The following is a 63,767-nucleotide window of genomic DNA, read 5'->3' on the forward strand; positions in this document are numbered from 1 at the left end:
AGGACCTTCACTATATACCCAATCCAAGCCCCTCATGATTTTATAAACCTCAAAAGGTCACCTCTTAATTAACCTCTTCAGAGGTTATGACACACCTCTGGAACAGGTAGAACTTGAAGTCCACAGGACACTCGAAGGGTATACTTGTGAAATCTGGAAGTACATACTTAACTGATGTAAATATTCTTGCTGGATGGGATGGAATCCATTTTTAACCAATTAATGCAGGGAGTTCTTCCTGTATCATTGCAATGGAGCTTTATTCTCTTCCGTCTTGCTATTTTAGCACTATTGTCAGTAGCAGCGTTTGGGCCTGTTATCATAAGGAAGTGCTGGTTCCTGCAATATGTATGTACTGCTAATTCCAAATAGTTTTCTATTGTTTTCTCCCTACAACTGTGTGTGAAACAACTATAAGTCTGTGAAATAAATTGTACTATAATGCTAGCCCACTCGATGCCAGCGTGGTTTTTTGTCCCATAACTCTGAAGCATATAGCTGTAGTTAACTGGTCTGTCATGCAAAATGCGCAGAAAACATTATGAACATAAGCAAAATAGATGTACCAAATTCACTACAACATAACTGAAACTACCATCTTTCATATTACTTTATTTATTCTTAACCAATAAAGTAAAAAGATATATTCGCATTTTTTCCAGAAAGCAAGCATGCTATTAAAAATAATTAAATAGAAAACATCAGTAGTGGTGCTTGGCAAATATAGGTTTCAACTACTTCAATGCAGTCATTTTTGGCTACAAAATGGTCAGCACTGTACTTATGCAGTTTCAGTCTTATGAAACTAGGTTCTCTTAAAACAAGTACTTTCGTGTTCTGTTTTTGACATAATTTTTGATTGACTAAAAACCCAGTTACTTAAGAGTGGTACATGAAGTATTCTCCCTTTGTGTCCAGTTTCCACACTGCCTTTTGGCTTTTTCTCAATAGAAGAGGCCAGCAACCAGCATCAGAAAGGTTTCAAAACTCATCTGCAAACTAGAAAACTGCTACAAACCTGTCTGTGTGTTGTGGCACTGGTTTAGAGTTTGTCATCACAGCAAAGTCGAAAACCCAAGGTTAGATAGGAAGTGGGCGTTGTAGCAATCTCACTGAACTAAAAATCCAGAACCCTGGGTTCATGACCTGGAGACACAAGTTTCAAATCCTACAATGGCAGATGGTATAATTTGAATTCAACAGAAATTGAGAATAAAAAGCCAGCCCGATGTCATCTGTGTAACCACTGTTGATAGTTGTTAAAAACCCATTTGGCTTATTTCAGGGAAGGGAACCTACATCACTACCTGGTCTGTCCTACATGCAACTCCAGGTCTGCAGTAATATGGTTGACTCTTAATTGTCGTCTCGGCAGTTCGGGATGCACAATAAATGCAGACCTAGCCAGTGACACCAATATTTCCATGAATTAATTAAACTTGCTTCAAATGAAGGCAGTATAATAGGATTTAAAACAAACTGCAAGTTAATATTATATTTCAAAAAGTAATTCTGCAATGGTCCTCTGCGCATAATTTCAGCAAAAGTCACTTTATTCTCATGTTATCTGCAAGTTGTAACACTATCAATGACAAGTACTGGGGCAATATTTAAAAACCCGTTCACAAAATAACTTACATGTCAATTTTAAAAAATGCAATTTTGGCTAGGTTTAATAAACATCTTAACATTTTTTAAATTTAGTCATTGGACATGGGCATTGTTGGCAAGCTAGTTTGTATTGGCCATCCATAGTTACGCTTGAGAAGGTGGTAGTGAGCTGCCTTCATTGTGAACCCACAATGCCCTCAGTTTGACCAAGCGACAATGAAGGAACAGTAATATATTTCCAGGTCAGAAAGTAAAAATATATAGATTTAAAATTACACTCTCCAATTCTTCCCATCATGGAATATTTTGTAGTTTAAAATTCAATTCCAAAAATTTAAAAATAAAATTGCCTAGTGTATCAAATCACTTGCCTTAAAAAAAAGAACAGTATGGGCCCTTCGCCACTCGATGCTGTTGGCGGGGTTGGGGAGCGAGCAACGTTTCACACAGAGGATGGTGCATGTATGGAGTGAGCTGCCAGAGGAAGGGTGGAGGCTAGTACAATTACAACATTTAAAAGCCATTTGTATGGGTATATGAAAAGGGTTTAGAGGGATATGGGCCGAGTGCTGGCAAATGGGACTAGATTAGGTTCGGGTATCTGGTCGGCATGGACGAGTTCGACAGAATGGTCTGTTCCCATGCTGTACATCTCTACGAATGAGGTTAAATTTAGAAAGGATCCCTCCTCTAGTGCACAGCATTTCCCAAATGTATCTATGTTTTCAAAGAAGCTAAATTAACAATGTGTTCTTGAGTTAAAGAGTTAGTTGATTAACTAATAAGATACAGGAAATGATATTGAAATATGATACATGCACAGGTTAGAACTTAGAGGTGAGTCCACGAGTCAAAGAGTATCAGTCTTTGCCTGTCCATACAAAGAGTGTGAAATACTGCAACAATTAAGGTAGAGGATTCCAATGGCGCTGACTTTAGCAGTAGAACAGTTGATTGAAGATACTTGGTTCTGAAGTTAATTGAAGTAATTTGTCCACTTTCCTTCAAGACAAGTTTTGCTGACAACTTCTTTAGAACATCCTCTCTTTTGTACTCATGGAAGAATAAATTGCAATGTGTCTTTCAACCAGAACTGCCTTTCTTCAACTCATGAAATGGACTAAATGCCAGTAAGTGGGACTATTTTAATTTGGGAAACCAGGTTGAAATGGACTAGTTGGACTGAAAGGTCTGTTTCTGTGCTGCATATGACGATGTTTGCAGTCTGGATCATAACCGACACTTTGTGAATGCACCTCCCTTTTAAGTGTTGCTGTTTGAAGTTCTCTTGACACTCTTCAGATGCAACATTCCATAGCCACAAGATTCCAGCCTGCTCCTGATGTTATATAGCCTTCCATCTTTGGCTTTGTATGTCTTACTTTAATAAAAACATATATTTAACATTTAGGAAGAAAATATCTGTTGGTTATAATACATAATCATGACACTGATTGCCATAGTTTAATTGTTGCTCTAAAAAATTCAAAATAATTTTCTTCTTTTGTAGAATGATAAATAAAGACTGTTGAAGTTTGTCTTCACAAATGTCAAACTGAAGATGACCTGAATGTCCATGTTTGACACTCAGCTTGTGAATTCTCTTCCATCACCACCTGAAAGTGCTACCTTGTGTTAGTGTTGCTTTGAGTGTCAAAATCTCTCCATCGTATCTTCTGATCCACAGATCTAATCGTTTATTCCTTTCTCAGACCGGTTAAAATAACTTTAGCATGATCACTGCTGCAACAAATTAATTCACCATAAACCAGAAACTGAAGAAGTTGAGACTTTCCGGTATGTATGATGTACATTTTGGGGAATTCATTTGTTTGATGCAATTCCATTTCATTTTTTTTTTAAAATGAGGGAAGACGATGGCGTGGTGGCAAATGACATAGAATAGTAACCTAGAGACCATGTTCATGCTCAGATGGGTTCAAATTCTATACTTAAAAAATCTAGAATCGAAAACTAATCTCAGTTATGGAGGTCACAAAACTATAACTGATTATTACAAAAAACCCATCTAGTTCACCTATCTGCTAAACATATTCAATCTGGCCAACTTAACTTCAGATCCACAGCAACATAGTTGACTCCTTGCTGCCTTCTATAATAACCAAGCAAACTCGATGGCAATTAGAGTTAACCAAATAAAATGCCGACCTTGCCAGAGACACATCCGACAAAGAAAAGTGTTCCAGTTCTTTTGGCCTAATAAAAAAGTCCACAAATAGTAAATGCCATAAAACGGCTGGACCATCATCTTGGCAACAGCAACACAATTAGCCCATTTCTTTTTCACCAGATAAGGATGGTAGATGCAAATTAGTTGTTAATCTCATCATAGTGGCTTATACCAGCACTTGGCAACAAAATATTCCAGCATCACCGACAGTTACTGTTCTTCCGTGGACGTAGTCTTTCATTCTCCATCTTATTCAGTATCAGCTGAAGCGGTTACATACATTGTACCATTAGGATCCAACAGCTTTCTCAGCGCTTTCATCAATATTCTTAGGTTCACCTGTAAACAAATAAAGGACAGTATTCTACACAAAATGCAGCAACTCTCGAAGGTTTTGTAGATTTAACTTTTCTCAAAATGGTGACCACAATCAATAGACTGATTGAGGACCACAAATGCAATGGAACACGAACGTCACAGGAAGATTAATTAATGATTCCCTATGGGCCATGTAAGGGTTATCACACATGTCTTTCAGCAAATAGGCAGAGATCCAACATGCTCGAGTTGAACAGTACAGTTAAGTAAATGATGCACGCGGATGCATCAAACACTGATGAATCCTAGAAATGAATATCTAAATCATTTCATTTTTCTGACTACAATACATAATATCCATAAGTCTAAATTATAACTGAAAGCAGAAACCTTACCATACTCAACTATATTGGATATCTTGTGAAACATCTCCTATCGAATACGAAATTGTATTTTATTTCATGATCTACTTAGCAGCCTTCTAACATCTGGAAGAACTGTGGAAGAGGGCTGGATTTTTTGCCTCCTACAGCGTCAATTTGCCCTTGTATTTTCCTAAAATCCATGACTACCAGTAATGGTATTCGGTGATTAACCGACATAAGATTCGAATGTTATAGTGGTGGCACGGTGGCTCAGTGGTTAGCACTGCTGCCTCACAGCACCAGGGTCCCAGGTTTGATTCCAGCCTCAGGCGACTATCTGTGTGGAGTTTGCACATTCTCCCAGTGTCTGCATGGGTTTTCTCCGTGTGCTCCGGTTTCCTCCCACAGTCCAAAGATGTGCAGGTCTGGTGAATTGGCCATGCTAAATTGCCCGTAGTGTGAGGTGCATTAGTCAGAGGGAATTGGGTCTGGGTGGGTTAATCTTTGGAGGGTCAGTGTGGACTGATTGGGCTGAAGGGCCTGTCTCCACACTGTAGGGAATCTAATCTAATCTCATCCTTCACGGTCGCTAGGCCTTACCCTATAATTTGCTGACAAATGGTAATGTGAATGCAGCTACATCAAACAGATTGCAGAGGTTCACGAGGCAGAACACAGTCATCTATTTAAGGGAAATTAGGGATTAGCCTTGGCACAGACATCTGTATTTCATGAACAGATTAAAACAAGGATAGAAGCAGAATTCTGGACAACAGATAGATCAGAAGGATGGATGTATGGGGAGGTGACTGAATACGATCAAGTGTGATATGATGGAGAACAATGGAGAGGTATTAACACCTAATGGTAATAGTTTTAAGGAGTTCAAAGGTAGACTGTTTTGAGTAGGGTTAGGGAAGGTGGAAATAGTCACAAAACTTTAAGACACAGGGCAATTGATAACAGGGTAAATAAGGGCATTGAATACCAAAACAAGAAACTTATGCTTTTATAGGAAAACAACTTACCCAGGTAAGCTTGCGCTACACCAGTTTCCGGGTCAGGTAAGCAGAGCAGGTAAGGGCTGTTTGGTAGTGGCTGCTTGAAGGCTCGGTGACGTTTGTTTAACGGTTTACATTTGAATTTTTTTTTAAAAAAGCGTGGAGTGGACCCAGAAGCCGGTGTAGCGCAAGCTTACCTGGGTAAGTTGTTTTCCTATAAAGACGTGCAGGAGAGGAACCCGATCCCACCCGTCCTCCTCCTCTCACCTAATAATAAGACCCGTTGTGGTAAGAAGGTAAGTGCTGCAGTTTGCTTATTCTAGTGTTTAGACCTAGTTTTTTTTTAAAAAGGTTACTTTTAGAGGGATGGCAGTGAAGGCAGTGCAATGTTCCTCTTGCAACATGTTTGAGGTGAGGGATGCCATGGTCGTCCCTGCTGATTACACTTGCAGGAAGTGCACCCATCTCCAGCTCCTCAAAGACTGTGTTAGGGAACTGGAGCTGGAGTTGGATGAACTTAGGATCATTCGGGAGGCAGAGGGGGTCATAGATCGCAGCTTTAGGGAAGTAGTAACTTCAAAGATTGCAGACAAGATGGGTCACAGTGAGGGGGACTGGGAGGAAGCAGCCAGTGCAGAGACCCCCTGCGGCCGTTCCCCTCAAGAACAAGTATACCGTTTTGGATACTTGTGGGGGGGGATGACTTACCAGGGGTAAGCAATGGGGTTCAGGCCTCTGGCACGGAGCCTATCCCCGTTGCTCAGAAGGGAAGGGTGGAGAAGAGCAGAGCAATAGTTATTGGAGACTTGATAGTTCGGGGCACAGATAGGCGGTTTTATGGGGGCGAGAGAGACTCACGTTTGGTATGTTGCCTCCCAGGTGCAAGGGTACGTGATGTCTCTGATCGTGTTTTCTGGGTCCTTAAGGGGGAGGGGGAGCAGCCCGAAGTTGTGGTCCACATTGGCACCAACGACAATAGGTAGGAAGAGGAATGAGGATGTTAGGCAGGCTTTCAGGGAGCTAGGTTGGAAGCTCAGAGTTAGAACAAACAGTTGTTGCCTCTGGTTTGTTACCCGTGCCACGTGATAGAGAGTCGAGGAATAGGGAGAGAGCGCAGTTAAATGCATGGCCACAGGGATGGTGCAGGAGGGAGGGATTCCAGTTTCTGGATAACTGAGGTTCTTTCTGGGGAAGGTGGGACCGCTATAAACAGGATGGTCTACACCTGAACCTGAAGGGCACCAGTATCCTTGGGGGGAGGTTTGCTAGTGCTCTTTCGGTGGGGGGGGGGGGGGGTTTAAGCTAACTCTGCAGGGCCATGGGAACCTAGACTGTAGCTTTAGGGTGCAGGACCTGGAGTGTAGGGAGGTTAAGAACATGGCATCAAACTCGAAGGAGGGTGCCTATAAACAGGAAGGTGGCTTGAAGTGTGTATACTTCAATGAGAGAAGTATACGAAATAAGGTAGGTGAACTTGCAGCGTGGGTTGGTACTTGGGAGTTCGATGTTGTGGCTATTACGGAGACATGGGTAGAACAGGGACAAGATTGGTTGTTGCAGGTTCCAGGGTTTAAATGTTTTAGTAGGGTCAGAGGTGGGGGTAAAAGAGGGGGAGATGTGGCATTGCTCGTCAAATTTAGTATCACAGCAGTGGAAAGGATGATGGATGAAGACTCGCCATCTGAGGTAGTTTGGGCTGAGCTTAGAAATAGGAAAGGTGAGGTCACCTTGTTAGGAGTTTTCTACAGGCCTCCTAATAGTCCTAGAGACGTAGAAGAAAGGATTGCGAGGATGATTCAGGAGAAGAGTGAAAGTAATACGGTGGTTGTTACGGGGGACTTTAACTTTCCAGATATTGACTGGGAAAGCTATAGCTCGAGTACGTTAGATGGGTCGGTGTTTGTCCAATGTGTGCAGGAGGGTTTCCTGACACAATACGTAGACAGGCCAACAAGAGGTGAGGCCATACTGGATTTGGTTCTGGGTAACGAACCAGGCCAGGTGTTAGAATTGGAGGTAGGTGAGCACTTTGGGGACAGTGACCACTATTCGGTGACTTTTACTCTAGTGATGGAGAGGGATAAGTGTGCACTGCAGGGCAAGAGTTATAGCTGGGGGCAGGGAAATTATGATGCGGTGAGGCATGACTTAGGATGCGTGGCTTGGAAAAGTAGGCTTCAAGGGAAGGGTGCAATCCATATGTGGAGCTTGTTTAAGGAGCAACTACTGAGTGTCCTTGATAAGTATGTATCTGTCAGGCAGGGAGGAAAGAGTCGTGTGAGGGAGCCGTGGTTTAATAAGCCCTTCCTGATGAAGGGCTTATGCCCGAAACGTCGAATTTCCTGTTCCTTGGATGCTGCCTGACCTGCTGCGCTTTAACCAGCAACACATTTTCAGCTCTGATCTCCAGCATCTGCAGACCTCACTTTTTACTTTAAGGAATTGGAATCCCTTGTTAAAGGGAAGAGGGCGTCCTACGTAAAGATGAGGCGTGAAGGTTCAATTGGGGCGATTGAGAGTTAAGGTAGCCAGGAAGGATCTAAAGAGAAAGCTAAGAGCAGCAAGGAGGGGACATGAAAAGTCCTTGGTTGATAGGATTAGGGAAAACCCAAAGGCTTTCTATAGGTATGTCAGGAATAAAAGGATGACTAGGGTAGGAATAGATCCAGTCAAGGATAGTAGTGGGAAGTTGCGTGTGGAGGCTGAAGAAATTGGGGAGACACTGAATGAATACTTTTCGTCAGTATTCACTCAGGAACAGGACATTGTTGCCGATGTGAATATTGAGTCACAATTAATTAGAATGGATGGCTTGGAGATATGTAGGGAAGAGGTGTTGGAAATTCTGGAAAGGGTGAATGTAGATAAGTCCCCTGGGCCTGATGGCATTTATCCTAGGATTCTCTGGGAAGCAAGGGAGGAGATTGCAGAGCCATTGGCCTTGATTTTTATGTCCTTGTTGTCTACAGGAATAGTGCCAGAAGACTGGAGGATAGCAAATGTGGTTCCCTTGTTTAAGAAGGGGAGTAGGGATAACCCTAGTAACTCAAGGCTGGTGAGTCTTACCTCTGTTGTGGGCAAAGTCTTAGAGAGAATTGTAAGGGATAGGATTTATGTACATCTGGATAGGAATAATGTGATCAAGGATAGTCAGCATGGTTGTGTGAAGGGCAGGTCGTGCCTCACAAACCTTACTGAATTCTTTGAGAAGGAGACTAAGGAGGTGGACGAGGGTAAAGCGGTAGATGTGGTGTATATGAATTTTAGTAAGGCATTTGATAAGGTTCCCCATGGTAGGCTACTGCAAAAAATACGGAGGTATGGCATTGAGGGTGGGTTGGAAGTTTGGATTAGGAATTGGCTGGCTGGAAGACGAAGGGGGTAGTAGTTGATGGTAAAGGTTCATCTTGGAGTGCAGTTACCAGCAGTGTTCCGCAAGGATCTGTTTTGGGTTTGTCATTTTTATAAATGACCTGGAGGAGGGGCTAGAAGGTTGGGTGAGCAAGTTTGCGGATGATACGAGAGTCGGTGGAGTTGTTGACAGTGAGGAAGGATGTGGCAGGTTACAGCGGGATATAGATAAGCTGCAGAGCTGGGCAGAAAGGTGGCAAATGGAGTTCAATGTAGCTAAGTGTGAAGTGATTCACTTTGGTAAGAGTAACAAGAAGATAGAGTACTGGGCTAATGGTCGGAAACTTGGTAGTGTGGATGAGCAGAGGGATCTTGGTGTCCATGTACACAGATCTCTGAAAGTTGCCACCCAGGTAAATAGTGCTGTGACGAAGGCATATGGTGTACTGGCTTCAGGATTTTCGCTTCCCCGGTCCCCAACGCCTTATTTTCACTATGGACATCCAGTCCCTGTACACCTCCATCCCCCATCACGAAGGACTCAAAGCCCTCCGCTTCTTCCTTTCCCGCCGCACCAACCAGTACCCTTCCACTGACACCCTCCTTCGACTGACTGAACTGGTCCTCACCCTGAATAACTTCTCTTTTCAATCCTCCCACTTCCTCCAAACTAAAGGAGTTGCCATGGGCACCCGCATGGGCCCCAGCTATGCCTGCCTCTTCGTAGGATGTGGAACAGTCCATCTTCCGCAACTACACTGGCACCACCCCCCACCTTTTCCTCCGCTACATCGATGACTGTATCGGCGCTGCCTCGTGCTCCCACGAGGAGGTCGAACAGTTCATCAACTTTACTAACACCTTCCACCCTGACCTGAAATTCACCTGGACTGTCTCAGACTCCTCCCTCCCCTTCCGAGACCTTTCCATTTCTATCTCGGGCGACTGACTCAACACAGACATTATAAACCGACTGACTCCCACAGCTACCTGGACTACACCTCCTCCCACCCTGCCCCCTGTAAAAACGCCATCCCATATTCCCAATTCCTTCGTCTCCGCCGCATCTGCTCCCAGGAGGACCAATTCCAACACCGCACAGCCCAGATGGCCTCCTTCTTCAAGGACTGCAGATTCCCCCCAGACGTGATCGACGATGCCCTCCACCACATCTCCTCCACTTCCCGCTCCTCCGCCCTTGAGCCCCACTCCTCCAACCGCCACCAAGACAGAACCCCACTGGTTCTCACCTACCACCCCACCAACCTCCGCATACAACGTATCATCCACCGCCATTTCCGCCACCTCCAAACGGACCCCACCAAGGATATATTTCCCTCCCCTCCCCTATCAGCGTTCCGCAAGGACCACTCCCTTCGTGACTCCCTCGTCAGATCCACACCCCCCACCAACCCAACCTCCACCCCCGGCACCTTCCCCTGCAACCGCAGGAAATGTAAAACTTGCGCCCACACCTCCACACTCACTTCCCTCCAAGGCCCCAAGGGATCCTTCCATATCCGCCACAAGTTCACCTGTACCTCCACACACATCATCTATTGCATCCACTGCACCCGATGTGGCCTCCTCTATATTGGTGAGACAGGCCGCTTACTTGCGGAACGCTTCAGAGAACACCTCCGGGCCGTCCAAACCAACCAACCCAATCACCCCGTGGCTCAACACTAACTCTCCCTCCCACTCCACCGAGGACATGCAGGTCCTTGGACTCCTCCACCGGCAGAACACAACTACACGACGGCTGGAGGAGGAGCGCCTCATCTTCCGCCTGGGAACCCTCCAACCACAAGGTATGAATTCAGATTTCTCCAGTTTCCTCATTTCCCCTCCCCCCACTTTGTCTCAGTCGGTTCCCTCAACTCAGCACCGCCCTCCTAACCTGCAATCCTCTTCCTGACCTCTCCGCCCCCAGCCCACTCCGGCCTATCACCCTCACCTTGACGTCCTTCCACCTATCCCACCTCCATCGCCCCTCCCCCTAGTCCCTCCTCCCTACCTTTTATCTTAGCCTGCTTGGCTCTCTCTCTTATTCCTGATGAAGGACTTATGCTCGAAACGTCGAATTCTCTATTCCTGAGATGCTGCCTGGCCTGCTGTGCTTTGACCAGCAACACATTTGCAGCTGGCTTTTATTGGTAGAGGAATTGAGTTCCGGAGTCCTGAGGTCATGTTGCAGTTGTATAAGACTCTGGTGCGGCCGCATCTGGAGTATTGTGTGCAGTTTTGGTCGGCATACTATAGGAAGGATGTGGAGGCACTGGAACGGGTGCAAAGGAGGTTTACCAGGACATTACCTGGTATGGTAGGAAGATCGTATGAGGAAAGGCTGAGGAGAAAAGGAGGTTTAGGGGTGACTTGATAGAGGTGTACAAGATGATTAGGGGTTTAGATAGGGTTGACCATGAGAACCTTTTTCCACGTATGGAGTCGGATATTACGAGGGGGCATAGCTTTAAATTAAAGGGAGGTAGGTATAGGACAGATGTTAGGGGTAGATTCTTTACTCAGCGAGTCGCGAGTTCATGGAATGCCCTGCCAGTAACAGTGGTGGACTCTCCCTCTTTATGGGCATTTAAACGGGCATTGGATAGGCATATGGAGGAAAGTGGGCTAGTGTAGGTTAGGTGGGCTTGGATCAGCGCAACATCTGGGGCCGAAGGGCCTGTACTGCGCTGTATTTTTCTATGTTCTATGTTCTATTGTATGTTCTAAATCTTCAAAACTGGTTTGGTTTCAGGTGAAGTGCTGGGTAGAATTCAGAGAACCACAATTCCAGAAAGTTGGCCAGGAGTGAGAAAGGGTACAGAGATGATTTGGGGAAAGGGAGGACTGTAGGTGCCGGCAAGTCAGAATTGGTAAAATGTGGAGCTGGAAAAGGAACAGCAGGTCAAGCAGTATCAGAACAGCATGAGAGTCAACATTTCAGGAAGGACCTTTCATCAGAGAGGATTTGCCAAGACACCAATGATGCGGTCAAGATTGAACGAGCTGATGTCGTTCCCGACAAAAACAGATAAGATCGAGGGAAAAAGAGACCAAATAGAAGCATTAAAAGGTCTCCATACAGTGGGTACGGAAGAAGTTACCATTTTTTTTGGAGAGGGGGGAAATGAGGAGAATTTCCTCTCACAATGAGAGTTATATTGCTGGAATGTACTACATGAAGAGGTGATGGAATCAGATCTTGTGGGATCTTTCTAAAGGCAGCTGAATATATATTTCAAGTTAACTAATTTTCAGTGGGAATAGAGCTGTGGTTTGTATCTAAATTTGACAGCTCTTTCAAGGAGGCAGCACAGGTTGAATGGGCCAAATGGGATTGTGTCCTGGCTTTCTTTTTCCTCCCAGAGCCTCAGTCTGTCCTTGCATTTTCCTAATTTCCATATCTACCAGCAATTGTATTCGGTGACTAACCAGTATAACATTGAATGTTATCGGGAGGAGTGGTTGATTTTGTCATCAGCTTTTCTCCATTTCAGAAGTGTATTCTCAGTGGACACCACACAAACACATCTTTGAGAAGAAATACAGAAGTTCTTTCAGAAATGCCTGAAGACCTACCCTACCCATCCTTACAGATACAGCTGGGCATAGTCCAGGATTTTCAGAAGATAATTGAGAAAGTAACCAACAACAAACAATCACTCAGTAAGGTCTGTAATATACTCACTTTGTGTGGAGGGATTTTCAACTGTCAACTCTTCTTGATTTTCTAAGCAAATAGAATCAAATATATGTCACAAACAGAAGATAGGAAGATGATTTAACATTACTGAGGATAGCTGTAGGTTGTTACCTTGCGAGGACTCGTCACAATAATTTCGCAGATCTGATGCTCTCTCTTCTGACTCATTGTTACCTAAGGAAAAAAAAGATTTGCATCAAAACGGTGTCATGTCAATTACAAATAAATACTAGAAAATTGAAACAAATCAGAAAGCTAAACTCGCATGTAATCTGAAAATGTCATTATAAAATCCCAAAATTGTGCCTATACAAGTAATCTTGTGTTTCCCATCATCAGGTAATCTTGGTTATGTAGTGTGATAATTTATCATCATGAATGACTGATGACAGTGAAACACTCAACTTCTGAAGTGGAGAAATGTTGATACAGAATCAACCCCTTCTCCCTATAACGTTCAATCTTATTCGGTTAATCACCAAATACCATTGCTGGTAGTCATGAATTTTAAGTCCAGAACTAGAGGGCATAGGTTTAGGGTGAGGGGGGAAAAGATATAAAAGACACCTAATGGGCAACTTTTTCATGCAGAGGGTGGTACGTGTATGGAATGAGCTGCCAGAGGATGTGGTAGTGGAGGCTGGTACAATTGCAACATTTAAGAGGCATATGGATAGGTATATGAATAGGAAGGGTTTGGAGGGTTATGGGCTGGGTGCTGGCAGGTGGGACTAGATTGGGTTGGGATATCTGGTTGGCATGGAAGGGTTGGACCGAAGGATCTGTTTCCATGCTGTACATCTCTATGACAGACTGATGCTCCAGGAGAAAAAAAAAGCCCTCTTCAACAGTTCTTCCAGCTCTTAGATGATCATGGAATAAAATACAATTTCATATTCGACTGAATATCTTGTGAAAGATCTGTTTGTTACATCAATATAGTTTAATATGGTCAGGTTTTTGTTTTGTTATAATTTAGATTTATGAATATTATGTATTGTAGCCAGAAAAATGAAATGATTTAGCTGTTCACTTCTAGGATTCATCAGTGTTTGATGCATCCGCATGCATCATTTACAGAGAAACTTTGATTATCCAAAGGACACAGGAGGGGAGTATTTTATTCAGTTAATCAAATGCCGGATAACATAGTTAGCCATGCATTGGGGCCTTGTGACCTTGCTCGGATCATCCGAAATTTGATTCATCAAATGTCGGAGTATCAAGGTTCCTCTGTTCTTAACTGTACTGTTCAACTCCAGCACGCCTGTTTGCTAAAGGATATGTGAGATAACCCCTACAAGGCCAATGGGGAATCACTAATTAATCTCCTTGTGGAGTTCATCGAATAGGAGTTCTCCAGGTAACAGACAATAGCTGGGGTTCCCGATCCAAGACTGGAAAGGCCACGTTCAAGTCTGCCTGCTCTAGAGGTGTGTAAAGTCTGAAACAAGTTGATGAGAAAAATAAGTTATAATAAAAAAAAGTCTTTACAAATTATGGATTAAAAACAAACCCAAAGGGCCCTTGTGGCACAATGGTAGTAACACTACCTCTGAACAGGTTGATTGGATACTAAAAGCTTAGTCATAATGCTAGCTTTTAAAATGAATTTAAAGCGGGAAAGGGAGACATAGACAATTAGAAAAGGAATATGGCAGCTATTAGAGGAAAGGGTTTAGGTAAGGTATAGTTTTTGATTGCCAAAAGCATGACAATAAATAGAACAAAAAAAGATATTCCCGAGCACAGACCTCAAAGGAAACAGGAATCTCAGGTTCTAGCCTGCAGAGGTAGAGATTACTAGAGTTAGGGATGGATGAGGCCAAGGGGTGACAAAGGTGAAAACAAGAATCAGAATTTAAAATTGACAGATTAATTAACAGCAAAGAGAGATGGGTGACTGGGACTTGCTGTAAATTAGGCAGCAAACTTTTGGGCAGCCTCACCTTTGCAGAAGCTAAAATCTGGAATTCTGGTTAGAAACACTTGAATATTCACATCTGGAAATAATGAAGGGATAGATAAGGGTTGCAGTAGAAGCAGAGTTGCACAGTGTTACAGAGGCAGATACAAGTACTGCTGGAGATGACACAGATATGGTGAGAAGCTCAACTCAGAATCAATATGACACCAAGGTTACAAACTGTCAGCCTCAGACAGAAGGATGGAGTTGGTGGCCAGGGAATGACAACAACTGCAGGGGCTGGACTGAAGACTTCAGTTTTCTGAGTACATACATGGAGGAAATTTCTAATCTTACAGAACTAGATGTCAAACCAGCAGTTTGACAGTGTAGCAACAACACAGGGACTGACAGATGTTGGTGATATCAAACTGAGTGTCACCAGCGTACTTGTGAACCTGATCGCTATGTTTTCAGATAACACAGCTAAGGACCAGAATGTAGATAAGAAAATGCAACGCAAACAGAATGACAAGGAACGTAACTATAGGAAAACCTTATTACACCTCTACCTGGCCTTGGCAACCTCAGGCTAATAAGCGCTACTTAAATGGAGAAAGACTGCAGAACTCTAAAGAAATGAGGGATTTGCACGTTTTTGGCCATGAATCACAAAAAGCTAGCAATCAAGATCAGTGGGTAATAGGGAAACCAAATGGAATATTGGCCTTTATTTCAAAGGGAACGGAGTAGAGAATAGGGAGGTTTTCTTAAACTATATAAAACAATAGTTAGACTGCAGCTGGAATACTGTCAACAGCTTGGGTCTCTTATCTAAGTAAATATATATCTGCATTGGAGGCAGTCCAAAGGGTTCACCACATGAATACCAAGTATTGAAGGACACCCTAATGAGGACAGGTTGAGTAGATTATGCCTGTACTTGTTGAAATGTAGAAGAATGAGTTGACCTTACTGAAACATACAAGACCTTTTGGGGACTTGACAGGTAGACGTGTAAAGATCGTTTCCCATTTTAGGAGAGTCCAGAACAAAAGGTTATAATCTCAGAATAAGAGGTTGCATATTTTTGGCTGGGCCTTCAAATGGATTCAAGGCTGAGATGATAGATTTTTAATCAGAAAGGGAATCAAGTGTTATGGGAAAAAGGCAGGAAAGTGGAGTTTAGGTTTATTAGATCAGTCACAATTTAAACTGAATGGCAGAGCAGACTCAATTTGCTAAATGCCAAACTTTTGCTCCTACATCTTATTGTCTTTATAAAGCCAGAGAAAAATAAAGGCTAAGAATCCCTATTCAGACGGATCTTGGAGGACTGTGTTCTGGCTCAAGTTGGCACCCTCAAAGTTCCAAGGTGCCAAAACCAGTAGTACAATTTGGTTTTGACTCAGTGGTAGCAATCATTTGCCTTGGTGGAAAATTACACGTTCAAGCTCCAGCCTGAAACTCATGCAAACTATTCAGGTACAGTATTGCACCGAAGGGCAAGCCCTACTCTGTTAGAGCTGACGTCTTTTCACTGTGACACTACATGATTTAAAGGATTGTATGGCACTGTTTCAAGAGCCTGGAGCTTTTCTGAAATCCTGACCAACCTTTTTCTTAAACCAGACAATCTAACAAACAAAAAACTTTGTTGCTCTTTGTGGGACTTTGCGATGTACAAATTAAAAAAAGATGTAGGGAACATAATTTCAAAGTCAGGAATGGTATAAAATATGATGATATAGTAATTAGTTAGCAGGTGTACCATGGCAACAATTTGTACCATGAACATGACGTATTGCAGGAACCTGCAAAAGCTCAACAGCACCTTCCAAATGTTTTCTCACCTTAAGTAAATGATGCGCATGCATGCATCAAACCATGATGAATCCGAGAAACAAATAGCTAAATTATTTCATTTTTCTGACTACAATACTTATCCACAAGTCAAAATTATAACTGAAACCAAAAATCTTAACTTATGAAACTATATTTATGTTACAGATATTGGATATCTTATCAGACTCCTATTGTACAAGATTGAATGAGCTGATGCTACTCATGACAAAAACAGATAAGATTGAGGGAAGAGAGACCTATAGAGGCATTAAAAGATCTCCATTCAGTGAATACGGAGAAACTTTCCATTTTTTGAAAAGAATAAGAGAGGAAATGAGGAGAATTTCCTCTCACAATGAGAGTTGTTATTGGAATGTACGACATGAAGAGGTGATGGAACCAGATCTTGTGGGATCTTTCTAAAGGCAGCTGAATATATATTTCAAGGGAACTCATTTTCAGTGGGAAAAGAGCTGTGGTTTGTATCTAAATTTGACAGCTGTTTCAAGGAGCCAGCACAGGTTGAATGGGCCAAATGGCTTCTGTCCTGCAACTTTCCCTGTATTAGATAGATTTTAGATTACCTACAGTATTGAAACAGGCCCTTTGGCCCAACAAGTCCATACTGACCCTCTGAAGAGTAACCCACCCAGACCCATTCTCCTACCCAACATTTACCCCTGACTAATGCACCTGACACTATGGGCAATTTAACATGGCCAATTCACCTAACCTGCACATTTTTGGATTGAGAGGGGAAACCTGAGCACCCGGAGGAAACCCCGAGCACCCGCAGGAAACCCATGCAGACAAGTGGAGAATGTGCAAACTACACACAGATACAGTCGCCCGAGGTGGGAATCGAACCCAGGTCTCTGGCGCAGTGAGGCAGCAGTGCCAACCACTGAGCCACACTCCACGCAAACACATCTTTGAGCAGTAGTATAGAAATTCTTTCAGAAATGCCTGGAGTCTTACCTTACCCATCCTTACAGAGATAGCTGGGCGTAGTCCAGTATTTGAGAAGGTAATCGAGAAAGTAACCTGCAACAATTACTTCATAAGATCTGTAATATACTCACTTTTTGTGGGTGCAGTTGCAGCTGACATCTCTCCTCGATTTTCTAAGCACATAGAATCAAAAATATATGTCATAAACTGAAGACAGGATGATGATTTAATATTACTGAGGATAGCTGTAGGTTGTTACCTTGCAGCACTTTGTTATATTCCTGATGTGGTGCTCGGTCTTCTGTCTTGCTCTTACCTAAGAACAAAAATCAGATTTGGATCAAAACTGTTTCCTGTCCATTACAAAGAAATAGTAGAAACTTGGAAGAATTCGAAAGCTAATTTTATGTGAACTCTGAAAACTTCAATATAAAATCCCAATGTTTTCCATTATCAGGTAATTTTGGTCATAGTGTGTGATAATATATCATCTTAAACGACTGATGACAGTGAAACATTTCACTTCTGAAATGGAGAAAATCTGACAGAATCCATCCCTCCTCACTTTAACAGGCAATCTTATGTCAGCTAATCATTAAATAATTGCCGGCAGCCATGGAATTTAGGAATATAAAAGAGGACAGACTGATCCTTTAGGGAGGAAAAAAAACCCAGTTCTCTTTCACAGGGTTTTTTCCCCCAATGTTTCAGTTTTTATGAAGTTGTTAAATAGATTGTAGAATAATGTATAATTTCATATGTGGCAGGAGTCTTATCCAATGTCTGGAACATAAATATAATTTCAGAGGTTTACATTTTCCCCTTATAGTTATAATTTTGGATTTATGGATATGATTTGCACGGAGAAATAATGGAATGATTTAGCTGTCCATTTCTGTGATGATGCATCACATTTACTTGACTGTACTGTTCAACTCCAGCACGTCAGATCTCTGCCTGTTTGCTAAAAGATACACGTGATAGCCCCTAAAATGACCCATGGGAAATCCATTATTCTCCCTGTGGAGCTCATAGGGTATGAGTTCCCTTGGTAACTGCCTAGCTGGAACTACTTACCCCTGGACTGGGAGGCCTACCTACTCCAGAGGGGTTAACAATATCTCCGACAGGTCGATTAGAAAAATAGGTTAAATAAGTAAACTTTTCCTTCAAAAGTAGGGGGAAAAAAAAGCACACTCAAAGGGCCCTTGTTGCAAAATGATAGTATCCCTACCTCTGAACCAGAAAGTCTGGATTCAAGTCCTACTTGCTCCAGAGGTGTGTGATAACATCTCTGGACAGGTTGATTAAACAGTGAAAAAAATAAAGCAGACTCACCATCTTTCCCTCACCTTTAATGGTTTGCATTGCCCTTAACAGGCTTTACACATAAATTATTTGATTGAAAAGATGGATGATTTACAGCTGGTGGTTAATAGAGAGGGAAATATACCAATGTGATTTAGTGAGGAGGAAAAATAATTCAGTTATGTGCAATAACACTTTTGGATAAACAAAAAGAGATAAAAGCAGATCGAGGGATGAGTCTACAGAACTGTCAGTCCTGAGCTGGGATTAGCCTTTGTATACCATGAGCGCTGAATCAATTTTGGTGTTCAGCAATAAATGGTGTTCCTTTCCAGTCAGGCTTCCTGAGTTATTATAGTTTGTTCATTCATTTTGAAGCAGTGGGTTGATAATTATAAGTCTATGAATGTTTGTACCAATAAATAAGTTTTCAGGGTCTTTATCATAATAACCTGTGATGAAATCCTTTTTTTTTGTGCAGTTGACTGTTCCAAAGAAAGTATCAGTCACCTCCAATATTGCCTAGAAACAAGGATAGGCTTTGTTGCAAGGTTTTCAATCATTTACTCAAAATTCAAAAAGGTCAGGCGGTCAGAAAGTGCGACAGTGAGATGGAGAGATAGAATCAGGATCCATGTTAAGCAGTGCTACTGAAAAGGCCATTAGGTCAGTGTTCTTGTTCAGGAGGAAGTCCAGCTGCTTTTGGAACAAAACTGTGCAGCTAGCTTGTGAAAGTAGTTCTAAAAACCAGTGGGTTCAGCTAAATTCTGGAGTTATTGGATTCTCTTACAGAGCACCTTTATGACTAGATGATTCAAATAAACATTCTTTAGCAATTTGTAAATGAGAACCATTGATAGTCAAGACCGATATAAACACTTATGTCCAAAGGATCTCTTTAAATATTTATGCCATGCTTAAGTCAAATCATTTAACAGTAAATGTTTTTCAGATGCATTTCTATTGCAGTTTCGTGATTGTTATTGGATGAACAATCTAGAAACCTGAACTAGGGAATCAGAGACATAGGTTTAAGTCCTACCATGCCAGTTGGACAGTTTAAGTTTAATTAAATAACTAAATCTGTAACATGAATGGTGATTAAAAAAAACAACCAAATAGTCCTGAAAAAAAAAGTGCATACATTAGAGAAGGAACTTGTTGTCTTCATTTAATCTGAACAACATGCTACTCTGGCTCATTCTCAACCATCTTTCAAATGGCCATGAAAGGCATTCAGTTGTTGCTCACTTCCACTTCATCAAGCCTAACTAGAAATGGGCAGGAAAAGCAATAATCGGACATTGTCTGGATGGGGTGGGGTATTGATAGTACTCAGCGTTTAGGCTGAGTGTGTGAGCAGTGAGGAAGAATGGGCCAACAGTACTTAGAAGTACCTTCAATTTTATTTTAGGAGGAGCCTTCTGTTCTACGATTCCACATTCAGTAAGTATCTTTAGGAAATGTTCATTTCTGAAGATTTTATTTCAAGCTGCATATAGACCTATTTCTCCTGAACAACGCTGAGGCTGACTGTCTTGAGGAAAACCAATATTGCAGAGGAGACTTGAACAGACACAAATTAGTTTATTTACTTTGGTTAAAAAGGAGTGAGCAACACCTCTGCCTGGACCTGGTTTTGTGAATAAAACAGGAATTGAGGTTCTCTGTGTTGTCTTAAGAACGAACCTACTTAGTAGATTTCATATACTATATAAATTATAGGCAGGGGAACTTGTCTGGTACACTAGCCATCATTTATTCCTCGTTCAGCATTTTGCAATATGTGGTATTTTGCTGCTATTTGTGGGACTTGCTGTATGCAAATTGATGCCATGTTTCCTTAATATTACAACAATAACTATACTGCAACAGATGATTGTGAAGAATACAAGGTTTCCGTTGATTCCACAACACATAATTGAAACGTCCCACAATTCTTTCATAAATACTTTCTATTTAAACTCTAATTCCACACTTCAGAGTATCTGATTCAGGCTTTTCCATAAGATAATCTCAAAAGAAAGAAGGTGGTAGCAAGTAGCAATTACCAAGAGGAAGCTATAATCCATTCTGGACTGTTTTGGTATGCAATTTATTTTTAAAAAAACAGCTATTAAAATAAACCTTATGGAGGGAACAGGGAGAATATTTATAATTACTGTTAACAATTGAAAGGGTTATGATGCATTAGTGTTTTAGAAGCTTTTGTGTGCCTTAATTCTTTATGCTAGCCAAGACAGAAATCAGATTTGTAACAAAATTGGCATATCTGAAGAACCAGAAGGGATAATTGGATAATTGGAAGCAGTACAGACTGATGGGTGGTGCAAAGCTATCAATTTTCTACAGCAATATTTCTTTATATGGCTCAACAATGGTCCCTTTTTCAGATATTTTCTCCCCAAAATATTCCCCTTCCATTGTGTGTGTGTGTTGTGGAGGTAGTTAAAAAGAAAGGAGGATGAAATGATGAGCAGCATGGGCTTTCTGAAAGTTCCACATACTTCACACTGATTGCTTCTCATTCTAAACAAAATGAGGCACTGGGAATGTTTATTGTACTTTGTATAACTATTGATACTGTTCATGTATTTCCCGTCAACTTTCTCCACTTTAAATTCCCAGTGCACCTCTTTTATAATGAAAACTGCCCAAGTTTGTCATAATGTGATACATCGGTACTTCCACTAGAGGTGCAGAGTTTTAAACAGCTCAACAAGACAGTTTCCATTATAAATTCTGTAATTCAGTTTATATTGGAATGATGATGCTGCTCCGTTAACAAGGTTAGGTTGTCCTTGGGTTTTTTTTTAAAAAAGATCATAAGGACACAGACTCTGAAATGTCTTGAGAATGTATATGCTTTTTTTAAACTTGAAAGCAATGAAAGGGGAGTGGCCAGTTCTCCCAACTCAGCTTTTCTCTGGCTTGGTACATTTTTTTTAAGCAGTCTGGCTGTTTGCTGCAAGCAGTCAGTTCAGTTTGAGGCTGCTGATCCAAGTAGCAGCAGAATGGAAGAGTGTATTCCATGCTACTCTCTCTCCTGTAAGACCTTGTGTTTGATTTTACCTTTTGGGCCAAGGGGGCGTTTATGGGAATTATTGCAAATTTTTGGAACAGCATCATTAAAGTTGAAATATGCTGTTGGGTTTTCGGATAGGTTAAGTTATTCGGTACTTTGTTCTTGTTTGTGTTTCATTTCATAATCTTATAAATAAATTCTGTTTTGCTTAAAACTAAGTGGTTTGACAGCTGCATCTCTCCTAGAACATCCATGTTACACCTGCTTAAAACAACTCGCAAAGCTAGGGCCTGGGTTACTTCCTTGAAATGTTTTGAGGGAGTCTGACCTGGTACATAACACTGGAAATGCAAATAAAAACAATGGATGACTTCAAGATGGGCATGGAGTGATATCCAAGTCCCGGCATAGTTTCACCCCTCTTCACTTGGGGTATCCACTTATTCTCAATTGTCAATATGCTCATGGCATTTCCATGGGTTACTGATACCCCATGCCACTATATTGGAACATCCAAGACAAAGCGTAGCCAGAAGGTGAAGCTGGACAAGAACAAAAAGATCCAACTCAAGATTCCCATTTTAAATTCTGCATAACAATTTGCATACCTCCATGTAATAACCATAAAACAAGAAATGTAGGTTAGTAGTTCATTTTATCAGCAGCACTGCCTCTGGAACTAGGAGTTGAAACTATCTATCACCACTGGTGGAAGGTACAATTACAAGGTGATGAGGTTAAATGGGTGGTTTTCGCAAAGTTACACATGATTATAGAACAGAGTTCCCTACAAGAGTGTGTCCAGATACAAAACTCTTAATATGTAAATAGATATGAAGCTGAGTCAAAGGCAAAACATTTAAGAGGATTAGTTTCGTCAGTAATTACCTTTGGTTATGGCAGTGAGAACTGGATACCTACATTTCTGTTCGATCAGAAGGAACAAGGTGAAAGCGACCAAACTCAATACGGACAATATCAGCCCATAACGATTACGACCATTTCCTAAAAAAGAGAAGCACAATTAAAGACCAATTTTTTAGGGTAAGATTAACAAATTCAGCAGCATGATTGGTCTGTACCTTCTGATGGCATTAACAACGGACATTTGGACCTCAAGAAAGTCTTAATCCATGTGACGCCCAATGGATACAAATTTGGTTCCCAGGCCACTCTGAAAAGCTCTTTGTCATTGACTTTAGTATCAGAGATTTGGGCGTCATACGGAGACTGATTTTTACTCCTTTGTTAAAAATAATTACCTTGGGCAAAGGATAACTGCACACCAATTCTCTAAATGCCATTCCTTTAAATTCATTTCCCACTTTGTCTTAGTGACCAGTACACTGACACATCCATAGATGATTCACACCTCATGTCACTGACCTATAGACCCAGGATCAAATGTGATCGCCATATAAAACACAGCTGGACAAGGATCGATTGCTGCCACTGAATTCTCTCTGTATTGGGAAGGGTCAAAACTCCCCCAGCTGTTAAAGTGTTCATTACACTCCTAGACCATCTACAATACATACTTTTGCCAACGCAGCCCCTCCCAGCATCTTCAATGATGTATCCCTCTTGTCCTGTTCCATGATAAATGCCCTCATTGCTTAATTTTGAAATTATCCTCACTTTCAAGTTCCTCCATGGGTCTCACATCCCCGCAGACTTTCCCCATCTCTCATTGCTAAGCTTGCCACTTTGAAATTTAGCTTCTTTGATCATCCCCAATGATCACTCCAATAATAGTGCTGGTATCTTGAGTTACTTAGGCTCCTAACTCTGAAATTCCGTTCTTAAATATTCAACTCTCTAACACTTCCCTCTTTCAACACTTCTTAAAATCTACCTTTATGACTAAGTTTTACACCACATATCCTGAAATCCCCCTATGTGGTTCACGATCCAATTTTGCTTCATAATGCTCCTCTGAAGTTAGACAATAGACGATAGGTGCAGGAGTAGGCCATTCAGCCCTTTGAGCCTGCACTGCCATTCAATATGATCATGGCTGATCATTCCTAATTAGTATCCCCTTCCTGCCTTATCTCCATAACCCTTGATTCCACTATCTTTGGGAGCTCTATCCAACTCTTTCTTAAATGAATCCAGAGACTGGGCCTCCACTGCCCTCTGGGGCAGAGCATTCCACACAGCCACCACTCTGGGTGAAGAAGTTTCTCCTCATCTCTGTCCTAAATGGTCTACCCCGTATTTTTAAGCTGTGTCCTCTGGTTCGGCACTCACTCATCAGCAGAAACATTTTTCCTGCTGCCAGAGTGTCCAATCCTTTCATAATCTTATATGTCTCAATCAGATCCCCTCAGTCTTCTAAACTCAAGGGTATACAAGTTCCTTACGTTGTTTTTTTTTTAAACTTTCATCCTACTGATTGATTTCTTGGAATTTCATCATATATGCCTGATGTTTGGCATTGGTTACAGGTTCAAAAAGGTTATCCCTAGCTGTTCAAATTTCATGCTGCCATTCCCTCATCACATTGAAGTAATGTAGAGATGATAGGCACTAATGCACGAGATTTGATTTCTGCAACTGGAAACCAATTAAACGTTTATAGAGTAGTCTCCTGTTTTTAAGATTGAGATATGAAACTGAGCGAGAGTCCCCATTTTTACAAACACAAACCTTTCACAGGTGGCAGGCATTTTGTCTTGCTATTGTGTTCTCGTCAATTGAAGCCTCTTATCAGGAAGGAATTTTGAAATCAATGAATTTAAACAGGTACATACTGCCTAATTTGTATACTATGGCAGACTTGATGCACTGAAGCTTTATGCTATAGTTATATTAGCATCTTTTTGCTGAAGACACATTCTAATCTGCACTGCTATAGTGTAAAACAGACTTCCACTAATATTCCTTTTGAATCAGCATTGTGAACACTGTACTCCATTGCCTGGCTGTAAATCAAGTGTGTCAGGTTTGGGGAACTTTCTTCTTCCAGAGATCTATTCCACAACGACAAAGAATACATGTTTGAATTAGATCAAAATTTAAAATTAATTTTGGTTGTTTTATTTGTGATTAATGTGAAGTAAGACAGTCCTCAGCAGGTTTAAGTTGTGTTACATCTTCAGAGATGGCTGAGTACAATCCTATGTACACTTGCATTATCTTTAGATTATTCATTTCCTCAGTCCCTTTGCAAAATGGGACCCTTCAAATTATATTCCTTTATCATGAGTTTTAAAAAATAGGTACCATATGTCAGAAATTACAGTTCTATTTCATTTGTTTGACAGTACAATGGTTGAGCGATTTAAATCAGGAATACTTAAGAGGCCAGCAGTGAGGGAGCACAGATATCTTGGAGGGCTGCAGGTTTGGGGGCCATGACAGGGTTAGGTGAAGTCATTCGGGGGCAAAACAAAGATGAGAATTTCAAAATCAACCCATTGCTTGACCAGGAGCCCATGTCTCCTCACAGAAATGAATGATGAATGTGACCTAATGCAAGCTAAGACAAGGCAGCAATGTTTTGAACATTACAGATTTATTCTGAGTAACAAGTTTACTGATGGTAGAATGTGAAAAACCTCTCAGGAGTACACTGGAATAGCGTAAGGCAGAAATAAGGATTTCAGAAATTAAACCTAGACACAGGCAAAAGTTAAGCAATGGGGAGTGTTGCTGAACAAAGAGACCTCAGTGCAGGTTCATAGTTCCTTGAAAATGGAGTCACAGGTGGACAGACTAGTGAAAATGACATTTGGTATGCTGGCCTTTATTGGTCACTGTGTTGAGTATAGGAGTTGGGACTTCATAATGTGGCTGTACAAGACATTGGTTAGGCCACTGTTGGAATATTGTGTGCTATTCTGGACTCCCTGCTATAGGAAGGATGTTGTGAAACTTGAAAGGGTTCAGCAGAGATGTACAAGGATGTTGCCAAGGTTAGAGGGTTTGAGCTATAGGGAGAGGCTGAAGAGGTTGGGGCTATTTTCCCTCGAGCATTAGAGGGGTGACCTTAGAGATTTATAAAATCATGAGGGGAGTGGATAGGGTAAATAGACAAATCTTTTCCTTGCGATGGGCGAGTCCAAAACCAAAGGGCATAGGTTTAGGGTGAGAGGGGAAGGATTTAAAAGTGACCCAAGGGACAACTTTTTTTTCATGCAGAGGGTGGTACGTGTATGGAATGAGCTGCCAGAGGAAGTGGTGGAGGCTGGTACAATTACAGCATTTAAAAGGCATCTGGATGGGTATATGAATAGGAAAGGTTTAGAGGGATAATGTTGGCAAATGGAACTAGATTAATTTAGGATATCTGGTGAGCATGAACGAGTTAGTCCAACGGGTCTGTTACCGTGCTGTACAGCTCTATGACACATAAGACATAGGAGTGGAAGTAAGGCCATTCAGCCCATCGAGTCCACTCCACCATTCGATCATGGCTGATGGGCATTTCAACTCCACTTACCAGCATTTTCCCCGTAGCCCTTAATTCCTTGTGACATCAAGAATTTATCAATCTAAGAGATGGACTTATGCAGCCTTTGCTCTGGAGAGCTAAAAAAGGTCAAGAGCTCATGTTGCATCAAATGTGATACTCAAGTTGCAAAGAGATTAATTTAACCTCAGACTATTGCTAGGAAGATGGTTGAAGTAGCAGCGAGGGAAAGAAATTTAGAATAATGACTGGCAACAGTTGCTTCAGCCTTCATAATATTTCATTAGAGGAAACTTCCGCTTGTTCAGTATTAGATGCCAGACAAACAATCTGATAAATTAGCAATTGAGAAGATTTTGAAAAAGGTAAAGTATAGCTGGATGTCATTAACATTAATGTGCAATCTAATACTGTGCAAACATAGTGCTGCTCAGGTAATAAGAATTAGGAGGGGCTGTTGATAATTCCAACAGGCAACATTGTGGTAACATCATTGGGCTTGTAGTCTAGAACCCCAAATGCTTTGGGGAAATGAATCGAATCTCACCATGGCAGAAGGTGAAATTTGAACTTAATGAAAATGTGGAATTAAAAGAAAGCTGACAATGATCCACGCAATCATTGTTGACTGATTGTTGTGAAAACCCATCTAGTTTAATTCATGTTCTTTAGGGAAAACTGTTGTCCTTATTGCTCTGGCTTACATGTGACTCCTGATGGTAATGTGGCTGACTGTTTACTGTACTTTGAAATGTCCCTACCAAGCCACTCAGATCAAGAGACAATGAGGGATGGGCAATTAATTCCAATGAGTCCTAAATGCCAAGTATGAATTTAAAAAGAAATAGAGCTAACCATATAAAATGGGGAAGAGAAGCCATAACACGTGATATCCTGGCTAATCATTATTTTGTTTCGTCCTTGCAGCTATTCCTTAGGATTAACAGCAAAGAAATATAATCTAACTAACTGGAACTATACCACTTTAAACTAACCACACAACATTCCTCATATCTTCATGATTCCTGAAGAAGGGCTTATGCTCGAAACGTCGATTCTCCTGTTCCTTGGATGCTGCCTGACCTGCTGTGCTTTTCCAGCTCTGATCTCCAGCATCTGCAGTCCTCACTTTCTCCTATCTTTCAATCACAGCTATTCCTTTTGACCTCTAGTATTAATCTAGCTTCTTAAATTCATCACTTTACCCCAATTACTCCACATGGAAAGAAAATAAAAGGTAATGAGGCAAAGGCCTCGAAAGGGGAATCTAGCATTATCAGATTAACCCATGATCTCTGTGAATGATGGTGCACACTCAATGCGGCTGTCTAGTCTGCCTTTTCTCCTAAGACCACAAGAGATCTTCAGGTGTACGTACTAGCAGTTTCACATTTTAACCACTCCCTGGCAAAGAGTTTCTCCTGAATAGATACACTTTTTCACAATTTTTTACTGAAGATATCTAAAATACATCTCTCTCCAAATTACACAATCAGTAATGAGCTCTACAAGAAAACGGCAAATCTCAAACATAGCATTTTTAACAAAGTTCAGTAAGTTGACAGCAACAAAAATAAACTGATTGTCTTAGGAGGAAAGAGTAGATAGACCAACTTGTTTTTAATTAGACTGCAGAAAAAAAACGGTGGCTTGATTGAAGTGTACAAGATCCTAAATGATCTGGACAAAGTGGATAACGAAAGGATGGTTACTCTTGAGGGTACGTCCAGAACCAGGGATCACAGTTTCAAACAAGGGGTAGCCCTTTTGGGACTAGGATGAAGAGGTTTTTTTTTCTCTTGAGACTTTGGAATCTGCTCAGAGGCAGTGGAGTCGGGTTCATTAAACTGTTTTAAGATAGAGGTAAACAAGATTCTTGTTAGACAAGGAAATCGACGATTAACAGTGGTGGATGGGAATGTGGAATTTGAAACACAAAGAAGAGTCATGATTGGATTGAATGTTCAAACAAGCTCAATGAGTTGAATGGTTAATTTCTGCTTCTATGTTCTTAGATGGAAGATTGGGTAGGTACAAAAGTTGCGATAACATATCAATGACATGAAATTCTACCATACAAAAGAACAGGAAATTGAATTGGAGTTAATTAATTTCAACACAGGTCAAGGGAACAAAACCATGACTTCTCCTGGTGATAGATAGAAACATAACTTGTCAGTAAAGTCATAAAACATTTCTGTGGATGCCACCAGATTAAAAGGAAACCATTGGAGATTTTTCTTGCAACAATTCATCAATCAGATTTTGGAATTCTATTAAATAATGTGTTATTAGTAAAATCTTACCTTCTGTTTCAAGGCATTTTGACAAAAGCAAAGGAGCACTCTGGCTGCTGTCTTTTGGTTGTTTTGCAATACAAGTATACACCCCAGAAAAAGAATGAGGGCTGCTTATCGTTAAAGACTTGTTTTCATTAGTTAAGACAAAGTCATCACTGGGGGTCACAGGAGTATCATGATACTTCCATTCAATGGTAATATCAGCACCTTCGTTATTTAGACCACACATGAGTGTAACAACAGAATCATTTCTAATGCAGATCGCTTCTGGAATTGCAAGCGGTTCTACAATTTAAAAGAAATGAAAAACAATTAAATATTCATACTTCGTAGAGAAAAAGAACTTACTGCAAAATCATTGGTAAACTTTCAAATAATATTTACACTCCAATAACCACACATTGTCATGACAACTTTCAAAAAGTACTCTCCTCACAATAATAATTGTTTTTTTCATTGATTTCTGATGTGGTTCCTGCTGGCTGAGTGACAACCCGAGCTGCTCAAGCTGGTGGTGGTCATCTGCCTCTCTGAAAATAGTGGCGGAATGAGTGACTGTTTACATTGTGGTGCCAAACAAGCAAACTGCTTAATTCCGGCTGGTGTCAAGCCTCTTGGGTGTTAGTGGAGCTACACTCAACCAGGTAAATGGGGAGTATTCAGACTTGTGCTGTGTAGACAATAGGTTGAGGAATCAGGAGGGGAGTTAGTCATTGTGGAATTCTTAATATCTAACCTTCTCATGTATTTATGTGGATAATCCACTTCAGTGTTTGGTCATTGGTAGTCCCCAGGATGTTGATAGCAGGGGATTCAGTGATGGTAATGCCATTGAATGGCAACAGGTGATTAGATTTGCTCTTATTGGAGATAATCATGGCTGGTATTTACTTGGCACAAGTTTTACTTGTCACTTGAGAGCCAAAGCCTGGACATTATCCAGGTCATGCTGGACATGGACTGCTTCAGTATCTAATGCCAGAATGCTTTCAGGGTCTATGGCCTTTGTAGTATCTAGTATGTTTAACTATTTCCTGACATGACTTAGAGTGAAATGAAGTCGCAGAAAAATGGCATCTGTGAGGCTTCAGACCTGCTGAGGAAGCCGAGATTGTCTACCTTGATTTCCTAACCTACAGAAAAGGATTAAGGGATGAGATTCTACCAATTCACTTTCCAGAAGTTCCATTTCTTCAGCTGGATGAGCTGAACTCAGTGAGCAGAATATTGATAGCTGAAGACAACATTAGTAGGAGATATGTTAAACAAAGTGTCTAAAGATTAGAGAAAAATAAAGACAACAAGATCACAAGATATGGAGTATGAGGCAAACTATTTTGGAAGGGAGAGACAATGAATGGAAGTAGATTCCAAAAAGATGCTGAAGACAGTAAATATCACCAAGACTGGTTTGATGTACTAGATGCTGCATTTTCACAGGGACATGGGACTGAGATGCATTGGGACTGTTAATTTGGATACTGTGTTCCTAGAGGTTGCCTCAGAATCCTGACACCTCTGGGAAAGGGAAACACAATGACTGTCAATTAACAGCCCATTAAGGTCTTTTAGGAGTTTGTTTACAACTGTTGTATTTGCTACTGTGCTGAATTAAATTCCTGCTGTAAGGGTGACATATTTTTATTTTGAAGTGATAACTAGAAAATTGATACTTGATTAGTTTTATTGCAGTGAATTAACTGTATTTTTAATGGCACCTTGAAGGGGGGAAAAAAAAATCTATCAGGTCATTACTGATATTAGAAGAGCAATTTTCTTAAGTAGATGGAATTAACACTTTTGAGAGACAAGATGGCATCAAGTACCTTTTGGCTATAAAAATAAATCACAGCAACAACTTTTGAATTAATTTTAATTATCAGTTTATCACAAAACAGAGGGGGGGGATGGTGTTCTTGCTCCCATTTTATTCTGAGTAGTACTTCTTTTCCTCTTGCAAAAACTCTTCAAAAGGAAGAAAACTATCTAAAGGCAAAGTCAGAAGTCACATGACACCAGGTTATAAAGCCATAAAGACGCACAGCATGGAAACAGACCCTTCAGTCCAACCCATCCATGCCGGCCAGATATCCCAACCCAAATCTAGTCCCACCTGCCAGCAACTGGCCCATAACCCTCCAAACCCTTCCTATTCATATAGACATCCAAATGCCTCTTAAATGTTGCTATTGTACCAGCCTCCACCACTTCCTCTGGCAGCTCATTCCATACACTTACCACCCCCTGCGTGAAAATGTTGCCCCGTAGGTGTCTTTTATATCTTTCCCCTCCCATCCTAAACCTATACCCTCTAGTTCTGGATTCCCCCCACTCCAGGGAAAAGACTTTGTCTATATATCCTATCCATGTCCCTCAATTTTGCAAACCTCTACAATGTCACCCCTCAGCCTCTGATGCTCCAGGGAAAACTGTCCCAGCCTGTTAGTCTCTCCCTATCACTCAAATCCTCCAACTCTGGCAACATCCTTGTAAATCTTTTCTGAACTCTTTCAAGTTTCACAACATCCAGAACTGCACGCAATATTCCAACAGTGTCCTAACCAATGTCCTGTACAGCTGCAACATGACCTCTCAACTCCTGTACTCAATACTCTGACCAATAAAGAAAAGCATACCAAATGCCTTCTTCACTATCCTATTGACCTGCGACTCCACTTTCAAGAAGCTATGAACCTGCTCTCCAAGGTCTTTGTTCAGCAACACCCCTAGGACCTTACCATTAAGTGTATAAGTCCTGCTAAGATTTGCTTTCCCAAAATGCAGCACGTCACATTTAACTGAATTAAACTCCATCTGCCACTTCTCAGCCCATTGATTCATCTGATCAAGATCACGTTATAATCTGAGGCAACCTTCGCTATCCACTACACCTCCAATTTTGGTGTCATCTGCAAACTTACTAAGTATACCTCTTATGCTCGCATCCAAATCATTTATATAAATGACGAAAAGTAGTAGACCCAGCACACCACTGATCACAGGCCTCCAGTCTGAAAAACAACCCTCCACCAAACCCTCTGTCATCTACCTTTGAGCTAGTTCTGTATCCAAATAGCTAGTTCTTCCTGTATTCCATGAGATCTAACTTTGCTAATCAGTCTCCCATGGGGATCCTTGTCGAACGCCTTACTGAAGTCCATATAGATCACATCTACCACTCTGCCCTCATCAATCTTCTTTGTTACTTCCTCAAAAGACTCAATCAAGTTTGTGAGACACGATTTCCCACGCACAAAGCCATATTGACTATCCCTGATCAGTCCTTACCTTTCCAAATACATGTAGATCCTGTCCCTCAGGATTCCCTCCAACAACTTGCCCACCAATTTCATCAGGCTCACTGGTCTGTAGTTCCCTGGCTTGTCCTTATCACCCTTCTTAAACAGTGGCACCACGTTAACCAACCTAGAGTGTTCTTGCACCTCACCTGTGACTATCGATGATGCAAATATCTCAAGAGGCCCAGCAATCACTTCCCTAGCTTCCCACATAGTTCTAGGGCACACCTGATCAGGTCCTGGGGATTTATCCACCTTTATGAGTTTCAAGACATCCAGCACTTCCTCCTCTGAAGTATGGACACTTTGCAAGATGTCACCATCTATTTCCCTACATTCTATATCTTGCTTGTGCTTCTCCACAGTAAATACTGATGCAAAATGCTCTTTTAGTATCTCTGCCATTTTCTGCGGCTCCATACAAAGGCTGCTTTGCTGATCATTGAGAGGCCCTATTCCCTCCCCAGTTACCCTTTTGTTCTTAATGTATTTGTAAAATCCCTTTGGATTCTCATGTCCCCTTTTTGCCCTCCTGATTTCCGTCTTAAGTATACTCCTACTGCCCTTATACTCTAAGAATTCACTCAATCTATCCTGTCTATACCTTACATTTGCTTCCTTCTTTTTCTTAACCAAACCCTCAATTTCTTTAGTCATCCAGCATCCCTATACCTACAAGCCTTCCCTTTCACCCTAAACAGGAATATATTTTCTCTGGTTTCTCGTTATCTAATCTCTGCAGCCCAAGAGGTCTATTTGAAATCACAAGCTTTCAGAGCGATGCTCCTTCGTCATTTTTCCCCTGATGAAGGAACAGCACTCCGAAAGTTTGGGATTTCAAATAAATCTGTTGGGAGGATGACCTGGTGGCGTGTGACTTCTGATTTTGTCCACCCCAATCCAACACTTATGTCCATATCATATCTCAAGTCAAGACCTAGGTCCAGCTGAATGGCTACTAAATTGAGGATTGCTGTGGTCAGCAGCAGGATATCATTGCCAATACCAAATTCAAACCGGGAATAATCACCGAATTTCATTTTATTGTTTGACCTCTGGATCCACTGACTTTTGTTCATAAAATATAGGAGTAAATAATAACATTAAACAGATTCAAGGTCATGATTCGGCCATAGCATGTTCAGTTTCAGGTGCCCTACTGCAAAAATGAAAGTGAAAATAAAAATAAAATGGCATGACACATTATTGTGTACAGGAGTTGGGAGGTCATGTTGCAGCTGTACAGGACATTGGTTAGGCCACTGTTGGAATATTGCATGCAATTCTGGTCTCCTTGCTATCGGAAAGATGTTGTGAAACTTGAAAGGGTTCAGAAAAGATCTACAAGGATGTTGCCAGGGTTGGAGGATTTGAGGTACAGGGAGAGGCTGAACAGCCTGGGGCTGTTTTCCCTGGAGCGTCACAGACTGAGGATTGACCTTATAGAGGTTTACAAAATCATGGGGCATGGATAGGATAAATAGACAAAGTCTTTTCCCTGGGGTGAGGGAGTCCAGAACTAGAGGGCATAGGTTTAGGGTGAGAGGGAAAAATATAACAGAGACCTAAGAGGCAACTTTTTCACAGAGGGTGGTGCATGTATGGAATGAGCTGCCAGAGGAAAAGATAGAGGCAGGTACAATTCCAACATTCATAAGGCGTTTGCATGGGTACATGAATAGGAAGGGTTTGGAGGGTTATGGGCCATGTACTGGCAGGTGGGACTAGATTGGGTTGGGATGTCTGGTCCGTGTGGACGACTTGGACCAAAGGGTCTGTTTCCATGCTGTACATCTCTATGACCAGGATAGAGACAGTGATGGGAAATGATTATAAAAGGAGGCACTTCAAAATACGGGACTACTTTTACTGGAGAAGCATCAACCAGAATTTCAAAGAGGCTTTTAGTACATGAAAGATTTTGATAGAGTCAACAGGGAAAGTGTATTCTCTTTTTCTGGGGGAAGGAGGGACATGCCCAGCAATAAAAGGCTAACAATTTCCCAGTCACAAAAAGAAGACTAGGAGCCATAGTCATTGATTGGGCAGTGGCCGTGCCAAAGAAACATGTAATTTGCTGATTCAACTGAATTTGAGGAAGAAGTGGTACTTACCAAGTGTAAGAAACATACGGGCCTGCCTCAGTTATTCTCAGACATAGCAGCAATAGTTAGTTACCCAGATGTCGGAGAAAACTATTTTTAGGGATGCAACAAGTTTCCCCAAATGATCTTAACTAGGGTGTTTGTACTAGATGCAGCAAGTAATAGACAATTGTAACACTTACCAAGTACTTTCAGGAAGAATCGGTCTTTCCTAATCGTTCCATTAGAAAATATGAAATCTACTGTGTAAGTTCCAGTATCCTCCTTCTGTAATCTCGGTATCAAAACACTTCCGTTTATATATTTTAACTTCTGCGAAAACGAGCCGAAATAATTTGTCTCCATGTTTTCCCATTCAAATACTTTGTGGTTATTGAGCTTGAACACAATTTCAGATACACCAGTTGGTTTTGACAAAGGGAGAGATATAGAATGATTCAAGAATCCATAGATGATTTCAACATCTATTGTGCCACATTTAGAAACTGGTAAAGAAAAGAAAATGTGAAATAATATATTAAAAAATGCATTTATAAAAACAAGTAGTCACTAAACAGGAATGGCAGGATTTGAGAACTTTGGATAACAGGGGAAATCTGTTTACTGAAAAAAAAGCTTACCTAATGTCTATGCAGCTAAAAACAGACAAATTGCCCTTGAAGAATATAGAGAAAGGAGGAAAGAGCTTACGTTGGGAGTTAAGAGGGACTATGAAATATCCTTAGCCAGTGTTAGGGAGAATCCCAAGCTATTTTAAAATATATATTAGGAGTAAAGGGATAGCTAGTGAAAGAGTAGGCTCACTCAAGGATAAAGGATTTGTGTGTGGAGCCAGAGGAAGTGGGTGAGGTCCTTAATGAGCATACTTCACTATTTACCAAAGATAGGGACATGAGGGATTCAGAGGTTAGGGAAAGGAGATTAGGAATAAGCAAGGGAGGAAATAGCTGGAGCTGTTGCATCCTCTTTGGCATTAGACAAGGTTCCAGAGGACTGCAGAACGGTCAATGTTTTTCCTTCATTTAAGAAAGGAAACCGAGATAATCCAGGTAATTATAGGCCTGTGAGCCTGTAATGGTGGGAAGCTGTTGGAGAAGATACCGAGAGATAGGATTTATTCACATTGGAAAGTGACTAGTCTTGTTAGTGATAGGCAGCATAGATTTGAGCAGTGAAGGTCATGCCTCATCAACTTGATTGCAATTTTTTTGAGGTGACAAGAATGATTGACGAAACAAGGGCAGTGGATATTGTTGGCATTTGAAAAGGTATCTCATGGCAGGCTGGTACAGAAGATAGAATCTCATGGGATCTATGATGCGCCGGCTAGATGGACACAAACTGGCTTAGTCATAAAAAACAGAGTAGAGGTGAAAGAGTACTTTTTGGAATGGAGCTAAGTAACTACTGTGTTCTACAGTGATCAGTGGTGAGACCTTTGATGTTTGTAATCTATAAATAATTTGGAGGAAAATGCAGGCGGTCTGATTAGAAAGTTTGTGGATGACACCAAAATTGGCAGAGTTGTAGATCATGATGGGAACCATCAAAGGATACAGTGGGATATAGATGGATTGCAAATCTGGGCAGAGAAATGGCAGATGGAGTTTAATCTGGACAAATGTGAGGTGATGCATTTTGGAAGGTCAAATTCAGACGTGAATTTTACACTAAACGGCAGTGCAATTAGGAGCACTAACATACAGAATAATCTGTGTGTCCAGGTCTACAGATCGCTAAAAGTGGCAACACAAGCGGATAAGATATTGAAGGGGGTATACAGCACGCTTGTCTTTATTGGTCAGGGCATTCAATACAAAAGTTGGGACATCCAAAATAAAAGTTAGCAAGTTACATTACACCTGTACAAACTGTAGTCAGGCCACGTTTAGAATACTGTGCGCGGTTCTGGTCACCACACTACTAGAAGAACATGAATGCTTTGGAGAAGGTGCAGAGAAGGTTTACTAGGATGCTGCCTGGTCTGTATGGTTTTAGTTAGGAGGAGAAGTTGGATAAACTCTGATTGTTTTCCCTAGAAAGATGGAGGCTAAGGGAAGACCTGCCAGAGGTCTACAAAACTATGAGAGTCATAAATAGGGAGTCAAATAGTCAGAAGCTTTTTTCTAGGGTGGAAAGGTCAACTACAACAGGGCATAGGTTCAAGGTGTGAGGGGGAAAGTTTAGGGGAGAAGTCAGGGACAACTTTTCACACAGAGGGTGATGGGTGCTTGGAACACATCTTCAATGGAGATGGTGGAGGCAGGCATGTTAGTAACATTTAATGTGTATCTTGATAGAACGTGAGGCAAACAGAGGGATAGAAACTGATAATGAACAATCAGTTGCAGATCTAAATAAGGATTAGGAATCGGCGCAGGCTTGGTGGGCCATAGGGCCTGTTGCTGTGCTGTCGTGTATTTTATTGTATTATTTTCTTGAAAACGAGTTAAAAAGCTTGATGTTACTCAGCACCTAGAATTATGACATGATTTGATGTTGTTTTATTCAATGTCTACAAAGACATTCCCAGAAAACACATGCAGATGAGTGAGAAGGGACTATGCCATTTTGCAACATTTATAGTTAAAGAATAAACATGTTATCTCTTTTATCAGGTCTCAGATCAATGCAAGCCTAAAATATGGTTATTCAATTTGGGACTCTCGAATAGAGTTAAGCTAGTATACCCCAGAAAAAATAATTTTTAATAATTTCATTCAAGCTCATGCCATTTACAATTGCTAAGTTTGAATTATGTACATTTAGACACAGAACGGATATAAGGGCTTCCACCATCTAAAATTGCTGTTTTGTCTCTGTCTATTCCCTACGCATATGACCCCTGAGACAGATAGAATTAGCATAATTAGCATGGCTTCCATTTTTAAATATTATCCTCAATTTAGCATCTAAGTCACTTCACAGACCAAGAAAGAAATGGAGTTATAGTTTCAAATTGCAATTAATTTTCCACAAATGACCATCTTTAAGGGCCTACAAGTCAGCACGAACCAACAACTGATACTACTTGTACATGACAAGTCCAGGACATTTTAAAGTAAAAGAGACAGGAGAGTGGGACACAGAGGAAAAAACACAGTTTGGATACAACTGTACAGGGATTTGGCAAGACCCCACCTGGAATACTGGACAGAGTTCTGTGCCATCCTGTAGGAGCGAAAAACACTGCAGGAAGGGGAACACAACTGGGTGACAGTCCAAAATTTTAGCTGCTTGATGACAGGACAAAAGTCTGCAAATAAGTTTTGGGAACTTTAAAAGGCAGCTCAACAGCATGCTCATTAAAAGACCTGCTCACAAGAGTGAAGGTTCCATGCAAGTGTGCAATTCCTGCTTTCATATTCACGACTGCACAGACGTGGTGTGGTAGCAGGCATGACGGTCATGTTCCTGGATTTGAATGCATTGCTACTGCTTTCTCCTCTTTAGAGTGTATTTATCCATGCCAGGCCATGATTGACTTTGGGTGGCAGTACTTTAAGTTAGGTAATGGAGAAGGAAGGATGGAGTGTAACAGATGTGGGTTCAAGGGGTCAGCTAAGCTGAGGGGGTTGAGAGCATAAAGTTCCTTGGAATGACGATTACTGACCACCTGTCCTGGACTTCCCAGAGAGATGCAACAGTCAAGAAAGCATAACAACGTCTCTTCTTCCTCAGGAAATTTGGCATCTTCAGAAGGACTCTCACCAACTTTTACAGATGAACCACAGAAAACACTGTCCAGGTGCATGATGGCCTGGTATGGCAACTGCTCTGCCCGGGACCATAAGAAACTACAGAAGGTGGTGTGCACAGCTCAGAGCTTCACGGAAGCCAATCTCCCATCCGTGGACTCCATTTATATCTCATGTTGCTGCAGAAAGGCTGCTAACATGATCAAAGACCCATCCCACCCCAGTATGCTCTCCTAGAACCACTTCCATCAGGGAGAAAATACAGAAGCTTGAACACATCCACCAGCAGGTTCAAGAACAGCTTCTTCCCTGCCATTATTACACAGATGAATAGACTTTCTAGCTTGAAATAATCCTGACCTTGTTAATGTTCATCTCGTCTAGCGCACATCCTATGCGATGGAACTTTGTATGCCTTACACTGCCCAAGCTTATTTTTCACCTTATGTCTGTCTGTCCTTGTTTTCTATTATCTATCTGTACTGTTTGCAAACAAAGCTTTTCACTGTACTTGGGTACATGTAACAAAAAGTAAATCAAAACAAATCTGGCCAAGGGAGGCTGACTCAGCAGGCTGTAAGGGCAAAAATGTGTTACTTCAGGTATCGATGACGGTATTGGACCTTTAAGAGATGTGCTTTATCTTGTTTCTCCTGCAGAGTAGTGTAACAGTGGTGATGCAATGTCTTCTTCAGCCAAGCAGTTGGTAAACAGCTTGGAATTTTGCCTGGGTGTGTTTTTGTTTTAAAAATGAGACAAAACAGTCATGAGTGGGTGGGGTCAGGCTCTCACACAGAGCCAAAAGGGTTTTGGTTTTGCTTTCAGTTAAATGGAGAAATTTTCTACTGGTTGCTGGAGCCAAAAGCAACAGAGAACTCAAGCTAACATCATAGACAGTGAGGCTTCCCCTTAAAAATCAATAGTGGGGAGCAATTCGACATCTGCCTCAGCAGCCTGGCCTTTGACAGGATATCACACACCTACATGAGGGATGTGCTCTCCAAAATGGGCTTCAGGGAGGGACTCTGCAATTGGATCCGACTGCTCGACAGAAACATCAATAGAGAAATATTAATCAATGGGAGAGAATCAGAAAGCTGCCTGATGAAACGTGGAGTCAGGCAGAGCTGCTCCCTCTCCTCTGCCTTGATTGAGCACTGCATACAGCCTTTTGCTTTGACTTGCATTGTTCCCAATGGACTGAGAGGGTTGACATTGTAAACACTCAAATGAGGAACATGGTTTTACAGTATTTTCCACCATATCTGAAGCAAACTGTTTCGTAATATATTTTAGATAATTTACGAAAAATGTATTTTTTTGCAATACATGTATGACGAAGATTGAGAGGTGACCTCATTGAGACATACAAAATGCTCGACACGGTTGACACTGAGAATGCCTCTGCTGGTCTGGGAATCTAAAACACAGTTGTACAACTCAGGATATGGGGCTGATCATTGAGGACCTGAAGTGGCGAAACTGTTTCAGTTAAAGCACTGTTAATCTTTGGAATTCTTTGTGTGAGAAGGAGATGGATACTGCATGGCTAAATGCACTTAAGGCTGGCTCAGATCTGCAATCCAAAATCAGTCATGAATGTACAGAATGGTGAAGCTGATTGAACAGACCATGTGGTCTATGTCTGCTCCTATTTATTGTGTTATGGAAGGACATGTTGTTCCATCCTCTTCAATACCTACAATAGACAATAGGTGCAGGAGTAGGCCATTCAGCCCTTCGAGCCTGCACCGCCATTCAACATAATCATGGCTGATCATTCCTAATCAGTATCCGCTTCCTGCCTTATCTCCATAACCCTTGATTCCACTATCCAGAGAACTGAAGATCTGCTCCAGACCTCAAGTACATCAGGGCAGACTAAGTTCCCCCAAAACACAAGCATTAACAACTTGGATTTTCCCCATTCTGTAAACAATATGCTCAGTTGTGCATTTAGAAAACATTTGTCCCACCCCTAAAAAGCTGTGGAAAAACCCATTTTACTTAAAAAGCATTGTCTTGCATGTCACCAAATTGAATTAGTATATGAGCAACAGTCTTTGCTTTTTCACTTTAGCATTACGAAATTTCCCCAAAATTCCCCAGAAGACTCTGTAGCCCAACTCACATGCACTAAGAGCTACTATACATCAACCAGGTTGGGGGGGCGGAGGGGTAGCAAAAATACTCGAGACAGAATCCCTGTGCTGATCCCAGCCACGTGTAAGCTGGATAGCACCCCAAACCAAGAATGCTCCAAAGGAAATGGAGACTGAGATCATTTGAAATAGCTACATTTATCAAACACATTCTCTGTTCAAGGCTCACTGTCATAGCAGCTGACATGCTGCTGAACCGTGTCTAACTTAAGGTAGTAAAGTATTATCAATTTCTTGTAAATTGTGACCCCAGATGCTTGTGGCAGCCACACCTACAGATTATTCAAGTAAACTATATTCACAGCAACAGTTTCATTGCCAAATTTAGCTTTAGAGACCATATCCTCTCCCTCAGAATGACAAACCATTTCCATCTTTATAACATCTCAAAACTGGTCTAAATGTTTATTTTTATTTCATTTTTAAGTGTTGTCACCATTGGTCTCAATTACTCTAAACGCTCTCTTTTCTCAAAGTTCAGCCTTCAAAAACTCCAATTTAAAAAAAAATTCTGTTCCATTCATTGTAACATTCTTTAACTCAGTCAGTTAAAACTCTTTTCTTTACTGATCAAAATCAGCTCTCCACCCCTCCCCATACATATTAAATTTAAAATCCTCATTTTTATATCTTCCCTGACTTCATCCCATTCAATCTGTGCAACTGACTGGAACCCTGTATCCTACCTACCGAACAATCCAATACTTTGTTATATACTTGCTGTCAACTTCCCAAACCCTCTGGATGAAATTTCACAATCATCCAATTGGAACATACTTTCTAGAATCCTTAAGATAAAAAAAGAGCAGCAGTAGATCATTAAACTCCGAGTCCACTCAGCCATTCAATGAGATCATAGCTGATCTTTCATCTCAAAGTATTTTCCTGCACTATCTTCATAAGCCTTGATGTTTTAATAGCTAGATATTTGTTGATCTCGGTCTTGAAGAACATACTGAATGATTGAATTTCCAAAGCCCTCCAGGACTGAAGAAATTCATCCTCATCTCAGTGTTAAAAATGGCTCAAACTTTATTCTGAAATTCTGTCCCTGGTTCTAAACCTTTCAGCCAGCAGAAACACCTTGCACCTACCCTGTCAATCCTCAGAAAAACTTTTGTATCTGGTATAAATGTGATCATTTATTTTTCCGTTTAAACTCCAAATAAAGATCCAGTCTATTTAATATTTCCTCACAGAGCAATTCCTCCATCCCAGGAATTAGTTTGTTGAGGTTGAATTATATTTTCTATAGAGGGATTGTATTTTCCTTGAGATAAGGCAAAACCTTTTTTTTTAAAACTTAGTAATGGACTGTGGGCCAGTATTTATTATCCATCCCCAAATGACCCCAGGGCCATTAAGAATCATTCACGTTGCTGTAGATCTGGAGTCACATGTAGGCCAGACCAGGTAAGGGCAGATTTCCTTCCCTAAAAGGACATTAGTAGCCTATAAGACATAGGAGCAGAAATTAGGCCATTGACCATTGATCCCTTTGAAAATCAAGAACTTATCCATTTCTGACTTAAATATAATCAATGACTTGGCCTCCGCAGCCTTCTGTGGCAATGCTTTTCATAGGTTCACTACCCTCTGGCTGAAGACGTTTCTCCTCATCTCTGTTCTAAAGGGTCTTCCTTTACTCTGTAAGGCTCTGCCCTTGGGTCCTCGTCTCTCCTGTTAATAGAAAGATCTTCCCTATGTCCATTCTGTCTAGGACATTCAGTATTTTGTATGTTTCAATTAGATCCCCCCTCATCCTTCTAAATTCCATAGAGTGTATTCCCAGATCCTCAAACGTTCTTTATATGTTAAGCCTTTCATTCCTGGGATCATTCTCATGAACCTCCTCTGGATCTGCTCCAGAGCCAATACATCCTTCCTCACATATGGGGCCCAATATTGTTCACAATATTCTAAATATGATCTGACCAGACCCTGAAAAACCTCAGAAGGACATCCCTGCTTTTATATTCTAGTCCTCTCAAAATTGTATTTGTCTTCCTAACTACCAACTCAACCTGCAAGTTTACCTTAAGAGAATCCTAGACTAGGACTCCCAAGTCCCTTGGCACTTCAAATTTCTGAATTTTCTCCCTATTTAGAAAATAATCCATGCCTCCATTCTTCCAACTAAAATGCATGACCTTACACTTTGCCATGTTGTATTCAATCTGTCAATTGTCTGTCCACTCTCCCAACCTGTCCAAATTATTCTACAGCCTCCCCGCCTCTTCAATACTACCCATCCCTCCACCTAACATGTATCATCTGCAAACACAGCCAGAATGTCCTCAGTTCCTTCATCTAGATCATTAATGTACAAAGTGAAAAAATTGTGGTCCCAACACTGAGCCTTGCGGAACACCAGTATTCACCTGTCATCCTGAGAAGAACGCTTTTACCCCCCCACCACTCTCTGCTTTCTGCCAAACAGCCAATCCCCTACTCATGCTCGTACCTTGCCTCTAACAACATGGGCTCTCATCTTACTCAGCAGCCTCCTGTGTGACATCTTGTCAAAGGCGTTCTGGAAATCCAAGTTGATAACATCCATTGGCTCTCCGTAGTCTAACCTGTTCATTACCTCCACAAAGAACTGTAACAAAATTGTCAGTTATGACCTCCCCTTGAGGAAACTATGCTGACTTAGCTCTATTTACCATGCACTTCCAAGTATTCAGAAATCTCATCCTCCACAATGGACTCCAAGGTCTTACCAACGACCGAAGTCAGGCTAATCAGCCTGTAATTTCCCATCTTTTGCCTTACTCCCTTGTTAAATGGAGGTTAAATCAGCGATTTTGCAGTCCTCTGGGACCCTCCCTGACTCCAGTGATTCCTGAAAGATCACCGTTAATGCCTCCACTATCTCTTCAGCTATCTCCTTCAGAACTCTGGGGTGTAGACCATCTCGTCCAGGTGATTTATCCATCTGGTCCAGGTGATTTATCCATCTTCAGACTTTTCACTTTTTCTAGCACCTTCTCCTTGGTGATCGTCACTATATTTACCTCTGTCCTAACGCCCTTGAACTTTTGGAATGTTACTCATACCTTCCACCATAACTGACACAAAGTACTTGTTCAGTTCCTCAGCCATTTCTTTGTCCTCCTTTATTTCTTCTCCAGCACCATTTTTCAGTGGCCCAATGTCCACTTGTGCCTCTGTTTTGCTGCTAATAAATCTAAAGAAACTTTTGCAATCCTCTTTTATATTACTGGCTAGCTTACCCTCATATTTAATCTTCTCCCTCTATTTCTTTTTTAGTTGTCCTATGTAGAGGAGTTGGGAAGTCATGTTGCAGCTATACAGGGCATTGGTTAGGCCACTGTTGAAATATTGCATGCAATTCTGGTCTCCTTCCTATCAGAAAGATGTTGCGAAACTTGAAAGGGTTCAGAAAAGATTTACAAGGATGTTGCCAGGGTTGGAGGATTTGAGCTGCAGGGTGAGGCTGAACGGGCTGGGGCTGTTTTCCCTGGAACATCGGAGGCTGAGGGGTGACCTTAGAGAGGTTTGCAGAGTTATGAAGGGCATGAATAGGATAAATAGACGAAGTCTTTTCCCAGGGGTCGGGGAGTCCAGAACTAGAGGGTATAGGTTTAGGGGAAGGATATAGGGGAGACCTGGGGAGGCAACTTTTTCGCGCAAAGGGTGGTATGTGTATGGAATGAGCTGCCAGGGGATGTGGTGGAGCCTGGTACAATTGCATCATTTGGGAGGCATTTGGATGGGTATGTGGCTAGGAGGGGTTTGGAGAGATATGGGCCGGGTGCTGGCAGATAGAACTGGATTGTGTTGGGATATCTGGTCGGCATGGACAGGTTGGACCGAAGAGTCTGTTTCCATGCTGTACATCTCTGACTCTATGACCCTGTTGGTCTTTGAAGGCTTCCCACTGCACTTCACTGCATTATATGATTTCTCTTTTGCTTTTATGTGGTCTCTAACTTACCTTGTCAGCCATGGTTGCCTCGTCCTCCCTGTACCATGTTTCTTTTTCCTCGGGATGAATCTCTGCTGTGTCTCCTAATTTAATCCGAGTAACTTCTGCCATTGCTCTTCCACAGTCTTTCCTGCTAGGTTCCTCTTCCAGTCAATTCTGGTCAGCTCCTCCCTCATGTCTCTGTAGTTGCCTTTATTCAACTGTAATACTATTACGTCTGATCCCAGCTTCTCCCTTTCAAATTGCAGAGTAAATTCAATCACATTACAATCACTGCCTCCAAAGGGTTCCTTCACCCTAAGCTCCCTTATCAAGTCTGTCTCATTGCACATCATTAAATCCAGAATTGCCTGTTCCCGAGTGGGCTCCACCATACACTGCTCCAAAATGCCACCTTGTAGACATTCCACAAATTATTTTTCTTGTGATCTACCACCAACCTGATTTTCCCAGTCCACATGAATATTGAAATCCCTCATGATCACTGTAACCTTGCCTTTCGTACACACCTTTTCTATCTCACACCTTCTTCTATCTTCCGCCCCACATCCTGACTACTGTTTGGAGGCCTGTACATAACTCTCATTATGGTTTTGTTACATTTGCAGTTCCTCAACTGTACCCACACAGATGCTACATCATCTGACCCTACATCATTTCTTGCTATTGATTTAATTTCATTTCGTACTAATAAGGCAACCCCACTCCCTCTGCCTACCTGCCTGTGTTTTCGATAGGACATACATCCTTAGATATTTAGCTCCCAGACCTGATCCCCCTGCAGTCACATCACTGTGATGCTGCCAAATTTGATCTACGCCACAAGCTCAGATGTGATTTTCTTGACAATCAGCAATTTTTTTCATGTTTATCATTAGACTAATTCCAGATAATTAATGAATTCAAATTTCACCATCTGCCAGTGTGGTTTGAATCCAGGTTCCCTGAACACTACCTGGGTCTCTCAGTTAATAGTCTAGTGATAATACCACTAGGCCACCATCTAACCCCAATCCTCAACTCTAACCATTATCTCACCAAGGTTTTATAAAATTGCAGTAAAACATCTTTATTCTTGTACTCACATCCTCTTGCAATGATCGCCAACATGTAGTTTATCTAATTGCTTGCTGTACCTTCATGTTAACTTTGCTTATTTTGAGCTTGACAACTCATGACCAAGGTCACACAAGTTCAAGTTCAACACTTGCAAGCTTCACACCATTTGAAAAATACTCTATTTCTACTTTTCCCCACTAAACTGGATTACGTCACAATTTTCCTCATTGTATTTCATCTGCCAAATTTATGCCTACTTACTTAGCTTCTCCAAATCCCCTTGAAGCATCATTGCACCTCCTCACTTCTCAATGTCCTTCTCAACTTCTCAATCTCCAGATTGCTCAAACACTTGTTCAGAAACCTCCTCTTTTGGTCACCTCTTTCCCTGGCTTGGCATCCATTTTCCACATTCAGCATTCTTTAAAAGGCACTATAGTAATGCAAGTTCTTTACAATGTGCGCTGGTGAGTATTAACGGTATAGTAAGGGAACACAATGGAGATCAAAGGCTCTCTCTTAATGGGTTTACTTGCTCAGGTATTACTTTCTCCATTTTATTTAATCATCAGTAAGGATTTCATGACATATACAAATCAACGTAATAACTAGCAAGCAATTTGGAACTCTGAAAGCTAAAACCTTATCAATGGAGGATGATGTGAGTCTGACCAAAAATGAAGGCGTTTCAATGTTCTAGTTAATAAACAATGCTGACAACCAGCAAAAAACCTTCACTAGCAGCAACAGGAAATTCAAATTAATATACAGGAAATAGGAGAGTAGCCCACAGAGCTGTAAATCCTGTTCTACCATTCAATATGATCGTGGCTTATCTAGGGATATATCTCTACTTTCTAGTACCGCCTTCATACCCTAGAACAGAAATATGCTTTAAAATGTATTCAACAAGGGAACATCTACAACCAGCTGTGTTAGAGAAATTCAAAGATTCACAACCCTTTGAATGAAGCAATTTTTCCTCATCTCAATCCTAATTGATTGGTGTCCGATCCTGATACTTTGCCTCTGTTTTTGTTGGTCAGGCGTCTAAAACTCAACCTCTCAATGTCTGGTCCATCAACCCCCTTCTGAAACTCTCATTTTTGTTGAGATTGTGTCTCATTTTTATAAGCTCCGGAGAATACAGACCCAATTTACTTAATCTCTCATCATGAGACTGCCCCTTCATCCCAGGGAACAATTTAGCAAACCTTTACTGTATAGAAAATACAAAATGTAAGTAGGTATTAGTAGGAGCTAGGCAATAATCTTTATTTGTGATTTTTTTTTGGTATTGTGTTCCGATCAAAAGACATTGTAGCCGACAAAGAAATAGATGGTAACATCCTTCAGCCAGAAATGTGAAATGCAAGTAACATTAAGTCCTCCAGGGTTAAAACCAGTGTAAAACATACAAAGAACAGCAACAATGACAGATTTTGGGGAAATAAAGTTTGTCAAGCTCACTTAAACTATCAAGTGCACATATGGGGTGGTCGAATATTGGTTTGATTATCCACAAATCACCACAAATGGTGCTGATTATCAGGTCTTGGAAAAATACAAATTAATGACTTTTGTGTACCAAAATTGTGCTAAAGATATGTAATTCACAGCAGATAATGATCATGAAGCCTGTGTAAAATTACTGTCAGTTACTCTCTGTTCTGAAGTTCACAAATCTGAAACATTACACCTGTTTCTCTTGAGGCGAAAGTGCTTGACCCTCTAAGTATTTGCAGTATTTTCTGCTCTTAGTTCAGATTTCCAATAATCTATAATATTTTGACTTTAAAAGGAACTGGTTAAGCCACACAAAAGTCAGTACAAGGTCAGTAGCATATTTTAAAAAAAAGGATGTGGCAAACACCAAAGAATCAGCCAAGTTATTCCAAAAATGTAAGATTTTTAAATGCTTTTAATGCAAGGCACTGACAGTAGGACCTTGCAAAACACCAGTCATTTCCCCCATTAACCCTCGAGGGCTGCCTCCAATCAAACTCTATACTAACTGAGGCAACCCAGTTGCCAATGTCACTAAGCAGATAACTTATTTTGATACCAAATTATTACTATTACAGTTCATGAAATATGTGAATCTACTGGAAGCAGGGTTAATCTAAAAAAAGGAGTAGACCATACAGTAGAGCAGATTTTAATTCCTGCCAAGAAATTTGGCAAGGCCCCATCAAGAACAGAACCAGGGATACTTAGACTATTTCAACAGCCAAGGAATATTGGCATCCTGTTTGTTAATTTCTCAACTAAAACATGAAGTCTGAAGTTACTATGGAGAGTAGGAGACATATTTGCTAGAAATACATCTTAATGCATTAGAACAAGCTGGAATGCAACTACATAGAGGCAGATTCATGAAGGTGGAAAGGGGACAGGTAGTGGAGGAAGATGGAATAGTCATGTCGAACATCCTGAAGAAACAAACTACACCAAGATGAAAAACTATACCACAGCTACAGTCACACTAGATACTGCCCTTGAAAGAAGGTTCAACAATGCAAATTGATCAGACCTAAGTGATCAAACAAGTATTAGAAGGCATTGCCAAGGAGAGAAAAGAAAGTTGAAACAGGTTGGACATCTATTGCTGAGGAGAGAATAAGTAGTGTGGATTTTGAAAGGAAATAGGTCAATGTAAAATCACTGGGCACTGCTGCTGATATCAAGCATAATTGAGTGATTAAGGGCTGAACAGGGAGAAAATAGAGGGAGCAATCTTCAATTAAAATAACTGTCAAAGAAGTTGGCAAGCAGGTCATAGGTCAATGGACAAGGTATGCTTGGAGGAAGAATCAAGCAGAGGGGCAGAAGACTGTGGAGTGTATCCAACTCTGCTGACAATGCAAAGGAAGGTTTAAAAAAAAGGATAGTAAGGAGTTTGCAAATAGATTAAAATGAAAAGAGGCAGGTGAAGAAAAAAGACAGGACAGAATATAACATGGGGCAGTTTAAAGTTATTCACTTCAAAGGAAAAGTACAAAAGCATATTTTTTTATATAAAGCCAAGAAAACATTGACAGAGGGGACCAGCGATCCTTGTACATGAATCACAAAGCTAATGCATAACTTAGTAAGCAATAAGGACAGCAATTACAGTAGTCCTCCTGTATCCTCAGCATTATGTCCAAGACCTATAGCACAGAAGCCTGAAGCTGTAGATAGGAGTGAACTCATTCATTTAAATGGGAAACTTGCCTTCTCAGCAGTGCTCTGGTTCCGGAAGATTCCCTATATTATGCTTGGGCTGCGGTAAATCGTGGGCAACTAAAATCATGGAACCCGGACCTGTGGATATGAGGGTAGCCCTGCATACTACCTTTATTAGAAAGGGATTGGAGAATAAGAATCAAGTAGTATTATTAAAATTATATGGGGCATTCGAGAGACCATGTGTGAGGCCTGTTTACAGTTTTGGTTTCCTTACCTGGACTCGAGCAAGTGCAACAAAGGTTCACTAGATTGGTTTGAGAGTTGAAGGGATTGTCTTCAGAGTAGACCAGGTCTATGTTCCCAAGAATTTAGAAAAATGACAGACAATCTAAGTTCAACAGATATATGGAAGTATACAAAGATATCTGAACAAGGGGTTTAAAAGATTGGATGCTTCCCAAGTTGGGGAATATGGAGGGGATGAGATGAGGGTAAATGACTTCCCTCAAAGAGTGTGAATTTTGGATTTGTCAGCTGAGGATACTTTTGCTGTTCAGACACGGAGTACATTTAGATACTAAGGGAATAATGTCATAATGTGGGAAGACAGTCGATTTTGAAAAATCAGCTACAAACTTAATATTGCTGCAGGTTTTTGCTCTTATTTCGTATAGCTATTATTCATGAGAGAGAGGCCACAATGAGGTTAATGATTAGACCAGGATGAGGGAAAAGCTGAAGGAATTGGTAGAACTGAGGTATAGGAAGCTGACTTAAATCTCTCAGATGGAAAAGCCCACAGTTTTTTCATGCCTGTTGCAGGAAGTAAGGATGGAAGAACCAAGACAAGAACGAACAATAGAATTTTGGTAATGTTAGTGCACTGATGGTCCAGAGACCTAGACTAATGTTCCGCAGATAGGAATACAAATCCCACCAGTATTTAAAATGAGAAAATATGAATGCAATGCATTCAGTAACAAATGTTATTAAACCATTGATTGGAAATCACATTGCCATCAAATCCAATGTCCTTAAAGGAAATCTGCCTTGCTTACCCCAAATGCCTATATCTTACATTAGACCTTCAGCAACACAACTGATACCTAACTGCCCTTGGATTTTTGCCTTGTAAGCCACATAGTTACATTGAATCACTGCTGAAAATTTGAAACATAAAACGGAGAGGCCTCTTTATGTCAATATACGCACTCAAGTAACAAAAGCACATCTAACTTGTTATGCCATCAGACACAATAACATCTGGGAAATTATGCCAAAATTGACAACGCTGTCACATAGATTGTGTCACGTTGACACAGTCATACTCACTAAATCAGACCTTACACCCAAACACCTCATCGCTATCCTGCTCAGTCCTGTGCTATTGGTAAAATAGGCCAACCATAGGTTGCAGCTCAAAGGTATACAAATGAAAGTTGCCAGACAGTATTCAACAATAACTCTGGATCCCACGAATTCTCAATGAACCAGGAACAAATATAATCAAGGAAACATGCAGCTGATCACCTCCCTCAACTCCAGAAATTAATACACTTCTAAATTGGACATAACTATTAAGAACAACTGAGAGTAGCAAAGTCATAAAGGTCTTCTGGATAGGCAGCTTCAATGCACATACCAAGCACAGCTATTGATCAGGTTTTTAAGAACATATCTAAGTCTGAAGTTATAGCAGGTGCTGAGAACATCCAAAAAAAATTCAACCACATCCTAACCAATCCATCTATTGTAGATGGATTTATCCATGACTGTTTGGTCTAGCACTATATGTCCTAAAGGCTAGTTGCCAAACTGGTGAAGTTACAAAGGATATTATATATGTTAAATAGAGGTGGCTGCACATTACTGACTTTCCCTCCCATATTTGTCTCATCAGCAAATTTAGCAACCACGCATTTGGCCCCTTCATTTAAGGATCCTTCAAACTATGACCAAAACTATCTAGAAGAGTAAGGTTATCAGATGCACTGGATCACTATCAGCTGCAAGTTCCCCTTCAAGTCATTAGTAAATATCTAGGTCTATTCATTGTCACTATTTTAAAATCACTCACTGGAACCATGTGGACTGCAACAGTGCATGATAATCTCTCACCACCATATCTTAGGCTATAAGAATAGGGAACAAATGCTTATTCCCACGTCACCTGAACAAATGGGAAGGAAAAAAAGCATATAACCTAGTTTGACACTGAGTCAAAGGTGCTATCTTTCATTTGATATATTAAACAGAAGGCCACCTGTCCCCTCAGGTGGACAAACTCGACCTGTATCATCTTTTCCAAACCGCAGAGAAGCTGATCTACTGTTCAGACCAAACCTTATTCCTAAAGCAATGGTATAAACTTTTAAACTTAGCAAGTATTTTTTTTAAAAATCACCAAAATGAACAGTCTTCAGACATCCACTTATGTAAGCACTTTCTCTTCTGTGCCTCAATAGACTGACTGTTAAGGTAGCCCCACAAGACCAAAACTTATAGAGCAGAAGTAGGCTATTTGGCTTTAGCCCGAAACGTTGATTCTCCTGCTCCTCGGATGCTGCCTGACCAGCCGTGCTTTTCCAGCACCACATTCTTGACTCTGACCTCCAGCATCTGCAGTCCTCACTTTCTCCTAGTTCATTCAGCCCACCAAATCTATTCTACCATTCTACATTGATAATCCTCAACTCAAATGTTGTTGCTTTACCCCCTTGATTCCTTAAATCTTAGCCTTGAATATTCTTAACAACCAAGCTTTGATAGCACTCTTCAGTAAAGAATTCCACAGAAAGACTAATCTTTTCCGTCTTAAATAAGCAACCCCTTATTCTGAGATTATGCTCTCTGGTCCGAATCTCTCCCCAAGGGAAAACAACCTTTCCACATTTACCCTATCAAGTCCTTTAAGAATCTTGTATGTTTCAATACTACTGCATTTCACACTTCTAAATTACAGGTACAGGCCCAACGAGGCATCGTCTCCTCAGTCAATTACACCATACCCAGTATCAGCCAACTGAACTATTTGTGGACTGCATCCAATTCTAGAATATGTTGCCTTTGATAAGGGGCCCAAAACTGTTCTGTATTCCAGCTGTTGTCTTATTACTGCCTTGTATAGTTTTAGCAAAACTTTCTTACTTTTAGCTCCTGAAGTGTAAACAGTAGAAACCTAATGTTATTTAACTGACAAAAAATTCATGTGTTTGGAGGCCTTGTACTTCAGATAACTAGGAGCCACAGAGCGTAACATTCAGCCAGGACAGCAGACACAGTAAAGAGTCAGAGAGGTTTATGCTGGGGTGCTGCATTAGAGTGTAATTGGAATATGGCGAAACAGGGAGAAGGTGATCATTCACTCCTGCACTCTCACTGGTGATTTCTTCTGCTATATAATATGAAAGTAAGATTGTGAAATTTCAGGCATGACAGGACACAGTGATCTGGAGAGGGAGAGGCGACCCGGTGATCAGAAACAGCAGGAAATAAAGTGACATGACAGGAAAAGATGCAAATTCATTGTCTGGTAAGGAACTGTCAACTTGAATATCTATTCTATGTTACTTTTACATTAAAGTTGAATTAGAGAAATATTTTAGAGTAAAAATTAAAGACAGTAAGATATGTACACAAATTCAAAACTACTAAAATTTAGACATGCAGGGCCATGTGATGTGCTGCATGGAATGGGAACTGGTGGATTCAAATAGTGGTTCATAGTGACCACAGATGTAGTAAATGTTGGTTACTCGAGGAACTCCGGTTCATTGTATTTGAGGCTCAGACTCCAGCTAATTAGCTATGACACATCAGGTAGGGATACAGCTACCTAGATGCTGTGTTTCAGGAGGCAATCACACCCTTTGATTAATTGTTTCACTAGTCAGAGGTCAGAGACAGGTGAGTATGACAACAAATGAGGCAGATAGAGGGATCTTGAATTTAGCATTGGAGGAGCCTCAGCTGGTGGACAAAGTCAACAGCTATGAGGTACTTGCTCTCTGTGTGGATGAGGAAAAAGGACTGTAGGTCTGAACCATGGCACAGGACAGCATTCAAGGAAGGGGAGCAAAAAGGTGGTAGGGGATTCTATAATTAGTGGTATGGAGACTATCCTTCGTAAGCAGAATTCAGAGTCCCACATGGTGTGCTCCTGTCTGGTGTTATGGTATGATACCTGTTTGAAAGGATATTGGAGTGGTAGGGTAAGGTTCCAGATGCTGTGATCATGTTAGGATCAACAACATTGGCAAGGTAGGTAAGAGGTCCTGTTTGGGAAAGATCAGGAATCTGAAAAATTAAAGAACAGGAACTCAGGGATTATAATATCTGGATAATTACTCAATCCACATGCAAAACTGGCATGTAGATAAGAAAATTTGGGAAGCAAATGTGTGGCTGATGGAGTGGTGCAGGAAAGAAAGATTCCACTTTGAGGGACACTGGAATCACTACTTGGACAGAAAGGGACTGCACTGTTGGGACAGGGTCCACCTGAACTGATCTCAGATTGGTACGTTAGTGGAAAGGCAAGGTGTATGGCAAAACTATGGTTTTGAGGTGGTGTGTTTTGTCCTTTTTTTAAAAAAAAAAGAAAGGTTGAGATACAGATTCTTAGCAGTCTGCTCAAATCCAATAGACTAACACATTGTGAGGCCATAGGATTTTTTTTAAAGTTAGAACAATAGAAGCAGCCTTAATGGGTGAGGTCAAGCTCCCACAGAACCAAGATTTTTAATTTTAGGTTTCTGCAGTTGCTGGGGTCTTGAAGCTGGATGCGGGAGCTCTTATTGTTCTCTATTATAGCTAAAAGCTGGGGTTCTCTTCCTGCTGATGGAATTGCATGTGAGACAATCTATTTAACTGAATTTGCCTTTGCCAAAGGTGTGTTTGCATAGTATTACTACATTAGAACAGTTAGTGGTATTTAATATTTCTTTTGTCAAGTACTTTGTTGAATTACAGTTCAGCTAATTCTTTTACTTTTAGTTTGTCTGTATTTCAACTTTAGTGTAAAACTAAAATGTGTCTTGCTTAATGTCAAGTAGTTTGACCAATCGAATTGTAGCTGGAACATAATGCCTTACACTTACCTTTAAAATAAGAAAACGTTGGGTCTGGACTACCTTAACATAGAACATAACAGCGCAGTATAGGCCCTTGATGTTGTGCCGACCTGTGGAATCAATCTGAAGCTTATCTATCCTACACTATCCCATTTTCATCCATATTTTTATGACCATTTAAATGCCCTTAAAGTTGGTGAGTCTACTACTGTTGCAGGCAAGATTAGAGTAATGCTGGAAAAGCACAGCAGGTCAGGCAGCATCCGAGGAGCAGGAAAATCAATGTTTTAGGCAGAAAGCCCTTCATCAAGAATGAGGCAGGAGCCTCAGGAGTGGAGAGATAAATGGGATCGGTGTGGGGCTGGGGAGAAGAGAGTTGAGTGTGCAATAGGTGGATAGAGGTGGGGGTAAAGGTGATAGGTTGGGCACAAGGGTGTTGCAGATGGGTGGGAAGGAAGATTGACAGGTGGGACAGGTCATGAGAACGATGCTGAGCTGGAAGCTTGGAACTGGGGCAAGGCGGGGGGAGGGAAATTGAGAAATCTGGTGAAGTCCACATTGATATCATGGGGTTGAAGGATTCCAAGGTAGAAGATGAGGTGTTCTTCCTCCGGATGTCAGGTGGTAAAGGAATAGCAATAGAGGCGGCCCAGGACCTGTTGCAGTCAGTGCATTCCATGCCTTACTGCTCTGAGTAAAGAAACTACCTCTGCCATTTGTTTGATATCTACCACACCTCAATTTAAAGCTATTTCCCCTCATGCTAGCAATCACAATCCAAAGGAAAAGGCTCTCACTGTCCACCCTATCCAATGCTCTGATTATGTCATATGTCTCAATTAAGTCACTTCTCAATCTTCTTCTCTCGAACAAAAATATTTTTAATATATTTTATGGGGCTTAGTCTGGTCCATAACAGGTGGTCACAAGGATTTTGAGCTATTAAGTGGTGGAGGGGGTGTGCTCACAGGAAGCCTATACAGTTTCAAAATCAATTAACATAACAGAATAAAGAAACAGTCAAGAATACAGTTTCAAGTACAGCAAGTAATGATAAAACTGTAAGTGTATTTATTAAACTGGAAGAGAGAAATAATAAACAAGTGAATGAAGCTGAGGGACAGGTTAGTGTATAGTCCAAAAGTTCTTCACAAATACACAGTGTAAAGAATAAATTAATCGAGCTGCAGACAAATTCAAATCAGATTATGGTAGTAGCCATTACGGAGTTGTGATTGCAGGATAGTTGGGACTGGGAACCAAATATACAGTTATGAGGTTCACAGGACAACATGAAAATGGCAAAGCAGGTGGAGTAGCCTTACTGATCAGAAACAAAATTTCATCAATGGTGAGGGAGGATAAAATGAAGGCAAAGCATTCAGTGGAAATCATCTGGGTGGAACTGAGGAACAGGAAAGCATTTAAAACTGTAATAGGTGTTGTGAACAGTGCCCCCAGTAGCAGCTCTGAAGTGCCAGATTGTAAACAAGCAGAAATTAGAGAACTGTGTTGCAAAGCCAGCATGGTTTTAATGGGGGACTCTCACTTTAAAATAGACTGAGGGGGGCAAACATGCTACCATCAGAAAGGTAGTGAATTTCTGGAGCGTGAACCTACTATAACATGGGGGCAAGCAATATTGAACTAATTAAATGAGTCAGATTGAATTATCAACTGGGAAAATCTGCTAATAGGCAAAACAACTGAAGAAAGTGGAGGATGTTTAAAGGAACATTTAACACAATACGAAAAGTTCATACCCCTGAGAGGAAAAAGCTCCACTTCACAGAAAAAAAGACAGCCTTTGTCAATTAAAGAGATAACGGTCAGCATAAAATGAAGGCGGCTTACAAAAATGAACAAAAGAGCACAGATTCTGCTGAATGGGAAAAATGCAAAGATCAGCAAAGGGCTACACAGCAGCTCAAAATAGCTACTGAAAGGGATTATGAAAGATACTTGCCAGGGACATCAAAATCAAGAAACAATTATATAGTTACATAAAAGGGGAGATGGGTGGTCAGGAGCAATGTTGGTCCACTAAAGAATGTTAAAAATCACACCACGCCAGCTTATAGTCCAACAGGTTTACTTGGAAGTACAAGCTTTTGGAGCGCTGCTCCTTCGTCAGGTAGCCAGTGCAGCAGGATCATATGGCAGAATTTAAAGCAAAAGATCATATTGTCATACAACTGATGAGATATATTAAACAAACTTAAGTCGTTCATCTTTTAAATTGGGTTGCAGGTTTCAATTCATTAATACACATGCTCTCTCTCTCAGGCACACGCACACACCCCTCACACTCATATCCATGTGCACACCCTCCCACAGGCATATATTCTATCAGACCCGCACACACACGCTGTCTCCCTCACATGCACATGCATACATAAAAGTCTATGGGTGAATTTGTATTTGCCGATTTGTATTTGCAGGTATATTCTATTTTGTTCAAAAAGCACACAATCTATAGGCATGTGACACCTTATAACTACCTACTTTGGAAATAGAACCAGTTTGACTAAAGACTGGAATACATAAGACTCTAACCTCACACTTTTAATGCATTGTCTGAGCTGAGAGGTCATCTTTTTTATAAAACCATAAGTTATCTCAGGAATGTGATTTGAAAGAAGTTCTGAGATTTACATATTAATGAATCAAAACTTGAAAGCCAATTTTAAAAAATGAAAGACTAAACAGCAATCTAGGTTAGTTCAAAATATTACATCAGTTATATGACGCTCTGATCTTTTGCTATAAATTCTGGGTCCTATGATCCTACTCCAAAAGCTTCTACTTCCAAATAAACCTGTTGGACTATAACCTGGTTGTGTGCGATTTTTAACATTGGGGGACACGGTCAATGAGTACAGAGAAATGGCAGACACGTTGAATAATTACTTTGTCTCAATATTTACAGAGGAAAGCTTAATGAAAGTTCTGAGGAAATTAAAAGTTGATCGGGGTCAGGAGCCTAAGTAAGGGCGCGCGCGGGCACGAGGCCTGCTCCGGCTCCGGGCGGTGCCGGGACGTTAACTGGGTAACGACACAGGGCCTGGGTGGCTGGCACCGGCCTCGGCTGTTCCTGCTCGCCCAGGCCCGGGGGTTTCCACACCACACCAGACTAGCGTTTCACCTCCACCCCACCCCCACTCACTTACCGAGAGCCAAGATCACTAAAAGGGCGGCGGTAGCAGCGGCACGAAGCGGGGCCATGGTGCACTCCACCGGGAGGAAGATGGCGCAGCCTGGAGCGGCAAGGGTCACTCCCTCCTGTCCCCGGGAAAAAAAAAACACCCGATTAAGGACTCACTCTTAATAACATATCGTTCAAAAACAGAGGAACGGTCGAAATATCTGACAACAGATTCCTTCGCCTCTCCCTCCCTCTCTCACTCTCAAGAATGAAGCATTGCCTTGGCGAGGAGGCCCCGCCTTCACCCTCCTCCCAAGGCTACAACTTCCTCTCTCTGATATAAACAAACATGGGGTAAAAAAGTGAGGTCTGCAGATGCTGGAGATCACAGTTGAAAATGTTTTGCTGGTTAAAGCACAGCAGGTCAGGCAGCATCCAAGGAACAGGAAATTCAACGTTTCAGGTATGAGCCCTTCATCAGGAATGAGGAGAGTGTGCCAAGCAGGCTAAGATAAAAGGTAGGGAGGAGGGACTTGGGGGAGGGGCGATGGAGATGTGATAGGTGGAAGGAGGTCAAGGTGAGGGTGATAGGCCGGAGTGGGGTGGGGGCGGAGAGGTCAGGAAGAAGATTGCAGGTTAGGAAGGCGGTGCTGAGTTGAGGGAACCCACTGAGACAAGGTGGGGGGAGGGGAAATGAGGAAACTGGAGAAATCGGAGTTCATACCTTGCAGTTGGAAATAGTATCTCAGTGCAATCTCACACCAAGACTCAGAAACACCTACGAATGTTATCACTTTATCCCCTGCACAATTTCCAATTTTTACATATCTTAAGGTACATTTCCTCCTCGAAGACAAAGAGTGTATGATAATGATGGAGAGTCAGAAAACTGGGGTTAGATGGTCCACAAGTGATAATTACCCTGATGCTGCTGCAGAGGAGGCTATGGAGGCTCGAAGGGTCAATGGTGATGGAGAGATAGGAATCTCCATTACACCTGGTGACAAAATTAGAAATTAGAATATTATTTGGTATTTTACGTTAACTTGTGTTGATGCCTCTCATTCTTAATAATGAAAGGTGAACATCTACACAGTGATGCCTACTCTGTGTGTGAGATTTTTCAATTCTCAGGGGTTTTACAACTAACGCAGGACACATGCAGAAGAAAACCAAGAAGCTTTCAGAAGAGGTTACACACTCTGAGGACATGCCATGCAGTACTCTGGGGACATAGGTTTAGATCCCATCATGGTAACTGGTGAATTTTAACTTAATTATAAATAAATTAATTAATTAAACATGTGTAATTGTAAATAAATCACCTACCTTTATCTATTCTGACTGATAGTGCCTTCAGATGCAGGTTTGTAGTTCCTTGAAAGTGAAGTCACAGGCAGATAGAGTGGTGAAGAAGGCATTTGGTACACTTGTTTTTATTGGTCAGTACATTGAATATAGGATTTGGAGGGTCATATTGCAGCTATACAGGACATTGGTTAGGTCAGGTTTGGACTACTGCGTTCAATTCTGGTCTTCCTGCTTTAGGAAAGATGTTGTTGAACTTGAAAGGGTTCAGGAAAGATTTACAATAATGTTGCCATTTGAGCTCCAGGAGAGGAGCTAGGAGAGGCTGAATACACTGGGGCTGTTTTCCCTGGAACATTGGAGGCTGAGGGGTGACCTTCTAGAGGTTTAGGGTGTATAGCCAAGATCTTTTCCCAGAGTAGGGATGTCCAAAACTAGAGGGCATAGGTTTAAAATGAAGGGGGAAAGATTTAAAAGGGACCTAAGGGACAACTTTTTCATGCAGTGGGAAATGAGCTGCCAAAGGAGGTGGTGGAGGCTGGTATAATTATGACATTTAAAAGGAATCTGGATGAGTACATGAATAGGAAGGGTTGAGATGAATGTGGGCCAAATACTGGCAAATGGAATTAGATTAATTTAGAATATCTGGTCAACATGGATGAGTTGGACCAAAGGGTCTGTGTCTGTGCTGTACATCTCTATGACTCTATGATTCAATATGACCCCCTCCAATAAAGCTTGACATGCCATTGTTGCGGAAGAGTAAAACAATGAATAGAATTGGAGGATCCACTTGGTATCCCAACAACACTGTCTATAAGTATACTTATACTAGAGGAATTGTAACTGTTCAAGAAGTCATACTCCACCAACTTTTCAAAAGCAATTAGGGACAGACAATAAACACTGGTGCCCAAATCCCATGAAAGAAAGAAAGCCTACATGTTGGTTTATGTTAAGCACTGCTCAGCAGAACACAGATACTGAGCCTTAAGGGCCATCTACAAAGGGCACTGTTCTAGAGTAGCAGCATAATGAGATTGATTTTCAGGTCCAAGTGTTACAGACTAGGCCAAACCATTCAAAACATTCTTAAGCAGGCAGCTCCAGACCATAATTTTACAATTTGTTTTGCTAAGTGTACAGTGAAAATTTCCCGGAGTAAGATAGCAAGGTTGGCGATTAGATTTTAAAACAGATAAAAATTTGTTCACAAAATTACACAATGAAACACAAAGAACAGAATAAAGAACCCCTATAGAACTCAACCTATCTGACTAAACTTAATGATGCTATTCCAAATATACACAACAGTCTCAATTAGCAAACTCCGTTTAAAACCCAGTTTAAATGGAACACATGCTTATAGGTTGAAGTTGAAGGGAAGAAAAGAGAGAAAGTTTTCACACAGCTCCCTGTTGAACTTCCCAGTTCAAGACTGAACTAAAATCTGCTCAGCTCAGCTAAAGAGATGATCAATCCCCTTACATTATACTTCTAAAACATGAACACTTTGGCCTGAAGTCTCATCAGTTTACATATAAACAAAATACCTCTCAAAATTCTTTTCATCTCTGTACCAAATCAGACTGATCAGATCCCGGCCCTGTTTATTGCCCCTCTGAACAGAAGTCAAGGACAGAGTTTCCTTGAGCCAAGAAACAGCTTTTAGATAAAAAAAGGGACTAGCTTTGTGATACAAGGAGAGTGAAGGGTTTAACGGGGGGAAGGTAAACATTGCTCTGATGGCTACTATGCTGGTTTCCTTTCTTCAAATCCTCAACAGATTGTTTTCAAGTAAAAGTGAGATGGAGGATGAAAGCTACACTCTCACATGTGAAAGGTGCTGACATGGATCATGAAGGGCCAGGTAAAGCCAATTAAGGGAAACTGACTGGGATTTTCCATGGGCCTGCATGTTTCTGCAGGAAGTGCCTGGTCCCTTGCCCCTAAATGTAACAGCCTAGCTGCTAACCCACTTTTGGATTTAAATAAACTTGCAAAAGCATTGACCATCCTTGGAGAAAGTTTGGAGGAGACAGTCTTGGACATGAGTGCCAGGATATGTCAACGTTCCTGTGCTGGCATGAGATCCATTGAAAAAGTAATAGGGAGCATTGAATGAGGCAGAGAACTGTGTGCATTCTTGTCCTGCACTCTTTGCCACTTTATATAAGAGAAAAGCTTTGCCTTGATTGTTCAACACTTTACTGATGTGCAGTTAACTTCCCTCTTGTTCGTGGATTGCAAGGAAGTGAGAGTTAGGCCATGAGTGGGTAGATAAAGAAAGGAAACAAAGCTATAGGAACTCTGAACTCTGGTCATCTAACTTCCATTCCTAGCTCCCCCACACCCCAACATCCACTTATTAGAGCCCACTCTGCCTCCAGTACCAATCACCAAGTTTGCCTGAATTACAGCTCTACAAGTCCCTGGTGAGACCACACTTAGAATATTGTGTCCAGATCTGGTCGCCCTACTATAGGAAAGATACAGATGCTTTGGAGAGGGTGCAAAGAAGATTTACCAGGATGCTGCCTGGACTTGAAGCTTGCCTTATGAAGAAAGGTTTAATAAGCTCAGACTTTTCTCTCTGGAGAGAAGGAGGAAGAGAGGAGACCTGATTGAGGTATACAAGGTAATGAGTGGAACAGATAAAGTCAATAGCCAGAGACTTTTCCCCAGGGCAGGATTGACTTTTACGAAGAGTCATAGTTTGTAGATATTAGGAGGAAAGTATGAAAGAGACGTCAGTGGTAGGTTCTTTACACAGAGAGTTGTGAATGCATGGAATGCGTTGCCAGCTGTGGTGGTGGAAGCAGAGTCATTGGGGACATTTAAGTGACTGCTGGACATGCAAATGGATAGCAGTGAGTTGAGGAGTGAGTAGGTTGTTACTGTGTTTTACATTAGGATTAACCTCCGCACAACATCATGGGCCAAAGGGCCTGTTCTGTGCTGTACTTTTCTGTGTTCAATGTTCTATGAAGGTGCTATGGAGCTTTCTTTGAAAATCTCAGAGAATATTGGTAATGGGACTCCTTGCTGATAGGGGAGTAAACAGCTGCCTCTAGTACTGCTGAAGCATTATGTAGGAGTACCTGGGGAAAAACAATCTTACGCAGCATGAGGAGATTCACTTGAGTGACTATGAAAATGTCAATGTATTAATGTAATGCAAAATTTTAATGAATCATTCATTTTATTTTAAATTTCCATTGCCCACGCATCCCCGTTGTTCCTTCCTACCTTTCAAATAGAGTTAATCTTAGTAAAATGATGTACCAGTGAAAGACGAACAAAGATTGTTCTGACTTTGGAATTGCTATGTATTGCAGAGCGTGGTGGACCTGATTGAACAGCAGGTTCAGCATTGCTCTGCCATCTCACAGTCAGATTATTTGAACCATGCCTGGATTAGTTTGTCATGGGCTTCTCATGACATCTAGGTGAGTGATTGCAGGCACTTGGACACATCAGGCTCCACCCCCTCCTCCTCCTCCTCCTTTTTCTAAAGATGCTGAGCAACCCTCAGAATCCTCCTCCTGACATTCCAGCCTTCTCTTCATTATGGTGTTGGCAAAAAAGTAGCAGACCACTATCACAATGCCTTCTGTTTGTACTGCTTGCTTGAATGTACTGAAGGATGTCCCCAGATCTATTCAGGCATCTGATTCACGTCTTTACCAACATAATGGCTTGCTTCATGAGCAATCTTGCACTTATGTGGCTGTTTGTGTATTTGTTCTTCAATAAAGTTGCTGTCTTTATTGATATTAATATTTAGCTTTTAAAGGGTAGCCCTAATCTCCATTGAGTCACTCACTCAAACTACAAAAGCATTACATGGCAGCTTCCAGAATGGCTTGCACAGACGTGCACAGAATCCTACTAAGGCTTACCACTAGTACTTTGCTAGATTGGAATCTCATTCAATTAAAAGAGACCGCTGGTTGATTTGAGGCCATCTAGATTACCAGTGCCAGATCAATGTCAAAGTTGCCACCTCAGGCACCATCTTTTGACACCGGTCCTACCTGACAACGTCGCCTCTGCCAATGTAGCAGCTGATACCGGGTTCTGTGCTTGCCCCTCCATCTGCTGTCTTGCTACCAGGGTCCCACACCGGGCTCAACAGCTGCCTTGCACCCTCCTCATCAATGCAGTCACCACTGATGCTGCCACAACCGAATTCTCCTCAGAAGGTAAATTGATGCAAACATTAAAGTTCACCAAAGTAAAATCTAACCTGTACAGGTTTACTCCTTGCAAACCCCTCACCCTGACAATGTTAAATAGAACAGTCTGTGTGTAAAACTAAATAAAGTTTTATTTAAGGTCTTCGGTTTGCATTGTTTTTAACAGAGCCTTCTGCTAAAATTATTTCTACTGTTTCTTGTTAAAGCCATATGAAGCAACCAGACTTAACCTCAGCTACCCTGTCCACTTTTATTGCAGCCAGAAATAAATAAAGCTGATTCGGTGGTCCACATGACAAGTTTTAAATGCTCAATCAAAAGAGGTGCTGCTAGCCACATGTGGCTGAGGTGAAGTTGGTCTGGGAATCCAGAGTGCACAGGTCACAAAGTGGTAGATAGTATGTGTGTATACCCCCATATTAAATTTTCTGAGTTACTGATGGTAACAGATTAAATATAATATTCATCAGAAACCAATATAACTTTGGCTCACTTTGTGTGGAACATTCTAACTCAGACTTTTCAACTTGAAACTGCATGAGTGCATTAAGAGAAAATTTGCAAATAGTAAAGCTACAATTACTGATCACAAACTAGTAGGTATAGTCTCAATTCTAGCTAAGCAGGACTACTCCTGAGCTGGAAGTGTTAGTTTTTCAATGCAGGGACTGTTTCTGTGCAGATGAGGCAGGATGTTCAGGCCCACTGAAGATGAGGATGGACATGGCCTGATTAGATGGTGCTGGCTGTCAGGCGATTTCCCAAACCCATTCCCAGCACCAGCCATTTTTGCTCAGGTGAATTTGAAGCTAGCAGGGCTAACTGCCCTCATGCAGTCAGATTTTCTAAAAAGCATTGTTGAGCTATGTAAAGTTTCCTCTATTGACAGTGACTGCTTAGGCAGCTGGAAGATAATCAGTGATCAGCTGGTGATTGGTAATTCAGTATTCCTGGAGACCCTCGCTCTCTTGGGTGTGAAAGCAGCCACATGTTACCTTGTACAGGGAGGATACCCACTCACCACCCCTACAGGAGTAGGTCAGGTGTAGGAACCATTACTTTAAAGTAACTTTAAAAAATGTTAGTGAAAGGATCCCTCCATGTTTTCACCCCTCCCTTATGTGACTTAACTACCATCTCTCCCCAAGATGGAATGCCTGTGATTAGCTTAAGGTTCATTTCCTTCCATGAACATTGAACCTGTCTCCATGTTAATTAAGGGGGAACCCCAGACAAAATTCCAGACCAGTGATTGTTTCCCAACAGGTATGGACCTGAAGGAAAAATCCAGTCCAGGGTCACTGTTAAATTTCAATAGTAACTACCAGAGGAAAGCATTGACATAGGTGAAAGGCCAAAACCAAAACAACAAGCAAGGGCAATGAAAATATAAAGATGGACAGAACTTTCCCTCTCCGTGGACAGAACTGGAAGATTCTGTTGCTAGTACGAGGCTTTACTAAATACTGGCCAAAGATAGGGCTATTACGTTGTCCCCCCGATTCTGCAACCTACCCAGCATTTGTATCTACTGAGCTGTTGTACCAGTAGCACAGCCTTACAATTTCTGAATACATAATTATTTTCGCTCATTCTTGTTTTCTTTTTGTTTTATTATCCCTCTCACTAAATGGAAATTGTAAAAGACATAAGCAAGAATGAAATGGAAAAAGCACAAACAGATATTTTGAATGATTACGCCAAGTATTCCTAAAAGTAAGCATGAAGAGCATGCCCTACACAAAGGTTATAAATTATGACAATGTCAGTGACTTTATGATAAATAAATTAGAAGTATTTGACAAGCTAAGTGGGGTTCAAACAAATATAACCACAGAGCCAGATTATATTTATCGCTTTTTGCTAGAAGACAAAAGCAATCTGTAAAGATTGCCAATCATTCTGCAGTCAATGAACACTGTGATGGTGTTGGTACATTGAAAACAGGCAGGTATGGAATACTCAAAATGGTAAATACAAAGAAACAAGCAACCACAGACCTATTGATATTAATTCCACTCTATCTAATACAATGAATCAATTATCAGAAGTTGAAGATCATCAGTAAAACAACAATGAAGTAAACATTCATGTTTTGAATTCAGAAAGGGAAGATCCTGTTAGAACAATCACCTTGACTTCTTTGGGGAAGAGGTTAATTCCATGACATGGTAAACCTCAACTTTCAGAACTTTTTAAGTATTTCCATAAAGGCTGTTAATTAAATATGTACTCTGCTGTACTTCCCCGCATTTAGATCAATGAAACCTCAAGAGAGAAAGCAGAAAATCTGTGGCCA

The 63,767-nt window shown here is 41.2% G+C and overlaps 1 protein-coding gene across 3 annotated transcripts; it reads right to left on the bottom strand.

Annotated features, from left to right (window-relative positions):
• Window positions 1-597: 597 nt before the first annotated feature.
• LOC132821071 (CD48 antigen-like) lies at window positions 598-56,426 on the bottom strand. Of its 3 annotated transcripts, XM_060833587.1 has the most exons (10): window positions 56,219-56,426; window positions 55,984-56,095; window positions 33,882-34,184; window positions 28,302-28,580; window positions 22,467-22,583; window positions 17,505-17,561; window positions 17,377-17,418; window positions 12,655-12,717; window positions 12,529-12,570; window positions 598-4,141 (listed from the first exon to the last, which is right to left on the bottom strand). In XM_060833587.1, exons 2-10 carry the CDS (start codon window positions 56,036-56,038, stop codon window positions 4,092-4,094), a joined length of 1,008 nt encoding a protein of 335 aa, XP_060689570.1. In that variant the 5' UTR covers window positions 56,039-56,095; window positions 56,219-56,426; the 3' UTR covers window positions 598-4,091. The 3 variants fall into 3 exon arrangements, with proteins under 3 accessions (XP_060689570.1, XP_060689571.1, XP_060689569.1); XM_060833588.1 differs by having other exon boundaries at window positions 22,500-22,583; window positions 55,984-56,426; XM_060833586.1 differs by having other exon boundaries at window positions 55,984-56,426.
• Between the last annotated feature and the right edge of the window lie 7,341 nt (window positions 56,427-63,767).

Source organism: Hemiscyllium ocellatum, chromosome 12 (genome assembly GCF_020745735.1).
Source record: "Hemiscyllium ocellatum isolate sHemOce1 chromosome 12, sHemOce1.pat.X.cur, whole genome shotgun sequence".
Lineage (NCBI taxonomy): Eukaryota > Metazoa > Chordata > Chondrichthyes > Orectolobiformes > Hemiscylliidae > Hemiscyllium > Hemiscyllium ocellatum.

What these genes read in the sequence shown, in the direction of transcription:
- LOC132821071 (XM_060833587.1), bottom strand. Translation starts at nt 56,038, where the DNA reads ATGGCCCCGCTTCGTGCCGCTGCTACCGCCGCCCTTTTAGTGATCTTG. An exon ending in TTTAGTGATCTTGGCTCTCG is followed by an intron (nt 34,185 to 55,983) that starts GTAAGTGAGTGG and finishes TTTCTTTACCAG; the next exon opens with TTTCTAAATGTGGCACAATA. An exon ending in TCTCACTGCCATAACCAAAG is followed by an intron (nt 17,562 to 22,466) that starts GTAATTACTGAC and finishes TTTTGTTCTTAG; the next exon opens with GTAAGAGCAAGACAGAAGAC.